Source organism: Tetrao urogallus, assembly GCF_951394365.1.
Source record: "Tetrao urogallus genome assembly, chromosome: 1".
Taxonomy (NCBI): domain Eukaryota; kingdom Metazoa; phylum Chordata; class Aves; order Galliformes; family Phasianidae; genus Tetrao; species Tetrao urogallus.
In genome coordinates this window covers 28,163,545-28,235,633 of record NC_136813.1, presented here as the reverse complement: position 1 = coordinate 28,235,633, position 72,089 = coordinate 28,163,545, and the positions used below count along the sequence as shown (strand labels likewise).

Here is a 72,089-nt window from a genome sequence, read left to right as displayed (position 1 = left end):
GTTTGGGTCAGAAGAGACTTTAAAGGCCATGCAGTTCCAACCCCTGCCATGGGCAGTGCCACCCAGCAGCTCAGGCTGCCCAGGGCCCCATCCAACCTGGCCTTGAGTGCCTTCAGGGATGGGGCACCCACAGCTTTTCTGGGCAGCCTGTTCCAGTGCCTCACAACGCCCTGAGTAAAATAAATTTCCCCTAGTATCTGATCTAAATCTCCCCTCTCTTAGTTTAAAACCATAATCTTTGTCCTATCACTATCAGATTGTGTATAAAGTTCAGTCCCTCTCCTGCTTATAAGCTCCCTTTAAGTACTGGAAGACTGCCATGAGGTCTCCCTGGAGCATTCTCTTCTCCAAGCTTAACAAACCCAACTTTTCAACCTTTCCTCATAGGAGAGGTGCTCCAGCCCTCTGATCATTTCAGTGCCCTCCTCTGGACCCACACCAACAGCTCTGTATCCATCTTGTACTGGGGGCCCCAGGCCTGGACACAGTATTGCAGATGGGGCTTCACAAGGGCACAGTAGAGGGGGACAATCACCTCCCAGTCTTTGCTGACACCCCTCTGTTGTTGCAGGCCAGGATATTGCCAACCTTCTGAGTCACAAGCGTACACTGCTGGCTTCTGTCAAGCATGGCATATATGAAGGGCCACCAGATCACAGACAGGGGGAAGGAAAAGAGGAAGCCCACACATAGCAGACATTTATACAGACAGTATTTCCGCTCCCTAACACTCAGGTCCCCAAGCAAGACCAAATTTGTAGCACACCAGAGGTGGCTGGGATGGGCATCTGTTCACAGGAAGCCCAGGGAGAGTTTGTGAAAAGCAAAATACAAAGAGAAAAGCAGCAAATATTTCCTACGCACACTACACCAACAATTCAGAAAACCATCCCTCATGTCGGCCTCATAATGCTATTACCGATTTGTCAGTTTCCATTTGTGTTCCTTATGGCTCCAACACTAAAGGTCAGCAGGCAGACTTCCATCGTGCTAGTCTAGAATTTTCTCTGACTGTATCCCTTTGTTTTGGTAACCCACACTGGTACTTGATTGGTACTTATCTCACCCAGCCACAAAACTGAAGTGTGGGTTCTGCAATAAGGAGGAAAATAATATAACTTCCGATGAAGGACCCTATGTTCAAGAGAAAAAACTGGTGGTTATCTGTGATGATCACTGTGGAAGCATCCAACCATCCATGTGGAACATCCAACCAACCAGCACCTACCTAAAAGGCTCCATCCAGCCAGAGCCTTGCTAGGCTGCACTGCCACATTGTCATCATCACCTGCACCACTGGCTCCCTCCCACAACACCTGGAGCAGTGGGGCTCAGTCAACAACAAACCCTGTTCAAGGCAGCACTCAGCTGAAGAGGAAGTATACATTTTAGCACAGGTTTGTTTAATTACACCTACTGCTGCTCACCGAATCCTACAAAGGGAAGACCACAGCCCAGTGCCATGTTGTCAACAGCACCAACACAAATAAAAGGTTTCAGTAGGAGGACTCCAGCCTCCTTCTGTTACGCTGTTAGGTTTCCTCAAGGGCATCACTTTCATGGATTCCCAGTCCCAGGTGCCTGCTCTGGTCCTACTTGACCCCAAGGTGCCATCAGTCACCCCTTCCCACCTCTTGCAAAGCACCAGGATGTACCTACAGGGGGTTCCCACCAGTCACCCATAGTCCCTGGTAGCCACACCTCCACGGGGACATCAATGTCAAAGCTGTGCAGAGATGGTGACACGGCGGGTCCTGCCCCAATCAGCTCATAGCCCAACATGGGAGAGCTGATGGTGCGGATGTCAGACGTATCTCTGAGCTGTGATGCCCTGTGTTTAATCTTGCAATGCTTAGCATGGGAACAAACGATCAAATGAATCACTGGGGCACAGTATTGATCCTTGAGTGATGATTACATAAAATGAATGTAAATGCCTCAGTGCCTCACATAAATAATTCCCCGCTGGCGTCTGCTATGCGGGATGCGGCCATACCTTTGATTTCATTTACATGGTTTCATTTGTAGAAGGAGATCCGAATTTTTCCCTCATCCTATGCCCCTCACTGACCTTTACCCACGCACAAGGGAGGAGCAGAAGCAGAGGGAGTGCAGGGGGGGACATCGATTGCTGCCACTCTGGGGAGAAAGCGTTATAACCTTGCAGGCAGGGGACAAACAGCAGAGTCATCTGCAACATGCAAACAGCTTCTCTCCACTTCCAGAGCGAGTCAAAGAAACGACCTTCAGATATTCTCCAAACAAGCACTGCTTATAAAGGAGTTGTCTTTTGGGGGACTCTGTGGATAAAAAGGAACAAACGCTGAGATTTCAAAGTATCGCTGAGGCAGTTTGGGACACAGAAGGATGGCACAAGAGTGTATCATCACTTCCCATACCCACTCCCGTCCAACCGAGCTGCCAGCAGCGTTTGCCCTCAGCCCGCACCTCCGTGTCCCTCACTGCTGACTCTTCCACCAGGTCCGGTCGCCCGTAGCGCACCGTCACCGCACTCCACTCTCACACCGGGGCTGAGCCCCCAGCCCTGCCGCCCGGTCTCGGTCCCCGCACGCCCTCGGCTAACCCCGCACCGAGCCGCACGGATCCGGCAGCGGCTCCTACCTGTATAAGCGGCCGCGGGTCGCTTTTTTATTGCTTCCCCCCCCCGTGGGAAATATCGCTTTTAATTATGATAATAAATCAAAAGAAACCAGCGGCGCGAGGATAATTACCAGCGAGGAGGCGCGTTGCAACAGGCGGTGCCGGTACCCGGCGCGGGGCGGGCGAGATGCCGCAACCCCGCCGCCTGCTGCCACCCGCTCCGCGCCCGGCCGCGACACGTGGGCCCCGCCCCGCTCCGCTTGGCCCCGCCCCTCTCCGCTTGACCACGCCCCCAAATTAGTGTGACTACGTCCTCACATTACCGTGGCCACGCCCCCTTCGCGTGACCACGCCCCCCAAGCCAATGTGGCCACGCCCCCCGGCTCTGCTGGCTGAGGAGGCGGTTGGTGGGAGGGGTGCGAGGGGAGACGGGGGTTTGCGGTCCGGGTGGGGGGAGGAAGGGAGGTGGGCTCTCCTGCTGCTCCGTGCCGTTCAGCAGGGTGAGGGATGCTGCTCCAAGCGAGGCAGATGTAGGGTGAGTTTCCTAGTAGGCTTGGTAAGAGGGCACCTCAGGTCCCACGTGCAGCAGACAGCTGTAGACCCTTAAAGTTCATCCAGTCCAACTCCCCTGCAATGAACAGGGACACCCACGGCTCCATCAGGTGCTCAGAGACCTTCCAGCCTGACCTTCAATGTCTCCAGGGATGGGGCATCCACCACCTCTCCGGGAACCCTGTGCCACTGCCTCACTGCCCTGATTGTAAAATATTTCTTCCTTATATCCAATATCTACATCTTCTCTCTTTTAGTTTGAAACCCCCAGTGGTTCTGGCTGGGGCGTGTGGCAGTGTCAGAGCTGTGAAGCTGAGGAGCGGTGCCTTAGGTGGCCATGTCAGGGTCTGGAGCCTTGACAGAATCAGGTGGACCACCCTAAAGTGTTCCTGCTATTTGGCCATGTTTGAACAGGACACAGCTGCGTTGAGGTTTCTTCTGTTCCACACCTGAAGTCTCTGTGATGTTTGCTGTCTCCTCCCTCTGTCCTGCCTTGGCTTTGCTCTCCCACCCTGTTGTCAAAATCTCTGTGGCAGGATTCCCCCCAGATACCTTCTTCCTTTGCTCCTCTGCCACACTGAATTTCCACAACTAATCTGCTTCTTACCTTCTCCAGCACTGGCAGCCTGCCGGTTCAGCTTATTGGTGTCTGGAGCTAAGCTAGACATACAGTTGTGACCACAACCCTGTCACGATGGCTTCAGTCTTTCAACTTCTTATTTCTGTTCCCGCTTTGATTTTTACCCAGAATCTCAATAACTCTCAATAATCAAATATCTCAATAATAGTTTAATCTTATGTGGTAATCTTGCTTGCTTTTATCCTTCCTGTCTCTATTAGCAGGAACAACACTGATATCCTATTGGAAACACTAGGGTTTCTTGTTTGTGCTGCACTTCTTCCACTACCCCTATCCAGACTCTTGCCTTCCTTCATATCCATCCTGCTTATCTTCAAACTTCAGGGTTTCCTGTGGAGTTTGCACACTGAGCCAACTGCTAGCACTCACTGTCGGAAGTTCTTTGTCTCCACTTTCATCCTAGGCCTTCATTTTTTTTCCAGTCTGTTCTATCCCTGCTAATTTGCAGGTGGTGTTCCTCAAGGTATTGGTGGAAAATAGTGGCTGTCAGGTGAAGTTCCTGGTGATTGGAAAGGCAGTGTCAAACCTGTTGTTTAAGAAGGATAGGAAAGAAGAGCCAGGGAACTACCAATCTGTCAGCCTCACTTTGGTGGTGGGAAAGACCATGGAGTATATTGTAGATCCTCCTGGAAGCTATGCTGAGATACGGGGAGGTGAGGGAGGTGATACGGGATATCCAGCATGGCTTCATTAGGGGTAGGTACTGCCTGACCAAACTTGTTGATTTTTGTGATGATGAAACAGTGTGAGTGGACAAGGAAAGAGACACTGGGCTTCAGTAAGGCTTTTGACATGGTCTCCTGTAACATCCTACTCTTCAAATTGGAAAGATACGTGTTTGACAGGTTGATTGTTCAATGGATAAGGAACTGGTTACAAGATAGACCAAGATATGTACCCAGAGAGTGGTGGTCAATGGTTCGATGTCTGGATGGAGATTGGTGATGAGGCATGTCCCTCAGGAGTCAGTACTGAGCCTGCTGCTCTTTAACAACTTAATCTGTGACACTGACAGTGGGATCATCCCCCTATACTCAGCTCTGGTGAGGCTGCACCTCGAGTGCTGTGTTCAGCTTTCGGCCCCACTGCAAGAAAGACATTGAGGCCCTGGAGCGGGTTCAAAGAAGGGCCGCAAACCTGGTGAGGGGTCTGGAGCGCAGGGCTTATGAGGAGCGGCTGAAGGAGCTGGGAATGTTCAGCCTGGAGGAGGCTCAGGGGAGACCTCATTGCTCTCTGTAACTGCCTGAAGGGAGGTTGTAGTGAGCTGGGGGTCGGCTTCTTCTCTTGTGTAACTGGTGATAGGACTAGAGGGAATGGCTTCAAGCTGTGCCAGGGGAGATTTAGGCTGGACATTAGGAAATACTACTTCTCTGGAAGAGTGGTCAGGCACTGAATGGGCTGCCCGAGGAGGTGGTGGAGTCACCGACCCTGGAGGTGTTCAAGGAACATTTGGATGTTGTGTTGAGGGACATGGCTTAGTGAGAACTGTTGGTGATGGGTGGATGGTTGGACTGGGTGATCCTGTGGGTCTTTTCCAACCTTGGTGTTTCTGTGATTATGTGAATTGAGTGCACCCTAAGCAAGTTTGTGGATGACACTAAGCTGTGTGATACAGTCAACATGCCTGAGGGACTGGATGCCATGCAGAGACCTAAACAGGCTAGAGCAGAGGACACAAATGAACCTCATGAGGTTCAACAAAGCCAAGTGCAAGGTCTTGCACCTGGGTAGTGGCAATCCCCATTGCGAGTACAAGCTGGGGGATGTAAGGATAGAGCACAGCCTTGCCAAAAGGACCTAGGGGTACTGGTAGGTGGTAAGGTGGACATGCGCCAGCAGTGTGCCCTCACAGCCCAGAAAGCCAACTGTATGATGGACTGCATCAAAAGCAGTGTGGCCAGCAAGGCAAGGGAGGTGATCCTGCCCCTCTCCTCTGCAATGATGAGAACTCACCTGGAGTATTGAGCATCCAGATGTGGAGTCCTCAGTACAGGAGAGACAGAGACATGTGGGAATGCATCCAGAGGAGGGCCACAAAAATGATCCAAGGGATGGAACACCTCTCCTATGAGGACAGGCTGAGAGAGCTGGGGCTGTTCAGCACAAAGAAGAGAAGGCTTTGGGGACACGTGAGCGCAGCCTTGCAGTATTAAAAAGGAGGCTGTATGAAATAAGGGAACAGACACTTTAGCAGGATCTGCTGTGATAAGACAAGAGAAAATGGTTTCAAACTAAAAGAGGGAAGATTTAGATGTTGGATATAAGGAAGAAATATTTTACAATCAGGGTAGTGAGGCAATGGCACAGGTTGCCCAGTGAGGTGGTGGATGGCCCATCCCTGGAGACATTGAAGGTCAGGCTGGAGGGGCTTTGAGCACCTGATGTAGCTGTAAGTGTTCCTGTTCATTGCAGGAGAGTTGGACTAGATGAACTTTAAGGGTCCCTTCCAACTCCATTGGTTCTTTAATTTCTTGATCAAACACCACTCACACTCCTTAATCCCAGTCAGTTTGAACCCAAGCAACCTACATGAGAGAAACCAGGAACATTTTTCCATGCTTATGTGTGTGTGCTTATCAGCTGTGAACTCTACATCCGGATTTTTATCAGTGTTGCAGGAGGCACAGAGGTTGCACAGAGGGCTTTGAGGTCTCCATCCTTGGTGGTTTTCAAGACCAGACTGGTTAAAACTCTTAGTATCCTGCAGTCAACCTTCCTGTCCCTTCCAGCCTGGATGTTTGTCCTGTGCCAGGCAGAATCTGGCAGTCAAGGACTGGAATGGTAAGATGTAGTGGATCACGTAGGAAGGCAAGACATGATCATGGAGTGTTTTGTTTTTTTTCCCAGTTCTTGAAACTGATCTTTGGCTTGGTAAGAATTCCTGCATTGTGGGTTGTTGCTGTTATTGGCTTATTATCATTATTATTATATTTGTTGTGATGTTTGACCATTCATTCAAACTTGCCGTGGTTAACATTGGACTCCAGGCTTCCTTTTCAAGTTTCTGCTTCTTCCTTTCTCCATCCCCTTATTTTATTGTCATTAAAGCTTGTAAGCTGAATGTCAGATCTGAAGTTGATCCTACTTACGTGCTTCAGGACTCTGTTCATTCTTTTCATCACAATTTTTGTTGATTACAGTTTTTATAATGCTACACTTCCATTTAAATTAATCTTGTCCACATAGAAATGTGTAGTCTCAAGCTTACCTATCTTCAAAGTGAATTATTGAAGTATTTTCCTAGAGATGCCCTTGTTTGTATGTTCATGTGAGAATTTTCTTTATCTTTATAAATGTTCCTGTGAGCCAGTAGTTTTCTGATTATGGCACTTCTCATTTCTCTTGAAAGTCACCATCTCTTGTTTGTCTTCTGTGCTTTCCTTCTGATTACAAGTTTTTAAGACTGAGTCTTTGTTTCATGTCTTATGTCATATTAGCTCTATACTAAGAAAAGAAACCTAAACTCTTTAATCTGGAACATAGCTAACCTTGAAAATCACTGTGAAGCAGAAGTGTGTTAAACTTGGCTGGTAATGAGAGGACTCCTGAAACCAAATCAGGAATTCTATGATTTAAATAAATATCATTGTCTGCAATCATAATCTAAAAGGAAGCCGGAAAGCAGCAAAAATATACTACTTGCATACTCAGCTTTTTTTCTTTTTTTTTTTTTAAACTGGGTCAACTGTTGCTCATACTAAATCTGTTTATCCAGCAGAAAACTATTTCTGAGACCTTTCAGAATGCTTAATGTGGGGTGCTTCACTAATTTCCTGCTCCTCCTTTTCCTCAGACAAGAAAAACTTTGCCTTGACTTCTGTGACAAAACTGCTGAAAATCATTCTTTAATGGAAGCACTCCAAGGTTAATGGAATAGCTCTTTCAGTTTCTTTTTATAATATCACTGATTTATTTCTTGAAACACTAACGATAATTAGAAAAACTGTTGAATCAATCACTGAGAGAACATATCTCCCTTTTTGGCCACTTGTGCTGTGTTATGATTCTTGTATTGCCCAGTTTATATGAGCAGACCATCCATAGTTCAGCACATTAAACTGGAGATGACTATTTCCTTCGTTTTGTCTTCTTGTCAGATTTTTCTGATCTTTGGAAACATCTTCAGTCATCTCTCAGGAACAAAGGCAAAGCAGAAAATGGCTGAGCAGCCAAAACTACTGCGTAGACCTCTGCCTCCCAGGCTGCCATCTAAACTGCCTACATCAAGGGAGAAGGTTGGTAAAGGTAAATTATATAAAAACAGTTCTTGTAGTGCATAGTTTCAAATTCCATATGTTCTCTGAAGTTAACGCACAAGAAGATGAATCTTGTTGGTTAATCTGTAAATTCACAACAGAGCGCAGGGAAATACCCATGCTGGCTTCAGTCAGGCAGTTCTAATGCTGAAGCTCCTTGACAGTGCAGTATGGAAGATCCTGAACAATGCTGTTGTTCAGTGCAAGCATACTAATGCATGTTGATGCTAGCCCACTCTCTTACTGAGTGCAAAATGTGCTGGAGGTGTCTGTTTGTAATTGCTGTGGCTCTTCAATAAGTGATTAGTCTACATAATCATAGAATCATAGGATGATTTGGGTTGGAAGAGACCTTTAAGATCATCTAGTTCCAACCCCCTCTATAGGCAAGGACGCTTCCCTCTAGACCAGTTTGCTCAAAGCCCCATCCAGCCTGGCCTTACCAGCATGTGTTGTAAGCTGCTGGGGCAGAGCAGTGTGAATAGGACTGTGTGATTATCTGAACCACTGCATCTCCCTGGGAGGCTGTTCATGTAAAATAATGGAAAGGTGGTTGAGACAGGTGTGGGAACCTGCCACTTTTCTGACTTGAATGCTACCCCACTAGCTTGTCGAAGAAAATAAGATGTAACATGAGAAACCCCTGGTTTCGGGAAAAGTTGTATTGAAACAGATGAGAGCCAAACCACAGGGGTAGTGATATACAACTTTGATTCAGAGAAAATAAGAAAAAATGTTTGGGGGGGTGGTCATATTCTTACAATGTCTATGTATGTGAAAAGACATATACTGGCTTATATTATTTTAAAGGCATCAGGAAATCCTATTTAAGAACAAAGACTTGCAGTGCAGTATGGTTCAGAAATAAGTAGACATTTTATGCGCCAGTATATGTGAATGAAAAGCTCTTTTCAGTTTATATAAAGTAGCTATTGATTAAATATTTAAGCACTAACCTTTAAAAATAAAAACAAAAAAGCAATAAAATGATCTATAATAAAATATTTTTAACACAAGTGATATAAGAAGCTGGAAACTATTCACTGATCCTGAAGCCAGATCTATAAAAGAGATTCTTGATGTTTGAACAGATTTGCTGACTTCAGCAAATAGATCTGCTATAGAAATATGGCATGCTGAATTGTTCAACTTTTTTTTCCCACTGATTAACACATGAAAATTAATATAATATGAAATAATAAAGGTCGTATCAAAGAACAGCGCTGTCCCTACAAACTGATCTAAAGTGATAGAACAAATCATTTACTGCTTTTTATTTCCCTCTGGATTCTGTAATTCCGTTAGAGCATCTAAATAGCTAAAACTATTCAGTCTTCACGTAATCATGAGAGACTAGAAGGAAAAAATATTTTGTGTTATGTTTGAAATAAATTATAAGCAACTTTATTTGTTACAGCTCATTTGTTTTTTGGTTGTTTTTTTGTTTGTTTTTAGAACACTGTTATGCTATATTTGTAATTATTAACAGGTAACACTAACTTTAAAGGAAAAATGAGGACATATTGTGTAATTTCTTTATAAAAGTGCTAAAAATATTAAGGAGAATTCAGTTAAACAAACAAACAAAAAAAAGTAATTATTAGGCCCTTCTGAAGCTAGCAAAATCTATTCAATACATTTCCAGCCTGGCGCTGTCGAAACAGATGTAAATATTTCTGGCTCAATACCAGAGCTATGCTCCCATGATTTAAAACATTTTAAAAGTGATAGATAAACCTTTTATCCTCAGAGTTTTATTGTGATGGCTCTTCTTGTAGTAGAGCATATGGTTAGTGATGGTTGCTATTTATGGATTATGTATTTATACGGTACACCTGACAAGAATCCAAGATTCGCACAATAAAGTTTGTTCAAGGATCATTTCTCCAAATGTAACCGTTGCACCTGACAGATATTTAAACAGCAGCATGACCATTGATCAAAAAGCAACTCTTCAGCAATGGTGTTTCAATCATTTTTGGGGACAGAATTGTTTTGTGCTTCATGAAGTGTGAGACTCAGACCTGGGGCCTGGAGCTCTGAGCTAGGAAAAAAAAAGATGAGCCTTTTAGTGGTACGTCATAAGTGTCTTCCTCAGCAGGGAACTGTAGAAAGTGAGGATGTAATACAATAAAGCAGTTGACTGAAAATGCAGAAGAAATTTCAAGGAGATGTGGTGGTGGACTGTACCTGGTAGAGAGCTTGCAGTTGTCAGCCACAGTACTGGAGGGCAAGAAATCAAGGGAGATAACCCAATGGTCCCAGCTTTCTTTGGGAGCTGAGCTGCAACAGAGAGCTAGAGAGAGAGGCTTCTCCTTCAGCAGGTCCCAGAAAATAAGTTTCCCTAGCAAAGGGAGCAAAGCAGCAAGCTTGTGGAACTACACAGGCTGAATGAAGAGTAATTTTGTAAGAATTTCTTTGTTGATAGAAGTGTTCAGAGCTAATTACTTTTGGATGCAGTACTGTTTGGAAGCTGGGGTCTAGCTAAGGAGCCAATAGACCTTCAGAATGAGCCCTGGTAGCAAAGTGGCTATTATGTGAGGAGTATGAAATGAATCTCCACCTCAGTGGTGTGGGACACTAGGGCTCAGCACCATCACACTGCACATGATGCTCATTAAACTGAGATGAATAAGCTAAGTCAATAGAATTTCTAAGCTTCATTCTCAATGTCTTTCTTTTCTCTTGTTTTCAGCAGGCAGGGGTTTTGGACAATACCGAGCTAGAGTGATGAAGAGTACGAATGATAAAAATGGAAAAGCTGTGTCTGCCAGTTATGCCAGTACTCAAGGGCAAGTCAAGCAGACAGATGTTTCCTTCAGCCATGGTCATGTTTCCCAGAATCTGGTGAAAGCCCAGCCCGAAGATACATTCCTGTCTGTACATCAGATTTGCCAAAATCAAGCACAAATCCAACTCAAAGATCTCCTTCAGTCTCAATACCTGTCCAGCAGTATCCAACCCCAGTCTGACCACATTTCTACTTGTTCAGTACATTTCCAACACCAACATGTACGTCAGCTTAATCAAGACAGTAAATATAGGCAAACACAGATCCATTCCAAAAGGACAGGTTTTCATGACCAAAGGAGAGGTTTAATTCTGTCTGAAACAAGTTTCCCCGCGGAAGATGTGAAGCAGAAGGGTGATCTAGTTTTTAAGAATAATAAGTCTGTACATTGGTCTTTACGAGGCAATACTGCAAGCCTGGTTGGTCAATATGAAGTTATTCCTATCTGCTCAAGCAGACCAATGCCAAACCAAAGCAAAGAAAAAAATGTGTTTTCTGCTCAAATTCCTAGGAGAGATTTTACTCTTACTAAAAGTCCCAGTGGGTCTGATTACTTCTCATTTTGCAAAAATCATAAATTCTCTCATGTGAAGCATCAAAAATTACAGGGCACTGGCCCTGCCCATTCCACTCCTCCTGTATTTACACTGGAAAGTTTAGCTGCAGGTTCTTCTCACCGTCTGCCTTTGAAGACAACCCTCAAAAAGCCATTTGTTTCCCGCTACAACTATGAAGTCCTCAGTAACCGGTTAATGACTGAAAACAGGAGCTTGCAGACTGAAGTTAACACAGTGATTTTGTCTGACATCGCTCTACCTGCAGATGAAACAAGAAAGCCTGAGCAGCAGAAGTTCCTAGGTAATTAATATTAAACATTGTAGTATCTTTTTGCAATGTCTTTGCAGGGAGAAAGAAAAAAAAAACACCAAAAACAAACAAACAAAAAAACCACTTTGTTTTTGTTTGTGTGGGTCTTTGCCCTCATTACTTGAGAAATAACTAGTGCGGAATTATAACTTGTGATAACTAAATGAAATGTTGTGTCTTCAGATAGCAGCACGTGGTGATTTAAATGTATGCAACTTTATTATAAAGATGGTGTATGGGAATTGTGAAAAGTCCTGTCATTTAAGTCTTTGAAAATGGTGGGTCCATTCATCACCATGGATTTAGGAAGGCATTTCTGACCCTTATATGGGTCTTTGGCCTTGTCTTCCTGTATCTTATTGAATGCAAAATGAGGAACAGACTTAGAATCATAGTATCACAGAATCATTAAGGTTGGAAAAGACCTCTAAGATCATGTAGTCCAGCTGTCAGCCCATCACCACCACACCCACTAACCATGTCCCTCAGTACCATGTGTCCATGTTTCTTGAACACCTCCAGGGACAGTGACTCCACCACCTCCCTGGGCAGCCTGTGCCAGTGCTTGATGTCTCCTTTGTAAAAGAAGCATTTCCTGATATCCATCCTGATATCTTGATATCCAAGTTGCACCTCTCCTGATGCAACTTAAGGCCATTCCCTCTAGTCCTATCACTATTATGTAGGAGAAGAGGCCAACCCCCACCTCACCACCTCCCCTGAGCCTCCTCTTCTCCAGACTCAACCATCTCAATTCCCTCGGCTTCTCCTCATAAGAGTTGTGCTCCAGACCCTTCACAGTTTCAATGCCCTTCTCTGGACATGCTCCAGCTTAAAACAAAGATATATTTGTTTTTGCAAGATTTTCTTCAGGACTGACCAGTGACCTACTGTGTCCTGTTTTAGTGATATTGCACAAATGGTTGAGCTGATATAAGCCAAAAGAAGGGAAGAAGTGGAAGGAAGAAGCAACGGGGAATTCCGTAATCTGATGTTGCTTCCAGTTACATGGTAGCTTGGAAACTCTGCACTAGAAACTGTTCATGAGCTGGAGGAAGAGCGGTGAATTCCCTAGAGGATCCTTTTGGCTTTTTCAGTGCTTCTGCAAATAAGTTTCCTTCCACAGCTATAGCAGAGAAAAGCCTTCCATGGGTTCCATCCTGGGATATGTTAATGTGAAGCTGGGTTTAACAACTGGGTTTAGAGGTGCTCCCAGAAGCTGATATTTTGTAATTACTTTCATGAATTCAGCCTTTTTTTCTCTCAGAAAGCCAAGTCTCAAATGTATTCCTTGGCGTCAGTTTTCCACTACTGACAAGTGAGTAACTGTGACTCACGGGAAGAAGTGTTTGCCTCGTCCTCCCACTGTGGCAGTCTAGAGGCAGGTATAGAGTTATTTCTGTACTATCGCTATAAATCATTAGCACAGTGGAAATGGTGTGTCAGTGTATGGTAAGAATATGAAAGATGGAAATGCACAGTCTCAAATAGTGGTCACACTTAGGTACTGTGTGTGCTTTGGCACAGGGGATGCGATTCTGGTTACTGATGTGTGGTTCTGTTGCACAGGCACAACTTCAAGAGGGAAGCCATTGCACTGGCAGGAACTCTGTTCCCTGTGTTCAGAGTGTGAGAAATGTGATGCATTTTGTAAGAGAAAGGTGGCACTCAGATTCTTCTGATGAAATGCAGGGGCAGACAACTGGCTATAAAGTTTGTGTTCCTAGTTGTATTCCGTGTACCCAGACGTGTGAAAGGCTAGAAGCAGCACCATATGGTTGCCATGGGCTTTTCTGCAGGCTCTAGTTGGACTGTGCTGCTTATCCAAACTCTGCATGGGTGGAATATAGGTGCTGTGCCACTTGGGACTGGAAAAGTAGTTTTGAGGAGGTGAACAACATGTGGACATTTCATCCTACTGGAAAGGTACTTTGTTAGAGCAGTACTCTGATGTGGTTCTTTTCAGCAGCACTGTAAAGAAGGAAAGTATAATAAATCCAGAGCATTTCCTGAGGCCTTGTCTCTGCCTTTCCAGTCCCTTTCAAGATCATCCAACCAGGGAATAACTGGTACTGTAGTGTCCCCTTCTCCCCCTCTTTCTCAGGCAGATGCATCCTTTCTTCCTAACTTTGTTATCTCAAAAGCATTTTTAAAGAGATCTGTGAAGCTGGCAAACCACTGCTACCTTAAGTGGTAAGTGATTGCATGCTGAAACTGAAACCTTGGGGAGGCAGTTCGTACCAGCCAATGTGAAATCCCTCAAGTTGATCATTTAATCATAATCATAATGCATGCTTCTTCCTTAGCCCATGGAGAGAGGGACAGAAACTTCCAGAAGGCAAGTACTAACCCAAGATAAACATCTAAGATGAATGGAATGAACGAAACACAAAATAGATTACCTCCTTTTTGACCACTTATAATAAAATACAGCTTTGCAGTGACATTTGCTGACTGACACTTCATGTTATACACCCATGGTCAGCTGCAGAACTGTGTGAAAAGGAGCAGACCCATGGCGACACTATTTTAAGCACAGAAACTGAAAGCTGTTCACTATAGCCAGCAATGAGGCTCTATTCTGGTTGCTGTACCACAGCTACAGATATGGTGACTGTGGCTTAGAGAAAGGCGTTACTTGAGATTAATTGAGAGAACCAGTAAATTGAGTGTGTGCAGCTGCTAAGCTATATATTTGTTCACCTCCTGGTACTGCTTGGGCAAATTACTACCTGATGTCAGATTTTAGTGCTGAGAATGCTTTTCTGTGAAACTATTTTGTAACAGTGTCAGCACAAACCTTTTTATGATCAACCTTTTTATGATCAATCTTAGGCTCAGATTTTCTAGGACATAATTACTTCTCAAGCAGTCTGGGTCCAGCTGGTTGGAAAATGTTTTGCACAAAAGGACCAGTAGACCTGGTGGTTGACAAGTTGAATGTGATCCAGCATCATGTCCTTGTGGCAAAGAAAGCCGCTCACGTGCTGGCAATATTTTAAAAAGCATAGCCAGCAGTTCAAGGGAAGTGATTATAACTTCATATTCAACACTTGTAAAACCACACCTGGGACTCCCCACTATAGGTCAGATATTGACACACTCCAGCAGAGGCTGACAAAAATGGTCAGGAAGCTGAAGCAGAGACTGAAAGCTGAGTTTGTACAGTGTGAAGAGGAGATGCTTAAAGGGAGATCCTACTTCTGTCTTCAGCTAGTCAAACTCTTCTCAGAAGTTCACAGTGACAGCAGAAGAGGCAAGTGACACTAGCTGGGAAATGGAAAATTCTCATTAGATATAAGGAACCCTATGCTGTGTTGGTCAAACACTGGAACAGGTTGATGGGAGAAGTTGTGGATTTACATCCTTGGAGATAATCAGCAGGAAAAGACTCTGAGCAAACAGATCTAGTCCTGCTTTGAACAGGGAGCTGGATCTGATGATCTTGGAGATCCTTTCCAATGAGAATGATTTTATGATTTCTTTTGTTTCTTGTATTGACTGAAGCTTTAAAATTTATCTCTTATATATCTAAGGTCTTTCTTACTGCATTTAAAAAATATAAAGGGCTTTTGTGCAATCAGATTCTGAGCCATATGTATTAAAGAATCTATTTCTTGTGTATGCAACATGTCTGCTATTACTTTGCACTTCCCTTTAGAAATGGCCTCGCAAGAGAAAAGAAGAAAATCTGATATACCAGAAAAAGTTTTGCAAGAACAAAAGAAAGAAAAAGCATATATTATACATTATGTAAAGTTAACTGAAACTGATAGAGAAGAAGGACCCTTTTCAGGTATGAACTAGGCTTTTGTGCAATAGTCATAAAATGGCACTGTGATAGATCATTCTCAGAAATATGTCAGAGCATCAGCCTGTGGGGGCTACAGCCACTACATATTGTTGAAGTAGCAAAACAGTGGAATTGCAGCGTAAGAAAACAATCTACCACATTTACCTGGCTTTGAAACGACAGTGAGGTTGAAGGCACGAGGCCTAAAGCACTCAGGAGAAAGGTGCTACTTTTGAACCCTTTTGGGTTCAAAAACAATCCAACACAATGACAACCCTGTAGTCTCTATCTCAGCGAATAGTAACTATGGAGGAAGGCAAAATTACTGCAGGCTATAATCCAATTCTACTTTTTGTTTATTTGCTTGGTTTTTGTACACGAAGACCTATTCTCCCCCTATCAAAGGAAAAAGAAAGGAAGAGATTGTAAACAACCTGCAATCTTTATATTTCTTTGCAGACATTCATGAGTCAATATTACAGTGTGAGAGTCTTGTCTGTGTTTGGCAACAGAGGATATAAATTATTAGATTCAGGAAGTCTGCAGAACACCTCTCATTCAGTCTTTATTATCTAGTGTTTACATTCCCCTAAGAAATTCTGTAGTGCTTGACACACTTTTTCATATCATAGATGCTAATAATGCCCCTGACAGCGGTAGTGTGGAGGGTGACTGGGAAACCAGATTCCATTTTATGGCAAGCAAGAAAGATGAAGAGGAAAAACTGATGTTCAGATCCCAAGTAAAAGCATGGCATTGCTTCTTGAACAGGAAGACTGCTCTCAGCCTTCAGGTACAGCCGTTAAAGATGCAGTACACATGTTGCTGTATTTAATCGTCAGTTTTCATTCCAAGCATCCAAGCACTGGAAGTTTTCATTCCAACATCCATGCACGTAACAGTCGGTTTTCATTCCAGGCTTTGCAACATGATCCACAGAAAAAAACAACCTTAAAATTGGTCCTGGACAACGGCATGAAAAAGAAGCAACTAGAATGATTAAAATGGTTTTGATAAAATTAAAGCAGCTGTAGGCATAGCTCTTTTACATGCTTTTCTTCTATAGTACCCTTGCCTAAATTCTTCACTGTTTATTTGTTCTTTCTTGTACTTTCACCCTGTCCTTTTACTGTCTTCTTTTCTTTCTGATGCATTCCACATAATTTTTATGGCACTTGCTCTGCATTATACCTTCTGCCTAAGTGTTTGCCATTCAACCCAAATTATGCCAGCACCACGAAAAGGACTCATCAGATGTGGAAAATGAGAGAAAATTTCTCCTGCTGTTGGTAAGAAATCAGCAGAGATTTCATATTTCAGGGTTTCTATGAGTATGCCTGCTGATATAAGCATTGTCCATTAATGGATGTGAACCAGCCGTTCTGGTCAGATAAAGCTTCAACCAAATTCATACTTGGGTTTCTCTGCCAGAATTCATGTTTCTGACCATAAATTAACACAATGAAATAATTTTCTAGGCCACTTTTATATAGTTTGCACACTTCAACCCACTGTCTGCAGCAGGCGTTCATTGGAGTAGGAGTTGGTATCTGAATAAGCAAAATCCTTCTTGGAGGTAGATAGTGTTTCACGTACGGACTATAATTCTCAGAGTAAATACATCTAGTCAAAAGGTAGATGGGGAAAAACTGATCAGGGATTTGGGGAACAATTCTAACTTAATACTTCCTGCTTTAAATGCACACCAGCCTTAAGCAAATACTGTGGGTAAATTAACTGTAAGTATTTCATTCCTTTTACTGTGATCTTGAAAGAACTGGTACTATTGTTTTACATTCTATCATCTAGAAAACCTATTGAAACATCAGTATTCCCAGTGAATTTGATCAGTATCTGAAACTGCGATGCTGTGATGAGGCTGTTTGGAGGAAATGATAAGTGCCCCGTGTTGTTTGCCAGTATGGTAAAAACGTTGTCTGATACCTATTCATTTTGAAGTTCTGCTGCCATACACATATGAAGTGTCATTATCAAATCGAGCAGATTGTGTTACTTTATTATCCATTTCTGCAAATTTCACCAATATTTAAACTGGCAGTAACAGAGATGGAAATACCAGAACTATCGTCATGAGCTAACGCTGCTGTGAGTTCTCTTTTTTAGTGCTATAAAAAACAGTTATTGATTTTTCACCTTCTTGCCAGCAATGCCCTTAAGTGGTTATAGAAAAAGATATTTATAGAACTTTTTTCTCTCTGCTGAGAAATGTACGATAATTGAACTCTTCTGATATATAAATCACCTCCAAAGCATCCAAATCAATGGAGCTACTCCACACTTTACCAGCTAAGAGATGACATCCTTGAGTGATCCCTACTTCTTTTATTCAACTTATGCACATTTTTCCTAGTTACTGAGAGAATTATTTGCTGACATTGCTTTCATTTCACAGATATTTTGAGGCGTCTCACTGGGCCTCACCACGCACTAAAAAGGCTCTTTGTACACGGTCATCACTGGTGAAATCTGCCTTGCTGTGCTGCATCTGTACTTTTTCAGGAGTAGCTGCATAAATTCTATTCTACATTACTTAAGAGTGCTCATATGCCACTGCAATGACCCTGTCTTAGGGAGGCCTATTCTCCCGATGCATGTTGCGGAGAAATCCAGACTTGCCTTGAGTGAGCTGACATTTTCACACCAAAAGATGTGGCTACAAGCAGGAGACAGGATGGATCTGCAGGTTAGCCAAGTAACACTGCATTGCTATGGCTGCGCTACTTCCTTTTCTGGAGCAAACTGGTCACTTATTCCTAGAGTCTCCCCACTGCTACCTGAGAATAGACACTGTATAACTTCATGCAGCTTTGCTGAGTCCTCCAGTAATGGGAATGTGAAGATTTGTCACACTGTTCTTTTTTATCTATGGGAGAACAGAGAGACATGATGTTTTACTGACGCTGGGGTTGTGTTCTTTAAAATTGTCCCTGTGTCTAGAAATTCCAGAAGTCTGGGTGAAGTCAGTAAAGATATCTGCATAAAGGAATTGCATGGTCACTACCTTGAGTCATGCTAAACTCAGTTCAGAGTAAGCTCTCTTGGCTGCCATTGAAAATCAATCCAAAACCCTCCAGTGCAATTAATATATAACAGTTGTCAACACTATCAGCTTTCTTTCAGATACCTTTATCTCTGTTTTACAAAGCAGAGCCTTATTTGTTTAAGGCACCTTTCCTTTGAAGTACTAAAACAGAAGTGTTGATTCATTAAAAGATTAGTTAGCAATTTTATTTTCCTAAGTCACCAAGAAGTTGCAATTTGCTGAATATAAAGCAATCCTAAATGTTATCAATACTGCTTTCTTTTGTGAACAGGAAATATTTTTCAGTGTCTGAGAAAGGTATTAGATATGAAAGTATGTTTTCATGCAGCTCTACAGCAAGTATTGCTTTTGTGATTGAAGATGTAATTAGAAGCTCTAGCAAAAGCCATCCTTTAACTTAGTGATATCTAACCACAGTTATTTTGTTGTTTGAGAAATGTGCTTGCCTTTTAGGCTTTTATGATCCCATCAGCAGACAGGGACCAAAGCATCCAGCCCACTGTCTTGTCCGTGGAGAAGTTAAAGAAAGAGATCTGTCTAAATGCAGAATGGGATTAAGGAGCCAAACTCCCTTAATGCACAGAGCCCAGTAGCTGACTCCAGGGCACTCTGGAAAAGACAGAGGAGTCCAGAGATACATCTCTTTTCCAGTCTTGCTGAATGCCAGCCCTCCTGCCTAGGTCCAGCTGGGAATCCCAATGCCATCATCTGCTTTAAGCTGAAACAGGACACATTTCCAGGGTTTGCTGCTGTTTCAGAAACCACTGATTTAGAAACAGAAATGCTATGAACTGAAAAAGGGAAGGGCTTGCATGTGAAGCAGAACCACTTCAATTCACACAGCTCAGTAAATGTCAAGATATTTCTTCTTGGGCATGTTGCTTAGAAGGCAAAGTGCCTGTTTTTCCTCTGCATGCTGAAAGATGGTTGTTTAAAATCAGAAAGAATTGTTGCAGCTATTTGTTGAAGAACTGAACTTTGTTTTGTACGAAGAACTGATACTTGAGAACTCTTATCTGTTCATAAATTACCCAATTTGAAATAATTCATCAGCATAACACATTTAAATCCATGAAAAATCCTTCAAAATCCTTCTAGTATTTTAGTCTATCTTGCTCATCCTACGTCTCTTGAAGATTTCACAAGCAGTGATGAGAACATTGCACTGGATGTTCATTTTTGCTGGAAATATTTTTCCTCTTTAGAATGAAAATTTGCAGATATTTTTTTAACACCTAGAAGAATTTCCAGTTTGGATTTCAAGTTTAAAGAAAAATAAAGAGTCTACCTGCAGTCCTGCAGTATTACCATAGGAAATCCTCAAATGAGGTACAGTTTTTCTTGCAAAACAGGTTCAAAGAATCCCAGAAAATTCTGAACTCAAATGCAGTATGTAAATCTCATTTCATTATGGCATTATTTGTGATTTACATTCATATATCTATCTATTCTAACTCTTAGATTGTAGTGCATTGTATTATAACCCTTAGATCCAGATTTGATGTGACCACCAGCAATTTAGTAGGTAGTGTATGTTATGTATACTGTGTATCTATCTGCCATGAAAATGATAAGTAATTCTGGCCTACAAGGAACAAGAGGCTAGATTCACATATCTCTTCAGGCACATTTGAAATTGTATGTGACATTAATTAAATATTATCTCAGCATTTATGAAGTTGAGATTGGATATATAACAATAACCACATACATTCCGGAGGGGTCATAATAATGCAGAAGCAGCATTCTCCTAGCAGAGCTTAGAATAAAACTTCCCATGTTAGAACTGAAAGTAAGAGTTCAATAAGGGAACAATGAAATGAAAAAGTGCTTCATTGCCTGAATCTGAAGCTGTTTGGATTGCATGTTTTGGGAGTTTTGGATCCACTTGAGAGGGTGAGTATATTCCAGAACTAGTCTGGATGGGTTGAGCTGATAAGTCAGGTATACTTTAGGAAGGTCACAAAGGGAAGTCTAACACAGTTTGAACAACATTAGAAAGTAGGTGAAAAAAAGAAAAAGTAAGCCAAAAATCACAGAGCTTCAGGCAGCTACAGAAATGGGCCACTTATTTCATGAACAATTAGGAAAGCAGCCAGAATGAGGGCACTGATAAGAGAGGACCTTGGTGCTCTTAGTGATTACAGGTGTAGATACTGTGTGTCAGTATCACAGCACTCTCTCTGTGCTTTATTGCACATTCCTTCTCTGATCTATCTACATTGAAAAAGCATTCACTGTTCTGCAGCTTTTCTTGGTGTGCACAAACAAGTCCCTCCACAACAAAACTTTATTGTAGATCTGAGAGCAGCACCTGCTTTATTTTTCTTTTCCATATTCGTTGAATGCTTTAGGGCTTTTCTTCTTTTCTTCCTGTATACTGTTGTACGCTCTATAAGGACATCAGTATGGCAGGTTTCAGGAAGTGCCCTCGTGCTATTTCAGACTGCAGTCTGAAAACGAAAACAAACCTTGCAGAATAATAATTATACACAAAAGCAGAAGGGAGTTCCATAGCCAAAAGCTATGCTGTGTAAATGCAGTCTGTTCTCAAGCAGGCCAGCTGGACAGTGCATGTACCACTCAGTACCACATGACCTGTGGCAAGGGATTGCTTTGGATATTTTGATAAACTGAATAGAAAGTTGCATTCTGGACCGTGTCCACGCTTGAAAAAAGAGAACAGGTTATTTGGACGTGATGGAAATGAGTGGGAATGAGAGTGGAGGACTTTGTGGCAAGAGGCAAGGTGGGCTGGGCTTTGGGTTTGCTGACGTTGTCTTCAGGCATATCAGTGATGCTGCTTAAGCTGACTCCAAAGGAGAATCAAATATTGGTGTTTCTAACATTCATGACACATCTGTGAGTCCCAGAGAACTGTTCTTAAGGATGTTACTTATTGCATTTAAGTGAAAACGCTGAGAGATTTCCTTACTCAGCTGTCCCATTTTTTTATATTTCTTTTAGGCCTATTTTTTGTTTCACCTTCCAGACCTGACCCCATTGATGGATACTTTGGTCTGCCTTGTCATTCAATAATTTACTCTTCTTTCCTATGGAGGTATGCACTGCTTATTTTCCATGGTTTACTAAAAGTGATCTAAATCTGAAATTCTACTGTTTGGATATAAAAATTAGCTTTCAGCAAGCTGTGGTTTAAATGCAAGTGTCATAGCAGAGCTGCTTAAAACAAATGAAAAAAAAGTAATAGTTAAATGTTAAAATATGCTTTGGTTACTTGGGGTTCAGTAAGAATTATGGGAACAATCACAGCAGTCTTTGCAACTGTTCTCCCAGGCTTCTGTCTGCTCCCACAGGTCATCCTGTCCCTTTTATATTTTCTTGCTCCAGCAGCCTGCAGCAATAGTTCCAAATGTCTCCAGTTTTCCCAACACACTTAAGATATTCAGACAGGGACTAAGGCAGCTTAAAATCTGCATTTACTGTGAAAAAACAAATTAGAGCATGGTTGGTGTGGACCAAATCACTAGGAGTAAGTAGCTACTAAAGTTTAGAAAAGTGAACACATACAGATTGTATTCTTTTTCCAGGCACTTGCAATTTGATCCATTTCTGACCATGCAGTCAGATGTTTGCATGTTGGAAGACTGTGGACATTTCACAGAATCACAGAATTGTAGGGGTTGGAAGGGACCTCTGGAGATCATTAAGTCCAACCCCCAGTTTCCCTGCTTCTTGTTTTTCCAAGCACTGCACAGGATAGCATGCACACTGTTACTGTAGCTGAGGCACTGGTAGCTACATAGTTACATGGTCACCTCCATTCAAGCTGTGTTTGCCTTGACAAAGGCTGTGCTTGGCCAACTTAACATTACAGATACAGACTAGGATGGTTCTGGAGGTTCTCCAGTCCAAATTCCCAGTCAGAGTAGTGCTAGTTTAGACTTTCTCACGTCATCCTCAACAGTGCAGGGCCCCTGAGCTATAGGAGGTAAAACAGTATTTTTCAAGCTTTTCCAAAATGTGATCCTCCCTGCCTTTTCTGACTTACCATCTGTATGCAGCCAAGCATACAAGAGCTTAAGCGAGATGAATAACTAAAATAATAATGATCCTAGTAGTTAACAGTTTCTTTCGAAAACTTTCACAGCTCTTTTTTGTGATTTTGATCCATGATTTGGAAAACACTGCAGTAGCCCTTTCAGAACTGGGAATCATAGAATCATAGAATCACCAAGGTTGGAAAAACCTCCAAGAACATCTAGTCCAACCTTCCCCCTACCACTACTATTGCCCACTCAACCACGTCTCTCAGCACAACATCTAGACGTTTCTTGAACCCTTTCATGGACAGTGACTGCATCAGCTGCCTGGGCAGCCCATTCCAGTGCCTGACCACTCTTTCAGAGAAAAAAATTCATCAAGTTGAAGAGTATTCATCAGGTTGTTTCTTTTTAAATGCTGACCAAACAAAATAGATTTTTTCCCCACTTCCCTTCATGTGTCTTTAGCAGAAGCATTTTTGAAGCAGGCATAATAGAAATTGCAAATTTCACCTCAAAAAATGCAAGATCAGAAACAAAAACAAGGCATATCATCAGAAATGCTGAACAGTCTTAAAAACCAGCAGCACTTGCGACTCTGCTTGCAATCCTCAATTACAGTGTTGTAATCAATACAGTAAGTGATTGGCAATTGTGCCTCATGTGGTATCTGCAGTAATACTATCCATCTATCTGTGTAGTAGTCGTGCTAGCAAATCTTATTATATTCATTTCCCCATTCTTCCAGCATAGTTTGCTGTTAATAGAAATGCAGAAAGCTTACAACAGAACAGTGACATGCTGTATGATGAACAGATGCTGTTTTTTATCATTCCCTGTCCTCTTCCCTTCTCAGGTGTTTCATATTAAATCCTTACAAGTCCTTGTGCTCCGGAGCGACCCCATCAGAAAAATTCCAGATGACATTCAGAGATTGAAGTCGCTGTAGAAATTTACGATTTCCTCCAATTTGTTATCAGAACTTCCATCTGGGTAAGTTATTTTTTTGTTTGTTTGTTTGTTTTCATTGAGATGTTTGTGGATTTCTGTCTTGAACTACGTTATAATCTGTCACTAATTTTCATTTTAGTCATATCACTAAGCCAAACAGAAAGACTTTATCGTGGTGAAGAAAATAGAAGTATTGGAATAGTTAATTGTAATTGCTTGCCTTATTGAATCTTCACTAAGAATGTACAGGTACACTAGTTTGCTGCAGCTCATTTTCAGTAAACTGACATTTTAGCTGAAAATATTTTGGGGAAGAATGACCTTGTGACTTCCATCCTTGGCTCTACTGTCTGTCTTTGTGTTGCAGTAAAAATAGGTGAAATTCAAAACTTAGTACATTAAAATATGACTGTTCAGTTGAGATGCTGTGGTATGGAAGTAAAATCCCACTTCTAGAGTATTTTGGAATGCTAAGACCCAGCTTCAACCACCTTGGCTTTAGGTATTTTAGGTATTTATTTAGGTATTTATTTATTTAGGCATTTAGGCATCCATCCACAGTGAGTGGAGAGAATACCTCTAGAGGTCATTTCAGCTCATGTAAGAGCTGAACCATAGTTTTGGATACCTAAAAGAGACTAAAACATCGTAGCAGATATGAAAAATAGAGGCCTACACAATGTGAAGCAGTAAGGAATGGTCTGAGCTTCAGGGCAGGACTGGATGAACTCCAAAGGTCCCATTCAGCATTTATTATTCTGATTTTTGCGTTTCTCTGTTTAGGTTTCTAATTCTTAGTTCTGTTTTCTTTCTTTATAGCTTGTTTTTATTAGAAGATCTCTGGTACTGGACATTGCCTATAATTATATTAGCTATATTCCTAATGACATCAAGAACCTCAGGTATATAAGCAGCATAAACTGAAATTAGATTTCTACAGCATAATATATGGACTATATTTGGATGTTAACTGTGTAAGTGAACACGTGAGGAAGATTCAGTGTGCCCTCTCTCTCCCTTCTCCTATCCTCTGTGAAAAGCTCATTTAAACTGAAACAGTAAATGACAGCTGTATAACTGTGTCACTTGATGGTAGCTGTAAGTCAAATATTCACATGCAAAACATGCTTGTTCTCTCATTTGGACTACATGCGTGCACATGCACTTGATTCTTATGATAAGGAAAGAGAAGATACACTTCCAGCCCAGGTGTGGTTGCTTTCAAGCAGTGCTGTTTCAAGTGTTGATTAAACAAGAATTAAAGCCAAGCTCACTCACCCAGTAGAAACAGTAGAAAAGCAAATTATTCATGTGTGTCCTTAATGTTGATGGTATCTGTGCATGTCTAATGCATTCAGATATACCAGACTTGTCTTTCAAGATAACTCAATATTTAAATTATATTTAGAAAAATATTATATGTACAATTCTATCCAGTACATAAAGCGTACTGCAAAAAAACATGTTAATGTTAATGTTCCTAGGATTTTACACAGACACTTGTCCTCCAGACAAAACTTGTGTTGCAACTTCATGTTCTGGCCCTACACTGAGCCAGTCTGTTGGGAAGGGAGACTGACCTGAAGCTTACAGCTGAGATGAAAATGATGTCAGCTCCATTTCTGGGAATTTCAGAATCATTTTCTTCCCTGCCTCTCCACTCCACCCCAACAGCACAGCACATCCTTCTATTTTTGATGTGCCTGTCTCCTCCTTCCCCATGGGAGCCATGCAGTCTGTGCATTAAGGCTAGAGTAATTACTTTTTTGGAATAGAGCGGGCCTCTGCTAAAGTGGAACTGAGGAAGTTTAAGCACCTTCTTCAGTGATGAACCACAGTCATTCTGAGGCCAGATGATTTCTTTAATTTGTGCTTTTGAGTGAGGAAGTTGAACAGCTGGGGGTGGGTATATAACCTTAGGAGGATGATGCAAAGTTTTTGATCCAATTTCTTACCATTTTAGATTTAGTGTCTGTGACTGCTGCAGCGAACCTCGATATGGCAAAGGACTTCAGATCATCCAAATGTACAGAAATGTATTTAAATTTGGAAGGCTTCCTTTTTACATCTATGCCTGCTCACCGTTGTGCCACAGAAACTTTGTGTCTCAGCCTGAAGCTTGACTCCAGTACTTTGTGAAAAGGTATCTGGATTGCAGAGCAACTGTGAATGGGATAAAATAGTTCAGAAATATGAGATCTTGTGTTGTGTCATTCAGGTGGACAGTCTGGGACTCTGCTGGTGTGACGGGATCACTTGCTGCAACTCCATCTTTCTTAAAGTGCTTTCAGTTCCGAACGGTCTGCTTCGTGTGAATATGTAGCTGTACTGAAATGAAATGTAGACTCAGCTCTATGTAAAGTCAATGAAGTTAGATGCTGACCCTGTGTTTCCTCCAGTGACACCTGATGAGGTATCAGATTCTTCCCCACAACTAGCAATAAGCCATTTTACATCACTGTTCCTGTCAGTGCTTTAAGAATGGATAACTTTATTCCTGAGGTACATATTACATTCCTCAGTTATTTGTCAAATCTGCAATATTTTTGTAAGTCATGGAAGGTCCTGTAAATGTTTTATTTATAAAGCACTTCTTCTACTATAGCAAAAACTCTTAATTTTTTTTAACAAATTTCAGTCCCCAAAGCTGAGATGTCTGCTTTTTCTAAACATAATGATACTAATATTAAAATAAACAAAACCCTCATCAGAATGACTTAATGAGGAAGACAGCCTACAACAGATCTGGGATCAGAGGCTCCTTTCTCTTCAGATTTCATGCTTTTAGTACAGCATAGTCAATGCTTTGTGTTGTTTCCCACCCTGTGTCAGTGAAAGTGTTAAAATATACAAAGATATTGAAACTCATCTGCCATTTTAGGAAAGAAAAAACCCTAATTATCTGATTTTATTATCAATCAGTACAGCTACTGAACTATCACATGTAACAGATCTTTTGCATCTTTAATTGAATGATCAAAATCCATTATAAAGGCAGCTATGATCCAGAGACAGTCCAAAGGGAAGAAGAAGGAAAAGTTAAGGGAGAGATGAAAAACTGATGACATTCTTTGTATGCATGCAGTCCCATGGATGGACCACCATCTCTGCTCCAGTGACTAGATGGCAGAATTTGTCCCAGAATAACTGTTGTATAAAATGTATCAGCAGCATCAAGAGCAGGGCCCATTCTCCTATGACAGTGTCATCAGCACTGGGCCACAAAGTCAACTTCTGCAGATTTCTCTGTCCCGTCAGTCCTGGATGTGTGATGACAGGTCAGTAGCATCAGTACACAGGAAGAAAAGCAGCCCCCTATCCTTCCCCATCACTTCCTCTGCTTTCCACCCCTCATCACATTACTCCTGCTGACTGACCAGTGCACTCTGCTGATATACGATCGCAGGGAGTCGAAGCTGCCTCAGCATAAGGAGTGCTTTTCACCTCCTGGTAGGTGCTCCAACCTCTGTATATCTGTGCACGAAAATAACTTTGCAACGTTTTCCTTACTTACTGTACTAGTTATAGTAAAAAACTCAAACTGCTTTATCTGTGCTGAGACTTTAATGGAGGCAGTGTGTTTAGCTGGATGTGCGTTCAGTGCGACTACCCAGCTGTGGGCTGCCAGGAATGGGGCTGGTGGCAGGAAAGAAGTTGGATCGACGTAAATGCAAAAGCAGAAATGGATGGTTCAGAAAGAGAACTGAAAGGGGGAATTCAGGGGTTTACCAGAACTCATGGCACTACAGTGAAGAGATCTGAAGGCTGCTATGCAAAAGACAACAACCATTATTCAAAGACAAAAACCAGGGAAATGTCACTTACCTGAAGACTGCCAGTTGCTAAATTCTAAGCCTTCACATGCGGGGTAGGAAATGATTTAGCATCTGCAATGCCTACCATTGAGCAGGTGAGCTGAGCTACCACCTCATAATATTGAGAGGAACTGAAAGAAACCCGCTACTTTGCAGTGGAGGAAGAAAGAATTTTATCTTCATATAAAGTTGTCTGGAACTGATGTAACCTGGAGAATTTGTGCATGCTGACAAATAGCTGAAATTCAAAATAATATCAGAATGTCACCAAAACCAGGAATTAGCAAGATGCCCAGTAAACTTCCCAGCAGCCTTTGGCTTTGTCTCACATATTCCTGGCTGCTCCTGGTGAGGAAGGTGAGCTGTAACACTGAGGAGTACCGTAGGTCCTTCTGCAGCTTTGGTTGTAGATAAACACAGGCACACATAGCTTCCTGTGCTCTGGGCTTGGAGCTGGTTTGCTGAGAACAGATAGAGCTGGGCTGTGCCAAGCTGGCTTGAGGAGGTGGTTCGTGTGAGCCCCAGTCCCAGTTGCTATGCTTTTAGGGCACAGTAGTCCTACTCCTTCCAAAGACATTTGCTAATGTTGAAACGTTCCAGGGATGTCTTCAATAGTTTCTTGAATTATTTTATGAACAGATGTAAAGCTTCCCAGGACTAATTAATAGAAGATATCTGGACTGAGAGAGTTTCAAATGCAGTCAGGATTTCTGAATCAGATTCACAGCCTCTCTGCCAGGCTCCAGGGTAGATGACCATACTTTCTCTGCATTTCTAGCTTGGCAGCAGTGGAGTTGGCACTTGGTGTGTCCTTCACAGAGAATTACTTGTAAAGGGAGTTACGGCAATGTAGGAAGAGAGGTGGGCATTTGATGGTGTGAGAGTAGCATGAAGAAAATGATGGGTGCTGTTGTGTTCTGGAGAAAAAAGAACCGCTGTTGCATGTGGACAGTGCTTCCCCAGGATGAGCATATGCTCACCTCCAGCTTGGGGTGGCTCTGCGAACACACATTTGGATTGGAGAGCAGCACAAGCACGTCAATATGACATTTGTGAGGTTAGCACTCAGTGCTTTCCTCTGGTTCTGGGCAGATCTGGCAGCTTGCATGGATACACCCGAGGTATATGTGCACAGGCTGAGGCTGTCCATTAGGTCTGCACTGGCCAAATAAATACCTGCAGTGGAACCGAAGTACTAAGACAGTTATCACCCTGCTTAATCCTGCAGTTTATAAACCTGAATGAAGTTACGTACAGCCAGCTCCCTCTAGTGGTATTTCTCTCTAAGTTCTTATGCCTTGTGAGACTGGGTTTTGCTTTGGGATTTTGTTTGGTTTTGCTTTGCTTTTTATACACACACACTAATGTGAAGAGGTTATGACATGAACCAAGGTTTAAGCTCTCCAAATCACTTCCAGGCTCTTCTGCCCTTAAGGACAAGGCACAGGGAGACAGTTGCCTCCTGAAATTCCTATCACAGTGTGAAATGAAAATGAAAACCAAGCAAACCTGAGCAAAATTGCAACTTGGTAGGTGGATACCTGGCTTTCCAATTCAACTCAGACTCTCTTTTCTCCTATGCAAAGGCCTTCAAGCCTTTCTGTTTGCCTAGGGTACACCAAACGAACATCCTAAGCTCAACATAAGCATTTTATTAGTAGTACTTACTGCAGTGTAACTTAAAGTAACTGAGCCAAATCCTGGAGCATAGGCATCATATTTGATATATGAAGTCATGAAGTATGAAGCAGGACAAGGGGAAATGGTTTTAAGTTGAGGGAAGGAAGACTTAGGTTGGATGTCAGGGGGAAATTCTTTACTATGAGAGTGGTGAAGTGCTGGAACAGGCTGCCCAGAGAGGTTGTGGATGCCCCGTCCCTGGAGGAGTTCAAGGCCAGGTTGAATGGGCCCTGGGCAGCCTGGTCTGGTATTAAATGGGGAGGTTGGTGGCCCTGCATGTGGTGGTGGGGTTGGAGATTCATGATCCTTGAGGTCCCTTCCAACCCTGGCCATTCTGTGATTCTGTAATGACCAACAGGCAGATCCTCTGCCGTTGCTATGGGAGGAAAAGCCAAAGGTTGAGGGCTGTGGGGGTCTACAACCATTCTGTAACTGCAAAATACAGGCTTCTAGGCCACAGCACTTGCTGGTTGATGAGTGGAGCACACGCTGAGGTCCCTTCTGGAACTCCTGCCACGAAGCCACTGCCCGCTACAGCAGAGTTGTGCATTAGGCAAGCACAGGAAAGGTGCGTGTATGCCATGGAGTGAAGTGTACCACAGTAACTGCCCCTCTCCTGACGCAGCTCCATGCCATTCCCTCAGACCCTGTCACTGTCACACAGAGCAGAGCTCAGCGCTTCCCCTCTGCTCCTTGTGGGAAGCTGCAGCTGCCAACGGGTCTCCCCTCAGCTCCTCTGCTCTGGGCTGAGCAAACCAGAGGCCTCATCACTCCTCGTACATCTTGCCCTCTCGACCCTTCACCATCTTCGTAGCCATCCTTTGGACACTCTCTAGTAGCTTTCTGTTTTCCTTATGTTGTGGCACCAAACCTGCACACACCACACAAGCCTAGGCCACGCCATCTGTAACAAACGCAATAGTGCTGCAGTGTGACAGTGAAAATGCAGGGATTAACCCCGTATTTTGGAATCTGTTTGACAGGAAGGAAGGGACTAAACACCCAACCTTTTCCAAAAATCAGGGCGTACCTGAATCGGTTTTTATTTCACCAGGATACGAAAATAAGCGATTCCATGCCCTCAACTTTTCTCTTGCTCCCCCTTTTCCCTGGCCCCAGAGGAACTCATGAGTGAAGTCCTGGCTACGTACAAGTCGTGTGTTTAATAGTGTTTCGTACAATATCTGTGGTCAGGCAGGAGTTAGTGGCAAACAGTGAACCCTCACGGTGGATATCGGTGAAGGGCTCTTCACTACAAGGGCATGGAACAGTCTTTTCCATGGCAGTTGGCACAGCCCCGAGCTGCTGGAGTTCAAGGAGTGTTTGAATAATGCCATCGGACATAGGGTATGATTTTTAGATGGTGCTGTGTGGGCCAGGCATTGGACTCAATGATTCTTGTGGGTCTCTTCCAGCTCAGGGTATTCTATGATTCTATAAACACCAGGTGCCCCTCTGGTCCCGCTTGAGCAGAGCTGGAAATGGTCTATGATACAGCAGGGGCAGGACCAGGAGGAAAGTCTGATGCCATCTACTGTCAGATTTGGACAATTGGTTTTGTTTGAGAAACTCATCCTTACGTACTAGCATGACTTCAGCATTTGTTTTCCTGGTAAGACCTGGTACTTAAGAGGCTGGAAGCATCCTTGTGCTGGCTTGTCAAATTGCCTCCAAATGACAGGCAGACACTGCAGCATATGGAGATGTAGCCCAGCTTTGAAGACAAAGAAATGTCATTTTTTCATGATGCATGGTATGCATCTGGCATTTACAGATCTAGAGCAAGTGCAGCTCCCTGGGTGATGGGAACAGGGGATTTACAATTTATTTGTTTTTTCTTCTTTTAAGAAGATGTGTCTTCGCATTCTGTCTTCAACCAGACTTGGAAAGTAGAAGTGTAAGGTATCTCAGTCTTACATGTTCAGAAGGGGATTTTTCCTGTAAGCTTGACTGGAATTTCTGAAATCACTGGGCTGGGGAAAGTTTTGTAGGTGAAAGAAAGCTGATGGGAAGCAGAGCCATGGTAAGCTTTTGAAGGTGTTTCAGGTTTCACTGGCAGTCAGATCAGGATTGCAGAAAGGATAAGTGGTAAAAGTGCAACTGGCAGAAAGCAGCGGGAATTTCAGTCATACAGAAAGAGAAGCTTGTTAGTGATAGTCAGAGACTAATTCTTGTGATGTGCTCTGGAAAAAAGAGAGTCCCTTGGGCCACTGTTCTGGAGGAGGGGCACATGGGCCTGGAATAATTTCCCAAGGAAATACAATGCTGGGGGCAATGAGCTGCAGGCATATTTGCATTGGTGGCAGATGAGGGGGAAAGAAAGAAGGCTGAAAGTTTTGGAAAATCACTGTTGGCAAATGCTAGAGGAAGAGGAAAAGAAATACTAGAGGGAGAAGGAGGGGCTGTAGGAAACCAGAAACCCCTGGTAGAATCGGGGTGAACAATAGGTCCATAAGAACTCATAGAGAAGAGGATGGAGTAGGATGGCCTGAGGAGTCTTCTTGTGGAAAGGAGACCCAAGAAGACAAAAATGTGCTGGGAAAATGGGAGGTATGATTAAGGTAATCGTACTTCTTTGTTGAGCATGAAACACAGTGTTGGGATGAGACATTCATGGAGATGGGCCCTGGGTCCAGCAACAGAAGCCTAGAGGCTGGATCGAGGGCCAGCAGATGGGCTGCCTGTGGACTTTCCCACCTCCTGTAAAGGAACATGAATGCTGCAGGAGGCATAGGAAGGATCCCAGCCATCACCAGCCAGCACCTGCTGAAGCAGCAGTTGCATGCATTTGCTTTGTAAAAGGGGAAGTGCATTTGTTAACTGGACAGAAAAGGGTTTTGAAATAGGAAGTATGTAGGATACACTGGTAGTTATTTCTGCTTTCCCATCAATCTGGCAAGGGCTCTGGCCTCTCCGGCTCGGGAACAAAACCAGTCTGACTACTGGAACCAACTAAAGAAGCAGTGCAGCAATAAACACAGTGCTACACAACACAGGGAGAGCTAGGCATCTTTACAGGCATTATAGTGTGGTCCTGGACACTCAGATCACTCATTCTAAGTGTACTGTGTGAGAGGTGGTTGATGAGTGAAGCTGCTAACATCTTGGCTAAAACTGATGAAACACAGCAGAACCAAATTTCTCTTTACTAAAGAGAATAGACAGGGCCTCTTCACCCTTCTTCATCCTTCTTGAGAAAATCTGCCTCCATCCCTCTTGTGTTTCCAAAAATCAGAGAGAATGATGTGCCTCAGCTCAGGATGCTGGCCTAGATATTGGATGTGCTTCCAGCTGAACCAGCATTTGCTGGGGCTGCTTTAGACTCAGCTCCACTTTGCTTCCATTTTGCTCTGCAAAAGAATGCTAACACTTTTCTCAAGCTACTCATCTCTTCAGATTTTCTTACTTCAGAGACTGCTCAATCTTTCGTGTGCTTTTAAGCAGCCATTGGGCTCTGCTTCAGTCGTACACCCCCACACTTTTGTCTAGGCTGATGCAGACCCATGTGGATTGCATTCCCAGTTCGGAAACAGTCTGGCCCTGTCAGCACTGTGCTGAGCAGCTTATCCTGCCATTGCTATTACAACCAGATGTTACTTGGGTCTGAGTTAGATTAGGAAATTCTCTGCTGCACAAGAAGCATAAACATATCCTCTGCTGACTTAGCACAAAAATACTGCTTGTATTCTTTTGTCTCATCCATGAAATGTGTAGGAAGCCTGAAAACATACTCTGTGCCAATGAAACCATTCCAGCTTTGATCTAGTTTCACCTTCTGAGAAAATGGAAAGAGGGAACTCGATTTACAGTAAGCATTGGACTGAGATGAGAGCACAGGAAAACATCTTCCAGTTACCGGTGAGGCAAATAAATTCTCCCTTCCCACACCACGCTCCTTAACACACAAGAGCAGCATTTCTCAGCTGCTTCATAGTTACTGGCTTGCTTTGGACTGACCACACCACCTTCCTTCTGCTTTGTGTCTTTTTTTTCTTCTTCTCCTCTTTACTTCTTACTTTCTTCTTCTTCTTTCTCCTTTCTTCCACTTCCTTCTTCTTTCTTCCTTTTTCTTCTTCTGGCTGACACCACCGCAATGAATTTGCCTCCTTTTTCTTAGGTTGTTCTCACATATAGAAACCAGTCCCTCCACAAAGTACATTCATATTGTATTATATTATCATAATCACTATACCTCAAGGAAATTCTGCTGGGCTGTAAAGAGACAAATAATGGTTTAGTAAGTGAGTAAGTGAGTAAAAGAAACCTAGGCAGGAAACTAGTGCCAAGCTGCTCCGATGAGGACCTAAGGATCTGAGGAGAAGACCTCTAGGCAATGGAAAGAACCTTACTGTAAAGAACCATGGGAATTTAGGCTTCTGTAAATAGCCATTTTTGACTCAATTCCACCTTAAACCTGATTTCATCATCTTTTTTTTTTACTGGATCCAGGCTGTTGATGCCTGACTCCTTGTGCATGTGCAAAGGGAAGCGGATGCCCACTCAAGGTCCACAGAATGAGCACCACCACCACACAAATCCTTGCCATGAACACTCAGGTTGCTTTGGTGTCCAACTGTCACTGCTCCCTTGTGTCAGGTTTCCCTATATGGTGTTCTGCTCATACAATCAGAGCATCTCTGCCCACACCTACATAGGTACCCCATGGTGTTTTCATAGATATATTCACTGTAAGACCCACAAACTCTACAGTAGAGAAGCTGGCTCTTGATTACCAGAAACAGCTGGATTATTTCTTCAACTACTTTCTGATTCTTCTGTATAAATGAGCTGGCTTTTCAGGCAGCTGGTGCTTTGCTGTTTCTTCCCATGTCTTCAGCATGCTCAGGGAATATATTCAGCCCTGCATTCCCCCAGCTGGTCAGTCCTAGTTGTTACTAGGCCAGCACTGGGTTTGGTTTGATGGCAAATAAGAATAAAAGCGATGCGTTAAGGGGAAATCTGCACTGTGGAAGAGAAAATGGTGAGATGCCAGTCCTTGTTGGATTCTGGCAGTCCTCATCCGTGGAGGTGTTCAAGGCCAGGTAGGATGGAGCCCTGGGCAACCTGATCTAACGCTGAATTCAGTGGTTGGCAACCCTGCCCATGGCAGGAGGTTGGAAATAGATGATCTTTGAGGCCCCTTCCAACTAAGGCCATTCTGTGGTTCTATGATTCTAGTAGTGTTTGTAACACACAAATTAAGCAGTGGTTCTGGGCACTGCGACATGGATATATCTGCACTGGACAATGTGGCATAATTATGGCCAAGCCAACAAAAGCAGATTTTATTTCTAATAAAACACATAGAAATTTTCTTCTCTTGAAGTGAATGGGTGTGACAGGCATCCCTGGAATTATACAGCTCTATAAAGCCCCTTAATTAGTCAACGTATTTGCTTACAGCAAGACCTATGTATGTGAGTCCATTCCACACTAAGCAATTAATATTATTCTATTATTGACAGTAACAGATGTATGATGTATCGTGAAAGATCCTGGCTGCAAAGCACTGTACAAAGTCTTAGCAAAGCACTTCCACCTCTGGACCACTTAGAATTGAAACTAAATGAAAAATTAATATTTATATTTTATATATATATATATATAAATATATTTATATTTATATATATATTATATATATAAAATTTATAACATGTAACAGCATAAACAAAACTGCTACGAAATCAGGTGAAAACTGTTAGCAGCAAGAGTGAGTTGTTTGTACCCTTCGAAAACCTGTTCCTATGGAAATTAGTAATTAAACTGTCTTGTCTTGAATTCTGTTAGCAGAATGAGACAGGCAGCTACTAGGAAATGGTTTGTCTGTCTCGTGTCTCCAAGAGCATACAGCCAGTAGAATCCTCAGCAGTGCTCCTGTTGTGTGAACGTAGCATCATGGAATACCATTGTAAAGAACAGGTAATGGTCCACATTGCCTGAGCAATAGCTGAAGAATTCTATCTCTTGCATTGGTGTTCTATGTGGAACACATTCATCTTTCCCGCTAGCAGTTTGCCTGGCCCCTTGAAAAGACAGTCTAACCCTTCTTTAAATTCATGGAGATTTCCACATGCAGGAAATTCGCTGTAGCCACATCAATATAGCTGTTGCTTCTTAAACAGTTCTTACCTTGGATCTGCATTATAGTCTAGTTTAACCTCATAAAAAATTAAACTCCAACACTTACTTACAGAGACATGATCAATAATATTAAGCTTCTTAGGACAATACCAAACTTCACAACTTGATTCAGAGAACACAGTTCATAGAATAATTGAGTTAGAAGGGATCTTGAAAGGTAATCTGATCCAACTCCCCTACAATGAACAGGGAAACCTACAGGTAGATCAGGTGCTCCTCAGAGCCCTGTCCAGCCTGACCTTGAATGCCTCCAGGATGGAGTATCCACCACTTCTCTGGACAACCTGTTCCAGTGTTTCACTACCCTTACCATAAAAGACTTCTTCTTTATTATCCAGTCTAAGTCTCACCAGTTCTAGTTTGAAACCATTTCCTCTCATTCCATCACAGCAGACCCTGCCAAAGATTCTGTCCCCTTCTTTCTTGTAATTGCCCCATTTAGCAACTGAAAGACTACTCTTAGGTCTCACTGCAGCCTTCTCTTCTCCAGGCTGAACAGCCCCATCTCTCCATTGTTCCCAGCCTGCCTGTATTGCTGTATTTGCAAGGGTACTCCTTCTGGAGTAGCAAGGGGCTTTCCCTTTCTGGTTGGTGTACCTGTAGAAGCCTTTCTTATTCCCTTTTGCATCCCTTACCAAGTCTAGTTTGAGTTGGGCCTTAGCCTTCCTAACCCCATCCCTACACAGTCTAGCTAGTTATGCCCTAAAGACACCTAGAGGGGACATAGCATAGAAATCACTCCTTCCTGCCAAAGCCACGTTGTTACCAAACACAAAAAAGATACTGAGAAACGTTTTCAGTTTTGATTTCATTGTTTTGTGCTATCCCAGGATGGCAGCTGACAAGAAGAAACTCACCTCAGTGGCACTAAGAACACATCATAGGTACAGGCTTTAGTCACACATGCTTTTCTTCTCACTACAGAAACAAACTACGGTCTCAGCATACTCCTGTCTTGACCCTCTTCAGTCCATTCCCCCAAAATAACAAATAGTCTGTTATTGCTTCCACCATGCGACCAGCAGGTCCTTCATGCTTTATTGTCACCAGCTGAACGTTTTTACTAGTTTTACTTGACCTACAGCAGTAGTGATTCTTTTGGGTCTTTCCTCTAACTACTCAAATTCATCAAGGATACTCTCTTGTAATTAACTATATTCAACTGATGAGGAAATGCTGAGTTCATATTGTGATACTTAGCTATGATTAGTCAGGATAAGCTGTACATGTTCTATGGAGACCTAGACTCAACTGAGTGGATGTAAAATGTGAAACTCACCCTCTGGCTCCCCCCTCCCCCTCCACTATGTACATCTGTCTATCTCAAGCTTTGTGAAAAGCACAGCCAGAAACAGAATCACAGAATCATCCGGGTTGGAAGGGACCTCAAGGATCATGTAGTTCCAACCCCCCTGCCTAGCAGGGCCACCAAACATACACATTTAGATCAGGTTGCCCAGGACCCCGTCCAACCTGGCCTTGAACACGTCCAAGGACGGGGCATCCACAACCTCCCTGGGCAGCCCGTTCTGGGCCTAACCACTCTCCTTGTAAAGAACTTCCCCCTAACATCCAACCTAAATCTTCCCTCCTTCAACTTGGATCCATTTCCCCTAGTCCTGCTATTGTCAGCCCTTTTGAAGAGTTTACTCCCCTCCTGGGTGTAGGTTCCCTTCAGGTATTGATAGGCTGCAATGAGGTCGCCCCGCAGCCTTCTCTTCTCCAGGCTGAACAAGCCCAACTCCCTCAGCCTGTCCTCATAGGGGAGGTGCTCCAGCCCCCTGATCATCTTAGTCGCCCTCCTCTGGACCCTTTCCAAAATCTCTATGTCTTTCTTGTACTGAGGGCTCCACACCTGGACACAGTACTCCAGATGGGGCCTCACAAGAGCCGAGTAGAGAGGGACAATCACCTCCCTGTCCCTGCTGACCACCCCTCTCCTGATGGAGCCCAGGATCCCATTTGCCTTCCGAGCTGCCAGAGCGCACTGCTGGCTCATGTTAAGTCTCTCGTCCATCAGGACCCCCAGGTCCTTCTCTGCCGAGCTGCTCTCAAGGACCACTCCTCCCAGCCTGTACGGGTGCCTGGGGTTCTTCCGGTCCAAATGCAAAACCTTGCACTTTGCTGTGTTGAACCTCATTAGGTTCACCTGAGCCCAGCTTTCCAGCCTGTCGAGGTCCCTCTGAATGGCATCCCTTCCTTCCACCGTATCAACCGCACCACTCAGCTTGGTGTCGTCAGCAAACTTGCTGAGGGTGCACTCAATTCCCTCATCGATGTCATTGATAAAGATGTTAAAGAGCACCGGTCCCAAGACAGACCCTTGGGGGACACCACTTGTTACCGGACTCCACCTGGACACAGAGCCATTGACCACCACCCTCTGTCTGCGGCCTTTCAACCAATTGCTAATCCATCGGGTCGTCCACCCATCAAATCCACTTCCCTCCAATTTGGAGATGAGGATGTGGTGGGGGACCATGTCAAAGGCCTTGCTCAGGTCCAGGTAAATGACATCGGTCGCCTTCCCTTCGTCCACCAATGCCGTCACTCCATCATAGAAGGCCACAAGATTAGTTAGGCATGACCTTCCTTTGGTGAAACCAGATTAGCTCTTCAAAATATGTGAATAATGAAAAAGATATATTAAGCTACCCCACAGGTTAACCCACGGAAGGATTATTCAAGTGAGCTCCTTTGTAAGAAAATCCCTACAGCAAGGCTTTTCATGTGATTCAGTTAGTTGTGCACCCAATTTCAATGTTATGCAAGAGTAAAATCTCATTTAATACAGTCAGCTATATAAGCAGGCTTCTTCTCTTCACATCTTACTCTACGTCACTATCCCTTTGGTGATCTTGAGTAAGAGATGATAATCTTGCTTGAGCAGTAAGTAGTTAATCTGGTTTTGGCCACAGAAAAAAATAGCTAAGTGGAACAGTTGGCAAGATCACTACTTCTGCATACTTTGAGTTCTAGCGTGGAGGTGGACTTAAAAAGAGCCTGGTTACAGACAGCTGTCCTTTTCCTTACAAAATACTGGAGCCAGAAGGCAGGGAGAGGAAGAATAAAATACAAAATGAAAATGACAAATTCAAAATACTAAGAGCATCCTGGTGGAGAGAGCACAGCTTTAAGTATGTGCTTGCAGGAGCTGAGGCTTCTCTGGGCAGGACTGTGGTGGAGACAGTGGGTATGGCCTATGATGAGCCAGGCAGACACAGGCTTATCCTGAAGAACTGCAGTCTGTGAGAAAGCCCCACTGTTGGAGCAGTTTGTGAAGAATTGTATCCCATGGCAGGGGAAAGTGTGAGGAGGAAGGAGCAGCAGTTTTCTGGTGTTATGGCATGACCAGCACCCCTATTCCCTTGCACTGCTTAGGATGAGAGGAAAAAAAGAGAAGCATTTGGAATGAAGAGTAATGTTAAGGGAAAAATGAGGGGAAGGGGAGAAGTTGGTATTGTCATCTTTGTTTCTCACCCTCCAACTCAATTTTTAATTGGCAATACATAAAATTGATTTTATCCAAGTTCAGTCTGTTTTGACTGTGATATTGTTAAAGGATCTGCCTGTCTTTAACTTGGCCCATGAGCTTTCCCATCTTACTTCCTCTTTCTGTTTTGTTGAGAAGAGGGAATGACAGAGCAGTTGGGTGGGTGTCTGGCAGCCAGCAGATGTAAACCCACCTCAAGCTGTTGTAAATCAGTTTAAAAGACAAACTTACAATCCACAGTTCACATCAAGCGTTTGCCAGAAGAGAACTTCAGATCAGCTTCTACGTAAAGATTGCAGACAAGCTTTTTGTACTGTAAGATCTTACAAGAAAATGACTTCATATTTTACCACATTTTCTATTTCCAAAATCTGACACAGGTAAGGATTTCCAAGACTTGTTTACTATCTATACATACATTATTTGCATAATTACAGAGAAGAATCATTTTCACATGGCAAAAATACAATATTAAAAATCTTACATATAAGAACAAAACAGCACGAAAATGCTGCTCCCAGAATTAACATCCAGTCTTTCTGTCACCAGTAAAGATGAAACTCCTTTAGGGAGAGTTTTTAAGAATGATGATATTAAAGGCCTTCTCTTTTTTTTTTTTTCCTTTCTTTTTTTCCCCTAAAGGAAACACGCATTAAAAATAGTAATGTCTAAAACAACATTATTCAATTCTTAGTCATGCACCTGAAGACTTGGCTTTGAGCAATCATCAGAGGAATCCAGTTTCACAGAGGCACCGATGATGGAGTTTCTGAAAGCGTCCTCCGAGCTGCGATCCGCAGACACTTGGGGCAGCCTCCAGCCTTGAAACAGGCCTTGTGAAAGCATGCTTTGCATTCTGTTTATAAACACAAGCAGTTTAACATTCAGGGGAAAAAAAAAAGAATCAGTAGCTGCATTCCTTTAAGAATGTCCTGCCTAGTTCACCCAAGTGTAAAAGTAAACAGAAGCAGCATAAAACCAGGGCAACAATAACCACTGTAACAACTACGATGAAATGTTTTGGTAAGATTCCCAGGATTTACAATGAAAGTTGGCGAAATGTGATATAGCAGCAGGACAGCACTGATCCAACTTCCCCCTGCAGCTGTAATGATGATCAGGCAAGTCCCAGTTTTCACTCTCTGAAATTCCTGGTCCAAGACAACTACTACAGGCTGGTTCCAAATATGCACACTATCCATGGTTTTCAAATACACATGCAAGTTCTCAGTCCTTTCCCACAATAACAGTTGGAACAGCTTTACACGAGGAAGGAGGAAAAGTGTTTGCTTTGGAACATACCTGTGCACCTCTTGCATTTGGAAATCTGATATGCAAAGAGCAGATCTGCGCTCTGACAGAATTCACAGATGAATCCCTTTGCTTGACAGAGCTACAAGAGTGGGAAGAAAGTTGGTTTACTTTTTAAGTTTAATCCAAGAAAAAAAATAAATACTTGGGAATGTCAACAGGGTTATTCCTCACACCAAGGACCCAAGAGGACCAACTCTTTTTTACCTCACAGCCATCAACATGAGAGGTGGAGCTCTTCAGAATTTCTTTAAGAAGGGACAGTAACTGCCCTCGTTTGATCTTCACCAGATCATCCAATGAGAAGAGATGCAGCTCCTCTGTCAGATGGCTGGGGACCCGTTCAAATTCTTTCAGTACACTGCAAAGAAAACCAAAAAATCCACATCAAGTGATAAAAGATGACTTTCAAGTATATTTTCAGAATAAGCCTCTTTCACTTCTCCAGACACTCAGGGATCACACAAAGCAGATCCCTGCTAAATATTACCTCCTCCCCTCCCAGTCCTAGATCGCATTAACAAAAACTGAGGGTTTGGGACTTAGAATAAAATGTCTATTTTAAGTGTGCATTCGTTAGGCACACAGCAATATGCAGTTATCCCAGAAATCTTCAAATAATGTATAAAGGAATCTGTCCTCCTTCAGCACGTAAAATCCCACACCATATCCAGTGCAATAAACCTGGCTTATTTACTTTTTGTTTGCTAATGAGGGTTTTTATACAGCGCAGATCGCTATTAGGTGATCTGCACTTGTGCTAGGAACATGAACACTGAAAATACAACTATTACTTTTAAAATGTCCCACATATGGCCAATACAGAAGGTGCAGTGAAGATCTTAATGCTTATTTCCATAATCACAAAGTTGTGCAAAAAAAAGACATTAAAATATCTATTTCATTTTGATGAACAACACACAACTGATGATTCTCTTAAAAAAAAATCTATCTTGAAGCGATAACAAAACTTACTTTTAAAGCTTATTTTGCTCATGGCTGTTTTTAAAGATGTCAGCAATTCTGTGGTGATTTCATCATTCACGTGTCTAACCACTGTTCATGCCCTTAGTTTGGGAAGGCGTACACCAAATATCTTTAAGTTGCAGCAATAAGCAAGATGAGCTTTACGCCTTCTCATATTCCAGCATTTCTTACATTGGATTACTACTTTCATTTTAACGTTTGGATACAACAAACTGAACTGAGCATATGACAGATTTCTAGAAGGAATCTTTAAACATGTACTGATCTCGCTTTTTTGCTTGTTGGTTTTTCAATATGACAAACAATCTCAGAGAGGAAGATAATATCTGGCCTTTTAGGAGCCAGTGACAAGCAAAGACATACAAAGCAGGAACAAAAATACATACCTAGCAAAAATCACTCAACTTGCACAACTAAATGTCTCAGGATTTCTGAGAAACAGAAAGCTACCACTTAAAAGTTGCTCTTCACTCAACATTTGCAGTGCAACAGAGGAAAGGAAGTTCTGTTATCAGATTTTTCTCTGATTATCAGATTAGCTCATTAAAAATTGCACTCAAATGTCTCTAGAGAAGACGACTCTACGACTATCATATGTATGTATGTTTTATAAGCTATTTTTCATGCATGATCATGGCCTGTACCTTTCACCAAACCTGCAGGTTTTCAAAAGCTTCTTTAAATGAAAAAGCTGTTCTTGTGCCTCCTACGAGACGAAAAGAAGAAACAAAACAATTTGTAAATGAAAGAGTATAACTTATAAGTAAGAAAAAACAGTCAGGAACTCATCAGTATATCATTCGTAATTAGAAAGAAGGAATTTCACACTCAGCACAAAATTTAACAAGTGGATTTTCTAATGCATGAAGGCACAAGGAATGCTGAGCCTACTTTTATTCACTGACAAGAGAAACAATTCTTGGTAGTGCCAATTGCTCTGCATCAGCTCACCAAGGTGCCAGATCCAAACCCATGTAAAAACAAGCATCAGTCTCTTCAGACAAGAAGGCAGCTTGGAATTTCTGCAAAGCAGCCCTCCTTGTACGAAGTACAACCTTCAGATGAGTCAAGGGTGTTTTTCAAATGGCTCATAAAATTATGGAGTCATTCAAAACTTCCGGAGCTCTCCAACAGCCAACTGCCAAGCAGAAGCAATTATTTACTGCAGAAGCCCAGCTATTCAGTGAACTGAAATCGATTAAGGAAATGCCTCCCAAAGATGGGGAGAAATGAAACTTCTGGCACAGACTGGAAACTTCTCCCTGCTCCCTCAGTATCTGTGGGTAGAGAGGACGAGTCCCAAAAGTGGAGATGAGACAAGCGTCAGTGCAGAAAACACAACTCAGCCTCCTTCCCCCACACACAGCAAAGGACAACCAGCTCTGCAGAGCTCTTCCCAAAAAGTCTCAGATCCACAACTTTAAAAACAAAAGAAAATCCGCACCACTTACCCTCACTCTGTCCATTTCCTTAGATTTTGTATAGAGGGCTTTGTTGATAGACGACACATTGAAAATTGGTTGCTGCCAGATGCTGTCCAGGAGGTGTTTGGAGAAATTGCATACATAATATTTCTTGAAGTCCCACTTCATGAGTATTCGAGCAGGAATTGCAGACTGAGCGTAACTGTGGCAACAGTCACAAAAGTATTTCCCCAGGTAGTCGCAATAGCGGAGTCTCCTGATGTATTCTGCAGGAAAATAGATAGCAATGACACTGTGAATATTTGGGGGACGTACCTTTTGTCTGTATGCTCATTCTGTCTCAATAGCTCATATCTAATGGAGTGAAGGGCAAGGAATTTCCTTGTATTTATTTATTCTCAAAGTGGAGGAGTTGTTATTGTGGAAAACACATTCACGTGGTTCGTGTTTTGCATTACAAGAAAGGTTTTCCTCATTTCAACATCTATCAAACAGAACTTACTGTATTCATCGCCATGAAGTCTTAGAGACTCCACTGTTATTTCACCCAACAAAACACAAACACCACCAAAAAACACAAATTCAAAAGAAAAAAAAAAGAGCAGCAAAATATTTCCACTGAGCAGAAAAACATACTGATCTTGGTGTTACATTTCTGTAATAAGTGTTTATTTTTTTTTTTCCTAGCTCTCTCAGCATCTCATGCTTGCTCAAGTTCATGTGCCATCACAGATTCTTCATACTTTACAGACCACCACAAATGCTGCTTTGTCAACTGACCCAGACCCTTCCAAGTGGTCCTGAAAGCAATTTCAAAGATTTCTTACATAAGAACTGGTTACCAGACCTGAAAATCACCATGCTGTCAAGCAGTTCTCACAAAGTACCACAAATACTCCTCAGACAAGTAGGATTTTGTGATCAAGATTAAAAGAAAAAAAAAAAAACAACCCAAAAACAAACAATCAAAAATGCCCAAAAGAACAAAGCTACACGTTTCAACAGCTTGCTTTTAGAGACTTCTGGAAATGTGTAAGTTGAAAAGAGAGAAAGAATTATTGAAAGAAACTCTTGTAAATTGCAGAAATAGTATTTTCCAGCCTGAAGGCTTAATTGTTTGTAGCTTTTCCTGTTTTGTTGTTGACTGTCACTAATTTTAACTATGCCTCACAAGGACTTCAAGTATCAAGTATTGTATTCTGTCCACAATAACAAATTCTGAGCAGTGGGCTATACTGCCCCTTTTATTGTAGGCACAGCCAGCAGTGAGATTTTCCTTCTATCTCTGACAGATTTTACAACTGTGCTATATCTATTTTTATAAATATTATAGCTTGATTATCACTTACAAATATTATTTTTTTCTTTTATCTTGTGATAATACTTACTGCTTTCTATTGGGGTTCCACAACCAACACACGTAAAGTTTTGGGCAGCAACCACTGCATCTCTCCTGCATACAGAGATAAATGGTTACACCTTCTACTATGAAATGCAGTTTTATTATCATTTTCCTCAACCTGCAAGACAGTTTTCCTGGACAGTGAATCTTTCTCTGAACACCTCCAGGGACAGTGACTTTACCACCTCCCTGGGCAGCCTGTGCCAAAGCCTCACCACTCTTTCTGAGAAGAAATTCTTCCTAATACCCAACCTGAATGCCCCCCAGTACAACTTGAGGCCATCACCTCTCATCCTACCACTGTTACCTGGGAACAGAGGCTGAACCCTACCTCACCATAATCACCTTTCCAGGGAGTTGTAGGCAACAATGAGGTCCCCTCTAAGCCTTCTCTTCTCCAGACTGAATCACCTCAACCCCTTAGCCCCTCCCCACAGGACTGTGTACTGCATACCCTTCATGTAAAAGTGCCCACATTGTGTTAATCAAGGTGTGCCAACAGAGGGGAAACATATGCCATCTGCTTTCCAAAGCTGTTGACAGACACTGCAGAAAGCTATGCCATCCATGCAATAGCTCTAATCTTAGCTTCTTTTAAATCACCCATCCTTCCGTTAATTTCAGCATGTTTTAGACAAGCTTCCATTGCTATACTGACAGTACTCACTTAATTAGACTTACTTGACTGAAGGGTGAATGCTAAATATAATCTGAGATCTTGGTGGGGACCAGCCAGAAGATTCTCTTAATTTGGACAGCAGCTTTATTTCTTCAGCCAGATTCAAACTGGACTCAAGCTCTCTTGGAATCTCTTCTTTCACAGACTATTGGGTAAAACAAACTCATGAAGATGAACAGCCATATGTTCATACCCAGACATACGTTAAATGACAGAAGTCTTCTCCCTTTATACTTCAGGATTTTAAACTTTGGTTTTGACCTGCATGCAATCCTCACACTTACATTCCTTCACATCAATCCCAAGAGAAGGGCTTCCCACTACCCATAACAGGGAGAGAACTGCAGTGAGAGAACTGCAGTGAGATAATTACTTGGGGAACCGAATAAAGAGCCCGCTGTTCTCAGCTCAGACTCACTTTCTGTTTAGATGAGCTCAGGCACCCAGACAGTTGCACTGCAGATTCTGTTTGCAACCAGTGTTTTCTGAAAGCTCTGCACAATTCCTGAGCTGTTGCTTCAGCAGAATTGCTGCCTGGTTCAAAGGACGATCTGAAAGTTAAGCAATAAAGACAGTGAAAAAATGGCAGCATGACACTGCTGCATGACTCCACTGCCTCTTCTGCATCCCTGAAGAGCTGTCTCCCATCCCTTCATTCCTATTCCCTTGCTTTGATACACCCAGGCCCTCGAAGAGCCACAGACACCACCCTCCAGCAAGACTCCAGGACCTGATGAATGCTCTATGAAGCCAAGTACCACAGAAACATTGCTGTCAAGCAGCATTCCTTCCTCTTTCTTGGTGAGTACCTAACTTTCCACTCCCACACCTTTCCCTAACCCATCCTGAAGAGTCACCAGGCCCAGCAGAAAAGGTAGTGCCACTGCACCGGGCTAAAATGGCAAGGGCTATTACATTGAAACACAAAGCATTACCTTTCATTTGAGGTCACAGACAGATTTTCAAGGTGTTCAAGTTCTGTGGTAAAGGAGAAAACATTATCAAATTATCCATGAAACAAAGCTTCTGTTACTCAGCTTTTTATATCTATCTTCTGTTTTATATCTATGTTTTATATCTATCTTCTGTTTTAATACAGGTGTCAAATACATTCATCTTTACAGCACCCTTATTAGATGTGGGAAATAACCTAAGGTTGTAAAAAAGGCACAAGGAGCCTGATCTTCTGCAGAGCTATGACATAAATAAAAATAATAATAATCTGTTAACAGGAGATGGAAGATGGAAGTTCAACATTGCCCAGGCTGCTTGTAAGGGTTCATATTTCTGTATATGTAAAAACCAGAAGGCAAGCAGAGAAATATTGGGTTCCCTGAAGAAGAGCAGAACACTGTCAATTAAAGGCACAGTGATAGTCTGCTCTAGTGCAAGATCAGAGGTAGAGCTGCCTAAAACCTAATCATTTTCTAGTTAAACTGATAACATACTGTCCTAAATTCTCCCAAATGATACTGCTACATCACATTTCACATTTGCTCACCCAAATTAATTTGCTTTAAGCACAGCTGTAATCAAAGACATTTCATTTATAGAAAGGAAATCCTGCACCACTCAGGGGTTTCTGCATGTTTTCTACCAAGACTCACACCTACACAGCTCCTTCCATTTTGCCATTCAATCTCTGCACTTACTAAGTCAATAAATTTTCCAAGTGATGCAACATACTCAGTTGAACAATAAAGCTGTTTTTGCAATTAAAGTCTTACCAATAATGACATATTCATCCTCTGAGTCACTGTGGCAAGGAAGTCCAGTAGCCTCATGATGCAGAGGTAGATGTACTGAGGAGCTGCCCATCAGCAGGGCACAGCCTGCCCAGAACAAAGAAGGCACCAATAAAGCTATCCAACATCTACAGAGTAGTTGCAATTACACACACAGCTTTTCTTTGCTTCCCTAAACTTTAGCACACAGCATCTATTTGCAGAACAACTTATAGATGCATGGAGTGGATTCTTGGGAGCTTGTCACATAGCATGTTTCCTGGTTTCTTAGGGAGAAGCTTCTTGAAACTAAAATAAAAGTTTTAACAGCAGCCTCTTCAAGTGCACACCATTCATTTTCCCTAGAAGCTGTCATTTAGACTTAAGTTACACCCCTAAGTCTTGTATTACTCAAGAGATTTACATCTACTTAAAAATGCATGTGCTGACACGAGCATTACAGTGCCAGGAACACTTATTAATTTGCCTCAAACTAAACATACATGAATACTCAGGGCAATTTCACTCAAATCAATTGCATGGCCTGATCTGCAAACTGCAGAATTCAGCATAGAAGGAAAGAGCTATCCTTCAAATCCTGCAAATGAGGATTTAAGTACTGAGTGACTCAAAAAAGCTGGCAAGGGCATGTGGTTGCAAGCAATGCCCATGTTCATTTGGTATTTTCTTGCACAAGAATAAACAGCAATGGCTGTCAGAAAAGGTTGCATTATAGACGAAGTAACTTGCCTTCATAACCGCTGTCTGTGGAGGCAACAGAAGAATCAGACTTCTTTTCTCCAGGATAAGAAGATAACTCTGAATCAGTGTGATAGCTGCCATCTGACCCACTCGCTTCATCCATACCCCACAACTCTGCTTGCTGGTTTAGGATATTACATTTCATCTTTTCCAGAGATGCTATAATCATATCCGCAACAAAGAAGTGGGCGTTCTCCTGGACACAAGATAGGAACACTCATAGTGTGCTGTATATTCAGTATTCACTTAAGGGAACATTAAACGTGTCATTTTCCACATGCTTTTCCTATTCAAGAAATGAAAACACACAGCCCTTTCACCTTTCATTCACACACTCAAAAAAACCACCCCAAGGGCAATTTGGAGACAATACTCAAAAGGCAACTGCCCAGATAATTGTCTCAGCCTTGATTAAAATACACAATTTACTTTTATCTTGCCCATCTTTAGATAAAAAGAAACTTGATTACATGCCTAACTGATTAATACGTATGCATTTTTGGGCTTCTAGTTACACTGCATTTTTTAATATGCAAACATTAATCCATGCAGTGTATTTAACAGGATTTAATTTCAAGTCATGGCACTACTGCCAATTGAGTACATGCAGTTTTGCACGCATGCTAACGTGCATGAGGCCAGAAGGGATAGGCTATAAAACAGACTGCAGGTTCCCAGATCTGATGGGTGGTGTGGAAGCTCAGCATACCCTCCCTCTCTCCCCTCTACTGTGTGTACTTGCACTGTTCAAAATTAAACCTCTCAGCTCTCATGGCAGTACCTAAAGGGAGAGATTCTGAGTGCAGAATAATTCAAGTTTTCTTGGAGTGACTTAAGATCAGGGAATTGTACCACTTGAGTCAGCATTCATGTCAACTCCTACAAGCATGAAGAAAGGCACTGGCACTTAAAAATCTTATAGAGCACAGCAGACCTCTCCATTGCATTCTTATTGTCCAGAGCCAAATTCTTTCTTCTTGTCCACATTAATCTCAGAAGTCTCTGTAGGTGTAAAGAAACTTCCATCTTTCACCTAGTGCTGATTAATATCGCTTGCTTAGTTCTCCAGAGTCAACTTCCAGTGAATCTCAGGACATGCCATTAACAAAGGAAATGGCAATGAATGCACTTCTTCCTTTTAGGAAGAAAAGAGGCTGTTGTGAAGAACCAAAAGCTGCTGCACACATTGGTTAACCCCAGGCTAGTGGAAGAGCACAGCATACCAGCACGTCCTGCTGACAGAAGCAGTTAGGAGTTTATCTGAGAGCAATTGTGAAGCAATACAGACTCTGGTGCTCCTATACACAGCAGGACTATCAGCTTTCAGCTCTGCCTGCTGCTAGGGTCTGTCACCTTGGGAAGGAGCTCAGCTTCTCATTTCTCTTCCCTCCCACTCACATCACAGTGGGATGTTTTCCTACATCATCTAGCCCAAGTCTGGCACAGGACTACAACACTCAGACTTCTGACAATCTGTGTGCCTTAGTGGGTTTTTAAATCTACTCCCTTGCCTCCTGGTGACAGAGCAAATTATTTTGGCGTTGGTACCCACACTGCAGGTAGAGAAATATACCACCTCCCTTCTGAAGTACCTTTTTGCAAAAAGCAACATGTAAAGCTAGGTCACAAGCCTATTTTTCATTTGTTTGTTTTTTTTTCTTTTACCTTCTCTCCTTTAAATGCACCTTAGGGACTCTGAGAGCTTCAAATCAAATGCAGAACTTACCATTCCAGTAAAACCCATGCTGAACACAAAGATTATTTCTTGGGCCCAGGACATGGGATTAAATACATTTCTATTGTCCAGGAAAATCAACTTTTCTAGGCTACAACTAGAATTACTGTAATTACACTACAGTTAATTGTACACACTATCCTCTCTTCTCCAGTGTTTCCCATTTCCAATTTTTGGAAAAGATCAGGAATTTATTTACCACACAGAGTTAAGTGCTACAGCACTATCTTGTCATCTTTATCCTTGTTTATAGGTTCAATTGGGCTGCCAAGCTTAAACTGCTGCAGATGTTGCAGTTACAGTGCACATTACTCATTTTATTATTCTTTTATAGGAATCACTCATGCTCTTCATAAGGAAAGAAGAGAAAATGGGCTCTTCCCACCTCCTGACAGTAAAACCATGTGTAAATCCCACCCATATGCATGTGGCTCCAAAAAATTCACTGTGACATGCTCTAGTATAGTTACTCTAAAGTTACAGAAGGGTAAATCAACCTCGACCCTGTGGAATTTCATTAGGAAAACATATTGGTGCTAGGTGGATGGTTGGACTGGCTGATCTTAGAGGCCTTTTCCAACCTGGATGACTATGATTCTATATTTCTTGGCCCTTCCTAAGCAGGTAGGTCAGTGCAGATGACCTCCAGAGGCCACTTCCAACCTCAATCCTTCAGTGATTCCGTGAAAACGACGGAACAAAAAGTTCTAAAATACATCTATTATCTTAAAATAATGGAGAAAATTTAATTATGATAAACCAAATGAAGATACGGGCATTTTAGGTCTGTAGGTTGACTCACAATGGGGAGGAAGAAAACACAGAATGTGTAAAGATTAGGAAAAAAAGAACTTTCTGATAACTAAACTCAACCAGACAGTATAGTCTCCACAGAGGCGAAAGCAACTGACAGCAGTTAGTGAGAAATGCCTTATGTCATGTGGTTTCATCCCTATAAAAATGGAAAATATCATTATTAGAATATATTTTTGCTGTTCTCACCTTCTCCACATCTTCTGGAAGCACAAAGATGTCCTGCAACGTACGATTCAAGGGTACTGCACTTATGTTCAAAAGGGAAGCAGAACCTGCGGGTATAACAAGAACTCTATTAGTAATAATAAGTCACCAATATCTGATGAATCTTTGTCCAGACTTACAGCACTCATTCAATCATTGCTGGTCTTGTGCAACTACAGCAGTTTGGGGGAAATTCTGTCTTTATGTTACCATATCCTTCCTTGAAGGATATGCTCTTGAGTACTTGAAGGGAGCATATAAAACAGGAGAGGGAATGGCTGATTACAAGGGTGGACAGTGATAGGACAAGGGGGAATGGTTTTAAAGTGAGACAGGGGAGGTTTAGGTTAGATATTAGGAGGAAGTTTTTCATACACACTGGAACAGGTTGCCCAAGGAGGCTGTGGATGCCCCATCCCTGCAGGCATTCAAGGCCAGGCTGGATGTGGCTCTGGGCAGCCTGGTCTGCTGGTTGGCAACCTGCACATAGCAGGGGGTTGAAACTGGATGAGCATTGTGGTTCTTTTCAACCCAGGCCATTCTGTGATTCTATGAAAAAAACCTGATCTCTTACCATTTAGAACTTCCCACCATTCCCTAAAAGTAAGCATATCTCCATCTGCAGACTTACAATGTAACAAGGACTGCTTTATGTATAAATGAATGTAGTCACAATCTTCTTTCCCAAAACATTGAGGGTGTCAAGTCATACCTTAATGTTTTATATTCAAATCACTCACAGACGGCATATCAAACTTGCTAAAATGGTGATGAACATTATATTTATTTCCTGAAGCTGTATGCACTAAGGAGGGACAAAAGGAAATAATGGAGGGGCTGATGATCTGATTCTTCAGAACAGTTTTAATCACTGAAGCAAACTCAACACCTAATCAGGTTATTGCCATACCTATTCTGTGTTCATATTTCTGGAAAAGAAGTACCTGAGGGCTAAAGACCCTACAGTTTGATAAAACCCTTGTTAAAATGTTCTTATCAGCTATAATAAGAAACATTCTCCTACTTAAAAACAAGCAGAAACAAGGAAACAGAAAAATTTTATCTTTACTTATGATTTACGTATAATTGTGAAATCTAATGGAGCTTTCTCTCTTGCTTATGTTATTCACCCCTCTTCCACCTTTCAAGAGTGTAAAGCAGAAAAACAATTCTGGTTTCACAATCTAAAATACAATTTACTTCTGTTTTGTATGAAAATGCAGTTCTGTACTGCATGACGACTGGTGCCACACAGACACAGGGGGAAAAAAGGGAACACACGGGTCTCTCCGAAACCATGGAAGAGCTCCAGCATGTCACATGTTACTAAAGCTGCCCAGGAATGTAAGCAAGGGTAAAATTAAGAGTTACAGGGTTTTGGTTTTTTCCTGCTTCAGAGAAATGAAGAAGCTGTGAGAATGAATTTTCAACAAGATCTAAAAAAGCAGACAAAAAAGGTTCCAGGGACAGACAAAAATCTAAAAGAATAGGGAATCTCAACAGGAGTCATAATGACATTTATGTTTTCCTCAGAAGATTTACCAGTAGAAATTACTCTGCTTCCCTCATTTCTCTATAGAGGAGGATGCCATGTCCATGCTGAGGCAAATGTAGTTGGGATGAGAACTGTAAGAGCAGGCAGAAAACTGGATAAAGACCCATACTAAGGAATGCATATTTTGTAAAAGCACTTAAAACACAAAATACATCACTACAGACAGGTTTTCATAGAATCAAAGAATGGCCTGGGTTGAAAAGGACCACAATGATCATCTAGTATCTAGTTTCAACCCCCCTGCTACGTGCAGGGTCACCAACCACCAGACCAGGCTGCCCAGAACCACATTCAACACTGAATCAAGTTGTACTATGACACTTAACTGAACAATTACTACTGTGAAATGTTTTATTCTCTGTCCAAGAAGCTGTGTGCCAAATGGAGGATGTCATAGAGAATTGCAGCAGACCTCTGGACTCATGAAACAACTAAGTGAGCAGCACAGAAATCGTGCAAGGCAAAGCTCCTTCTCAGACAAAGGCATGGGGAGAGAGCTCTGTGCCAGCTCTGTATTCCAGCAGCACGGAGAGTCTACAGGGAAGGATTCCAGTGCATCCAACATCAGGATTCACTCTGGGTCTGATTCAAAGTAACGTGGTTGCCTTCTGTCCCTGAGCACCATCTAATGCCTGGAGGCTGCTAAGGTTGTAGGAGTGCTTACAGCCACAGAAGGAAATGACCTTGGCATACCCAATGATTAAATGCAGGAACAAGTCTCCTGAAATGCCTGTGACACAGCAGCCTCAACAAATCTGTCACACACTCCCCATTAGCACCAGGAAGCCTTTCCAGAAGGTCTCATGGGGCCACTGCATAACAGCCCTTAAAAGTGTGAAAATGGGACAAGTCTTAGCAGGAGTCCTACAGGATCAGCAGAAGGAGCTGCCTTGTTAAATCCCACTGAAAAAAAAATATTTATGCTGATTTAAATCATTTTCTTGAGTATCCCTCACCTGTTCTCCAATAAGAAACAAAAGTGAGAATCCACCACCTTCAAAAAAACAATCAAAAAGGCCAACAGCAGGTGCCTTTTGTGACATTCCTGCCCTCAAATTAAGCACTTCTTTTTCAGTTTGCCATTCTTTTTCCTGTCCTCATAGTCCTGACTATCATAAAAGGAAAAAAAAAAAATTAAACCACATCACACTTCACAATCTCTATACCCCCATTCTGGAAAACCCAGAAGTGATTTAAACAGCCAGAAGCAATAGTGAAAGATGAAATCTGTACTGAACAGAAGCCTAGGACTGATGCAGAGCCTGCCTTATTGCACAGCATTGTGGATTATATGTTAGTAAACTAATGTCACGCTTCTTCAGCCACCTGTCTGCTGTGTTCCTATATTCCCTCTGCACAGAAGCAGGAGCATGACTGACCCAACAGAAACCTGTGACACATCCCACCTGTGCCAAAAACCTGAGTCACACGCAACTTACTCTCATACACGTGCCCTGTGGTCCCTGATGACATTTGGAGCCTTGGCTGTTTCCCAGACTGAGCTCCAGAAAACAGCATGACTGGCTGAACCCAGCTCCCAGCACGGGGTGTGGTTTCCTTCCCCCTGCTTCTACCTGGCATGCTTCAAACACTTTGTGCCTGGGTCAGCAAACAAAATACCCAACGGAAGCAAACAACCAGCATCTCCGCTGTCCTGACTGTTGACAACAGCCTGTGTCAGATGGCAAAGCTCCGACTATTAAAGGCTCCCATTCCTGCAGAGGGGAATTTGAGGCATCACTGCCAGCTCGAGTCCTGAGAGGTGCCTTCAGCAAACAGCTAGGAAGCATCAGACCTTGGTAACAGAGCTTAACAGAAAGTCACCACCAGGCCTTTGCTTTTTAATAGAATTAATATATTATTATAATATTATTTTATATTATTTTATTTTTTATTTTTATTTTATAATATTATTAATTATTATTATATTATTATTATTTATAATATTTTTATATTATTATATTATTTATATTATTTTATATATTATATAATATATATATTATATATATTATATATAATATATATTATATTATTGATATAATATATAATATAATTATATAATTAATATAAATAGAATTAATTATATATATATATTTATAGATATTTATCTATAATAAATAGAATTTAATAGAACACAAAGGTTTTTCCTCTTTCCAGCAGAAAAAAAATAATAACCAGGTTTCAGTTGCACCATCCTTCTGGGATTCAGCATCTAGTGAAGTTGAGTTCCGTGACACTGCAGGAACAGAAAGAGTTCCTGAGAACACAATTCATTAGCAGCCATCAGTCTGCAGAACAGACATCCATATGGACTGGTAAGGAGTAGAGAGAATCTGATCTGGGTCTGGAGAGGTTTTGAGACAGCTGGTGCAATTGAGAAAGGGAAGAGGAGTGAAAATAGTCCAGTTTCTGCACAAGTCCCATAGTCAAACCAAGAATGGATGTTCATAGCATCATAGAATGGCCTGGGTTAAAAAGGATCACAACTATCATTGAGTTTCAACCCTCCTGCCGTATGCAGGGTCACCAACCACCAGACATTAATTCCTTCCCTTCAAAAAAATAAAATAAGCAAAATCAGAATGGAAGAACTGCCTGTCTTCTAGTTCATGTCAAACACAGGAAGATGCACCACAGAGGCTGTCCACACTAAGATCTGCAGATTTGCTATCTGCTTTCAGAAGAAAAGCAGTAAAAAAGAAATGATGAAGCAATTGGAAGTCTCATCCATGGGATGTTCTATACTCATCACAGATCAATGATACTGGAGACTGCATACCAAAGTAGCATTTCTGTGTCAACAGGCAGTACTGCAAACCAGAATGCCTCTTGTTTTAATGCCTCCTTCATTTTGAAGCTTCCTCTTTCTTTCCTCCCCCCTATTTTGAATGACAACATTAGCATTCACCGTAAGCAGGGCCGATTTCAGTTTCATTTACAGAATCACAGAATACCCAGGGTTGGAAGGGACCTCAAGGATCATGAATCTCCAACCCCCCTGCCACACACAGGGCACCAACCTCCACATTTAATACCAGACCAGGCTGCCCAGGGCCCCATCCAACCTGGCTTTGAACACCTCCAGGGACGGGGCATCCACAACCTCTCTGGGCAGCCTGTTCCAGCACCTCGCCACTCTCATAGCAAAGAACTTCCCCCTGACATCCAACCTAAATCTTCCCTCCCTCAACTTAAAACCATTTCCCCTTGTCCCGCTGTTATCTACCCTTTCAAAGAGTTGATTCCTGTTCTGTTTGTAGGCTCCCTTTAGGTACTGAAAGGCTGCAATGAGGTCATGCTGCAACCTTCTTTTCTCCAGGCTGAACAAGCCCAGCTCCCTCAGCCTGTCTTCATAGGGGAGGTGCTCCAGCCCCATGATCATCTTTGTGGCTCTCCCCTGGACCCTCTCCAACAGCTCCCTGTTTTTCTTGTACTGGGGTCTCCAGACCTGGACACAGTACTCCACATGGGTCCTCACAAGAGCAGAGTAGGGAGGGACAATGACCTTCCTGTTCCTGTTGCCCACTCCTCTTCCAATGGAGCCCAGGATACCATTTGCTTTCTGAGCTGCATACATTCACATCATCTTTCCATTCCTAGCACAGAGATCTCAAAACTGTAAGAGACCTATGAAATGTAAAGTTACCTGTTTGACTGAATGGCTCCAACTGGGAAGACGTACTGGGAGAACTGCTGTCAGCATTGCTGACTTTTGCAGGCTCTGAAGCAGCAGGGTATTTAAATAGATTTGTTGGCTTACTAACAGTTGAATCCGGAGGAAGCCTTGTTAAAGCCAAGTCTTGTTCAGAGAAAATATTCGGGCATTCTTTTTCAGGATGCACAACAGCTGAAGTGACAGTGCCACCCGTTAACGTCACTTGCGTAAAGCAGTCTCGCTTCAAAGGGGATGTGTCTGAAAGAGTGAAACCATTCAGGGAGGAAGTAGCAGGATCCTTGTCAGAATAACATGGATGAAAGAAAGTATCCAGGGCAGGTCCAGAGGAATCACAGTTTGTATTGTCCCAGCAGGCTCGGTGCCGTGTAAACCTAACATCTGTTTGTGTGCAGGCAGTGCTGTGATGTGCAGAATCACTGTCAGTGTCGTCATCGTTCTCCCCATCGCTGCTTTCCTCCCATCGCTCCAGGTCGCTGTCAGGGTGCTCAGCTCCCTGCATGCTGGTGTGCTCTGACAGCAGGGAGGGCTTCAGACCAGATGCGCTTAGAACAGACACCAAAATGTCTTTGATAGCTTCAGCGCTATCTGGGTATGATGCCAAATTTCCAGCATGTCCAATTACAGCTGGCCTGGAGTATTCATCTGTTTAAACAAAGAAGAGAAAGATAGTTAGGGGATGATAATAAAAAGAAGTTAATTTACAACATGAATAAAATGCACGTTATTTTCAGGAGTAAGAAGAAAGGGAAGAACTGAATACACAAACCACTGCGTCCTGCTTCAAGAAGGATTTCGCTTTATGCAACCAGGAAGCAATTCTATCATTGATAAGGCCAAGTCATAAACCAACAGCAAAGAATGCTTCTTCTAGCCAAACATCAGTTAAGTCTTTAATGGTGGCCAATTGTCAGCATGCTCAGAAACATCTAGCTCTGCAAGCCTCGATGAGGTACAGATAGGTAACTTACAGCCCTGCTACAGACTGTTTTCATGGTTTGGTTCTATTGCCAGTAAACAGAAAGTCACATTACAGCAAGACACATGCAGAATCAGTACAATGACAAGACACACACAGCTAGTAATAAAAGGTCACGTGCTTGCATGTTTCAGTTTAGTCAGACACTCCTCCATCAAAAAGGCTAAAGTAACCTTCAGTCCATTACGCAGAAGTGGCAACATTTACAGGAAATCAGTTCTGTCACAGTGAGCTCATAGGAATGCCTTTGCGTGCAATGGCCCTACGTGACTACTGCAAAACTGGAGATTAACAAAAAAACTGGAAAGCTGTGTTGAGTGGCAACAGAAGTGTGATATAGGAGGGTGCGCTGCTATCAGTAGATATTCAAGAATAAACCAAACCTGAATCCTACACCTTCCACAAAAAGCTCCATAGGAACTGCCATCATCTCGGAACGGAGAGATTAGACACAAAGCCTGTGCTCTTCAGAAGAAACTATCAACCACACCACGACAAAGCTAACAACTGTCTCCTTTGGGGAAGATAAGGCTGTTGTAAAATTCTAAGAATAGGTACAATCAAAGGGATTCATTTCCAGGGCAAAGAGTTGTTAGTTAGGACCACAAGGAATGTCAAACTCCACTAGTGAAAAAAGCAGTAAAGCTTGCAGACTGCAGACTTTGCCCAGACGTTGTTCTCCTTGGGCATATCTCAATGGAAAACAACAAACCTCCCCATGAATAACTCCCCTGGAAACCAGCGTGCGCTCAAACTGCTCCTTAGATAAGAAAGTTTAGTGATGAAGGGATCCAAAACAAAACATGCAGTCTGGAAAAGCAAGTCCACAAACAGCAACCCCTCCTCAAGAAAGAAACTGAAAAAATTAACTATTAGGAACATCATGTTCAAGCTGTGCTATGGGAGCTCCTTGTCCTTGTGAAGCCATGCTTTAACACTGGTTGAGATCAGCCACTAGGAACAAAGCTCTTGTAAAAATAGCAGCAAAACAGCATTTTTTGTTGACTGCATTTACAAAGTAGACCATGCTAGAAGCACTTTGACAACACAGCCAGCCATGGTATAGTTGAAGAGCAGGAATGGGAAAATGAAACCTAGCTGATTTTTAAACAAGTATATTTTGATCTTTTAAGGAAAAAAATATAATTTTGATAACTATCAGAGGTTTCAATTGTACAGGAATACTGTAACCTGAGCTGAAAACTTATTTTCTGTGCAAGACACAACACTTAGTCTATCTACACTGTCTCCAATTCTGCTCTGCTCTCCTACTACAAAGGCCATCCTGACAGCCTTCCTATTCACTCCCCAGCATCACAGAAAAGAAATCGTACTACTGTGCTGACTTTATCTGTTAAATACATGTTCTTAGGTGATTCAAGGAAAAGCAGATTTTTAAAATGTAATACAGGTTTCTGCGCTGTCAAGCCTGGAGGAAAAAAAACAGACCAGAAAACACCAGCAACACATCTTAAGTTACTTCCAGAAATAGCTTGGTTCCAATTAAAAATATCTCAATTTTGTAACTCATAGTCATGTGCGTAATTATGGTAATACAAAAACCTAAGAAATGACTCCTTCCAAGCTGTACAATGCACTTTGATGTTGTTCCATGTTAAAAGCCAATTAGCAGTGTTCTTTCTCCAACAAGACTGTAGTTGTTTAGCTCACACCAAGATCAACAGCTTTTACCAGCACTACAAATACCAGTCAAGTTCCCTAGGAGGCATCTTGGAATGAATTAGCATACCTGAGAGAACTGAAATTTGAGGTGTTGGAGCAAGACAGCTAATCCTCACTGAGAGATTTGAAGAAAACGCCGACTCTGTAAAATCCGCCTTTAGGCTTTCATCACTTAACTAGGACAAGAACACACAGAAAATTTGGTTATAGGACAGCAGTAATCCAGTAGTGACACCTCAGCCCCACCATCAGGGGACAAGGAGCTGTGCTAAGGCCACTGCTTGTCTGGCAGTCTTACCAAGTGCATGCTCTGCATAAAGACCACTGGCATCTTAACTCTGTATTTTGCACATTACTTCGCAAGGCAGGTGATTTTCAGTGCCCAAGCCTGAAGGCCAGGTTGGATGGGGCCCTCGGCATCCTGATCTAGTATTAAATGTGGAGGTTGGTGGCTTTGCTCTTGGGGGGGAGGGAGGAAAGGGGAGGGGATAGCTGAACATTTGTGATCCTTGAGGTCTCTTCCAACCTGGACCATTCTGTGAAGCCTAGAGTTCTAAATAATTACAAAATAACAAGATAGAAAAATAAGACCAAGTCTCTAAAGAGAAAAACTTCTTTCTTCTCTCACCTGTTTTATTTCTATTTTTTTCTTGGAAGAAATTACCACTACCTGGAGTTCAAGGAGCTGCAGTGAATAGCTGGAAGGAAAGGCCTGTATATGAAGCCCTGACCTCCAGGCTGTCTGATCACCCAGCAGTATCAATTGACATCAAACGTGCTCACACACCCATGGTGGCCTAATTTGTTATACCGTTATCATACGGAGTTGACGTCAGCAAGGTGGTTGCACAAAGCAAATGACACATCAGGATAATACTTGACCCAGCATACTGCAGGCCAGTTTAAGCTGGCAAAAAATTTTGAACACATTCAAACTGATTGAGCAGATTTATAGCAGATAAGCGCCTCGCTTTGTGTGGTCATGGCATTTTCAATTTTCCATTTCAATCTTCAGATTTAATCATACTGACAAACCAGCATGAGCTGAATCAGGGCAAGCAGTTTAGCACAGGTACTGAGGGAAGTAAGATACACTAAAATACTTCCATAAGGAAGCAAGGTAACCTGCACCATCAAAGCAACAGGTCTCCTGCTTAAAACTGCAAATTCCTAGTAAGGGTCATGCATTAACCTCTCCTTCCTTCATAGAATGGCTAAGGTTGGAAGGGACCTTAAAGCCCATCCAGTTCCAATCCCCTGCTGTGGGCAGGGCAGCCAGCGACTAGATCAAGCTGTCCAGGGTCCCATTCTGATCCAATCCGACCCTGAGAATGCCTGGTTCTGAAGAACATACTGTATCACAGTTAGATGTCTCCATGCAGAAGCGTCTAAAGGACCACATATAGGATCACTGTGATCCCATACAAAGGGAAAGGAACAAGAAGGGTAGCTGCCCTCTACCTGCCCACGTTTCCTTTTTCATGGTCCTGTGGGACAGTGAGGTGATCTAGATGTCAGATTTAGCCCAGATACCCTCAGACTCATGGAAAGCAGAAGTTTCCAAACTACAAACCGCAAAGCATTTCCCTTTCAACAGAAGAATAACACTTCAGAGCAAGCATGCTGAATTGCAAATATTCAGTGTCAGCACTTAGAAAAATATTCTGTTTGGTATCTGATTGGGCCTTTATTTCTCCCTTTCTAAAAGAGACAAAACATTGTGCAAGCAAACTTTACACATATATTACTGATAACACTTGATAAAATACTTCTTCCAATATTGCCTTCCAGTATTTAAAGGGAGTTGATAAACACGAGAGAAATCAACTTTTTACATGGGTAGACAGCGATAGGACAAGGGGGAATGGTTTTAAGCTAAAAGAGGGGAAATTTAGATCGGGGTAAGTTTTTTACTGAGAGAATGGTGAGGTGCTGGAACAGGCTGCCCAGAGATGCTGTGGATGCCCCGTTCCTGGGTTAAGGCCAGGCTGGATGGGGCCCTGGGTAGCCTGGTTTAGTACTTGGTCTAGCAGCTGGCAGCCCTGCCTGTGACAGGGAGGTTAGAACTCGATGCTCCCTGAGGTCCTTTCCAACCCAAACCATTGTATGGTTCTTATAGGAACTCGTTTGAAAATAATAATAGTAATGAAAAAAAAAAATACAGAATTTTTTAAAAATAAACCACACTTTTTCACCCGGTCAGATTGTAAAGCCAGCAGCTAAGTGGTTCTGTGACACCAGACTGAACACACAGATATTATGGGCAGGCATGAACTGCCGAGTTTCAAGATTTTATCTCCGAAAAACAAAACGAAGCCCTCCCATCTCTTAGCTCACATCACAAGCAACCGGCGTTCTGAGAATACTGATCAAAGATTGCCATTTTCTTCCAGGATGCTGCGACTCCAGCTATGCCACAGAAAAAGCTCTTTCTACTGAACTACCAAACAGCAACAAGTAATTGAGGAACACTCCGAAAAAAACAAGCCAACAGAGCTGCACGTAGTAAACCACATTCTCCATAACATAAAGCAGTCGGGCTTTTCCCCCCACCTCCTCAATATCGGAAACGCGTTAGAATTCAGCCCTGCTTTTAAAACCTCGGTATTCAGCCCAGCCGAAAGCCACGCTGGGGATGAAGCCCCACCGCAGCCTCTCCTCCTCACCTTTCCGGAGCCGCGCTGCCTGAATGCTCCCAGCCACTGCATGGACAGACACGACGGGGACACGTTCATCGTTGTCGCCGTACCCCGAAGCAACGGGGCGCTGAGGTCGGGCGGCCCCCCGACCCCCCTCCAGGCCCCGCTCCCCACCTACCGCCGCAGCTCCGGGCAGCTCAGCCCGCCGGGGCAGCCCGCACTGCCGCTGCCGCCTCCCGGCCTTCGGAAGGCGGGAGGGACGCGGGAGAGGGGGCGGCGCTGAAGGCGGAATGCCCGCCTCCGTGCCCGGCGGGGTGCTGAGGACGAAGGGAAGCAAACCTGTGGAAAAATAGGGGGAAATAAATCTTGTTGCCTTCGGGTTGTTTGTTTTTGTTTGTTTCCGAGTCGTTGCCGAGGTTGACCGAAATAAAAGAGAAAATGAAGCGAAATAAAACAAATCCCTGTCAGTGAGATCGCGGTGAATGAAAGGAAGCGGTCTGCCGGCCGCAGCTCTTCCTCCCGCAGACAGAGCAGCCGGCAGCACCAATTCAGCTCCCTGCTGTCTGAATGCCGGTCCTGCTGCACGATTTGGGGGAAAAATAAAAACAAACAACCCAAAACATTGCCCTGAATGTGAAGAGATGTCAATGGGGTGTGAATGAGTGCTGGCTGAGGAGGGATGAGGGATGCAGGCAGCGGGACACCCCTCACACCTCTGGGGGGGGGAGAGTTTATCGCACCTGATAGGTTGCTGAGAAAGATAGTTATCCTTTTGTGTTGCAAAAGGGTCGAGGCATCTGCCAGGCGCTGAGTCTTAGGAGGCTCAAAGCTAGCAAACTGCAGCGCCTAGTCGCCAGTTTAGGCTGGAAACAAAGCTGAGCTCTCTTTGGGGATCTCAGAAATTGCTGATTGCCCATAAAAAAAATAAATTAAAAAAAAAAAAAAAAAGTGAAAACCATGCACAGGAGCTTAGGAAATGGCAAAGCATGAGGAAGTAGAAAGGACACAGAGTCCAGATTGTGCCATACAGGAATAACTAGAAGCACCAAGCAAAATGCAAAACAGAGCTGCAGCTGAAAATGTGAGCTTCCAGAAGCGCTGGAGTCACTGCCGGCCTTTTTATGTTGTAGTGGCATGATTCAGGCACAGATTTTGACTTGGCCAGCAAACAGTGCAGTGGATTCAGATTGTGTAAACATAGGTTTCACTGCTGGCCAGGCTGCACAGCTGTTGTCTGAACTTGGTCTTTGTGTTACGCAGTGCTGCGTATTTCAAATTCCCAGCTATAAAATGGTAATTTCATACCATTATGTATAAAAATAAATGCTGCTTTTCAGTCCACTTCCAGGCAGGGAAGAGCAGTTAGTAAGGAAAAAGCTACAGACGTACTCCTAGTTCTACTAGATTTCTTATTGAAACCTGGCAAAAATCAGCTGGAAAAGGGCAAACGTCACCTTGAGTAACATGGTTAGTGGGCATGGTGGTGATGGGCTGATGGTTGGACTAGATGATCTTAGTGGTTTATCCAACCTTGATTCTCTGATTCTATAGTACATACTGCATTCCACTAAAGTTTTCCAAAATCCCTACATGAAAAGCAGTAGACCACTGCAGAATGGTAAATATGTCTGAAAGTTTTATTTCAGAATATTATATATATACAATTTCAGAAATTGCCTTATACCCTTTTTGTGGGTGTCATCAACAGAAACATTAAAAAACTTGGCAGATGCAGAATCACATGGAAAAAGAGGAAGGAAGTGCCAGCCTCTTTTTAAAGCTGATAGGGAGGAGAGGGGGCAACTCAGCAAGGGCCAGGGCACAGCACATGAACATCTTGCCCTAATGCCAGAACAACTCAACATTGGATTAGAAACAGGCAAAAACAAGCTAAACAGTGCATATAGCAAAATAAGGAGTCTGCGTGAAACCCTCAAAAAACACTCACTGACAATGGAAGAATGAATTAGGGAGGAGACAGTGGATTAAGAGCTCATATGAATGTTATTTTACAGAGGAATCTTCGTACTTCCCACAACATTTAACAGAGGCACGGAAGTTGATGGCTTGTAAACTTCAGAATGTATAGCTCAGTGAGACCTCTGAGCTACAGAAAGATGCAGTGTGGGGAACTGAAAGCCAACATCCATGATCTTTCCAGTAGTGTTTAGCTAAGTGCATTCAAGGCGTTGCTCCTGACAGGAGTTTAAGACAGTGCTGGTTCCATAATGTTTGTACTGAACTGTATGAAGTGAGCAGAATTGCTTTTTAAAACAGGGAAAGGAGTATTTTTAATCATGCAGCTAAGGTAGTTCAATCTTGGCAAGTACCTTCTGGAAGGCTTTTGAAGAGAAGCCCTAAAGGCTTTTAAAATTAATTTTTATTGTTTAGGGCTAATGTTGTAGAATAACTGAATTCTACTGTTTGAGAAGTATATGATTTGCAAGTAAAAAGCTGCCAGGAATGGGCTGAAAGCTAAAAATACCATCAGTATGTTGACAAAATGAAGAATAAAATTAATTACATGTAAAAACAAAATAATTACAAGGGTAGGATAACTATCACAAGCCAAAAACATCCAGGAAATTGGTGGTCAGCTGACCTCCTAAAGAATTCCAAACATGCTAATTTGCAGGCATCTGAGTTACAGTACAAAGCATGGCTGAGGATGCTGGTACCCTGGCGAAGGAAGATGGCTGTGATGCTGTTCTCAGCTCTCCACCTGCTGCTGGGTCTGTGGCCACACTGAGTTAGCAACCACAGCTTCAGTTTGCTGGCAGACATTACAGTACTGGAGCACATATCCAAAAACAACGCACATTCTGCTCTGTTTAAGCATATATTTATTTACAAATACATAGTAAATGTTATTACCAAAGACCATAGTGCCTGTGCCTACATCATTTAATCATTGTAGTCTGAAAGCCTGAAAAAGTGGAAGGGCAACGCAAGCTGAGAGCTCCATAGCCATTGCTGTTCAAGATCTCTGTTCAATCTTCTGTTCAAGACTGTGTTTTACCAATCTTATGCAACATCCATTGAACAGTAATTGACACATGTTGATGCTTTAGATTTGATTAAACCTTCTTAAAGGTCTCAGAGTGGGTGAAACGATTGTTCTTACAAGGCAGAATCAAGTTTCTGTCTGTACTTATTTTTAACCAGTGGAATTTATAGAGAAGAAGGAAGGATGGAGCAGAGCCAGTCTTAGGAGGAACAGAACTGGCCTCAGGAGGTCAAAGAAAGAATAAAGAACACCTTCCAGTTTTCCATTAGAACAGACTGTAATAGCTTTCCAAGGGAAGAAGGAAGGCAGATGGGAAAATCTGGCATCCCGGGAAAAGGCTGATCCTCGCAGCTATGAAATGAACATCAGAAACAGTTGGAAAAACATCTCCTTGGGATGTTTTTAATAAATAATTTGTACCAATACAACTGTTGAGGCTGGGGTTGTACTGCATCTTAAACATTAGGAACATGCCATCTGTGCACGCACATACACATAACTTCTGTTTTTATCCTGTTGTGTAACCTGGGACATAGCAATGACTGACAAGTACAGCTAAAAATTTAGAAACATGATTTGCATAGCAATTTGTGAATTAAAGCTGCTCCGGAAGGGTGGACTTAATAGAAAAAGTGTGAAGGGTGAATCACAGGAAGACACAGGAAACGGAGACATTTGACTAGTTGCCCTTTGCTGTAGTAAAGCCCCTCTCTGTAGGATAGAGCTCTCATGCTGCTTCACTGGGAGAACAGATACTTAATGGTACTGTATTTCTCATGTCTCACTGGACTAAATACACCATGTATTTTCTCTGATGGTAAAACTGGCTGAAGAATTTCCTGTCTTTGCTGATGCTTGTCATGATTTATAGCTACTTCTATAGTGATGTCTACTTGCTGGGTTGCCAGTCCCTCTGTAATTTGGGCTGCATATTAAAAGCAAATGTAAAAAGCTAATACAGATTGTTCTTGAATTTCGTTATTCAATGAGAAAGCTCCACAGGTAATCAGGCTGCTACAGCTGAGAGGATGTGTGTGGGAAGAAAAGCAGATCAGACAGAGAATGGGGCTGGTTCCCTGTTAAACCAGCTTTGCCTCAAGAGAAAATGCATCAAGGAACTACAGCTGCATCACTAATCAATTGTAGAGAAATGGTTTTGTTTTGTTAAACCAGTAGGCGCTGCTCACTGCTCCTTTTCCTCCAGTCTTTGCTGGGACATTCAGGACAATAATGTGAATCTAATGAACATGTGAAGTTAGTACAAATTTACATTAAGCTCTCTCCTTCATTTAAAGGGAACAAAGGGAAAAGCATTGGTTCTTTTTGATTCAAATGTTTAGCTCCTGACAGATGAGTGACAAATGCTTTATTCCCAGAATGACAAGTTTGACTTCTGACGTCTGAGCCTCGTAATTGCTGAGCTGGGGAGCTGTGTGATGAGGAAGTGATTCTTCATCTGTTCGGGTGAGAAGCAGTTCTCAGGAGAAATAATGGAAGAACTGGGTATTTTCACAGTGTGCCTTACCCTGTGAATAGTCAGAGTGGCTGCTGGGAAAGATCCACTTCTCAGAGGCAGCCCCTACAAAGCTGCCATGTCATAATACCAGAGAGCATACTGTAACGTCTTCCAATGCCATTTTCTCTGGCTGCTGGGCCTCTGCTTAAAAGGTCAGTTTCTAAAATAAGTCCTGGAAACATCTGCTGTTTGTTATGAAAGAACAGTTTAAAAAAATATATAAAAGAATTATGAAAAAAGATCACAACTGAATGCTGAACTGAATAAACCAAAGGAAAAAAAAAAATAAAGTGGCATCACATTTGTGAAGATGATCAAAAGGCTGGAGCAACTCCCCTGTGAAGAAAAATTGAGGGAGCTGGACTTGTTCAACCTGGAGAAGGCTTTAGGGAGACCCTATTCTGGCTTCTAGTAATTAAAGCAGGAGGGAGAGTGACTTTTTACTGACAGTGATAGGACAAGGGGGAATGGCTTTAAACTAAAACAAGGGATATTTAGGCCAAATGTTAGGAACAAGTTCTTTACTCAAAGGTCTGTGAGGCACTGGCTGCCCAGAGAAGCTGTGGATACCCCATTGCTGTAGGTAGAATCATAGAATCATAAAATGAGTGCGGTTGGAAAAGACCTCCAAGATCATCTAGTCCAACTGTCTACCTACCTCCAATATTTCCTCAGTAAACCACGTCCCTTAGTACCACATCTAAATGCTTCTTGAACACCTCCAGGGATGGTGACTCAACCACCTCCCTGAGCAGCTCCTTCCAGTGCCTGACCACTCTTTCAGTGAATAAGTTTTTCCTAATACCCGATCTGAACCCCTGCTGGCACAACTAAAGGCAATTCCCTCCCGTCCTATAGCTGTTACCTGGGAAAAGAGGGTGACCCCCACCTCATCACAACCTCCTTTCAGGTCATTGAAGAGAGCGATAAGGTCTTCCTTGAACCTCCTCTTCTCCAGACTGGACAATCCCAGTTCTCTCAGCTGCTCCCCATGTGACTTGTGTTCCAGACCCTTCATGGCTTCATTGCCCTTCTCTGGACACACTTCAGGGCCTCAACATCTGTTCTTGTAATGAGGGGCCCAAAACTGAACACAGTACTCAAGGTGCAGCCTCATCAGAAATGATTAAAGAGGGACAGTTGCTTTCCTGCTCCTGCTGCCTGCAGTGTTTCTGATACAAGCCAAGATACCACTGGCCTTCTTGGCCATCTGGGCACAATGCTAGCACGTGTTCAGCTAAGCACTGACCAACACCCCCAAGTCAATTTCCTAAGCACTCTTGGGTGGATCCCATCTGGCCTCATGGTCTTGTGACAGCCTAGATCAAGTAGTAGGTCTCTGTTTCCATCAGAATTATGAGGGACTTATTCTGCTCCCCATCCCAGACTTCCAGGTCAGTGGGTAGAGCACCCAGAGGATAACTTGTCTGACTACTAGAGACAAATATAAAGAGGGCAGTGAGAACCTCATCCTTCTTCTTACCTCAGTGGTCATGCTTCCTGCCTTATCCTGTAAAGGAGATTCTCCTTAGCCTCCCTCTTATTGTTTATATATTTATTAAAATATTTTTTATTGTCTTTTACTACGCTGGCCAGGTTGAGCTCAATCCGGGCTTTTGCCTTTCTAATTTTCTCCCTGCACATCCTAACAAGTTCTTTGTACTCTCCCTGAGTTTCCCATCCCTTCTTTCACAGGAGATAGATTCTCTTTTTCTCTGAGAGCCTCAGAAAATGTTCCATGGTCATCCAGGCCGGTCTTCTTCACTGACAGCTCATGATATGGCATGGAGTGGTAGTCTGCTCCTATACTTCTAAGACTTACTTCTTGAGGAGCAACCAGCCTTCCTGAACCCTTTTACCCTTCACGTCTGGCTCCTAAGGGAACCTGCCTACCAGTGTCCTGCACAGTTCAAAGTCTGCCATCCAGAAGTCTAAGGCAGCAGTTTTGCTGGCTCCCCTGATGACCTCACCACGAATAGAGAACTCTACCACATATTCAGGTTGGATGGGACCCTGGGCAGCCAGATTTGGTGGGTGGCAGCCCTGCCCACGGCAGGTGGGTTGGAACTGGTGGGCTTTAAGTCCCTTCCAACCTGAGGCATTCTATGATTCTATGTTTACAAAATTGCTTGTAAGGCAATATCTACATGGCAAAGTACACAAAACTTGTGCAAATTTAACAAGAAAGTATTTTGTCCTTCCAAGCTTTTTGTCCTCCAACTAGATAGTGAAGTGGTTACCACTGGTACTCTTCATTGCAGTTAACAATATTGATGGCAGTGCAGATGTTCACATTTGTGCACCTTTGAAACAGATGGCTAATCACTCACTTCCATGTTCTGTTTTTAAACAGGAGTTCTGCTATTTAAATACCTGCTGTCCCTTCAGCTGTAACATGAACCAATCAGTACGCTGAGCTTATTTTATTAACTTCTGCTTTTCACTACTTGCAAAATAAGTTGTTTAACTAAACAAATCTAGCAAAAACGGTTGAAGGTGATCTCCAGGACAGTTGTGCTTTTGTTTAAAATATATTGACTTACAAACTGGGATGGTGTTTGTGTTATAGACAGAGCATGAAATCTTGTTTTTGGAATAATATTCACTCAGAGTCCTTGGGCAAGTCTACGGACTCTACTGCAAACTGATCAGAGAAATTTTCTTGTTGTAGTAGAGCAGGTTAATTCATATAGTGCATATATTCTATTCTGGTAATAGAGAATGAAGAATGATACTTTTTTAGAGATGAAAAGGTAGTTCTGTCAAGCAAGAAGCAATGCTTATGGGGAGAGGTAATATCTTGTAATATCCATTAGCCCGAGTGGTGAAGAGCAGGCTGACTTTCAGGAGCACAAGAAGCCCTTCATCTCACTGACAGCAGTGGCTTAGTCCACGTAGCCTGAATTCCATCCAAGACCATGGTTCCATGGGTGAATAAAGCGAGTCTTGGAGCGCAAAGCTCCGGGTCAAAAAACTGCAGCTATTCAACAGAAAGTGATGAAAACTCATAATACTAGCTAAAACGGAGTAAATATTCTGCAGAGATACTTGTCAGTGAAAATCATTGGTTAAAAAACAAACAAACAAACAAACAAACAAAAAAAGAACCGATTTTGCCAATATGCCAAATCTTGTAGTTCCAACTGGAAATGGAAAAACAGCTTGTGACCATCACTGAATTTACTAATGTTGGATGAAACCTTTTCTTTTTTCCCTCTGGCATAAAGTGAAAGTAGTGAAGTTCGACATCTGATATTGATACATTTCCTGCAAGAATTATTAACTAATTCAGAATTCCAAATATCTTCTTAGGGAGGAGCTGTATGAATGAAGTTGCACATAAGGTTTTTCAGCTTTACTTCCACTTCAGTCTGCATTATTGCCAGTGGCATCAATAATAAATGGGTGATTTATTGATGACAATTACCTGACAATCACCGTGTTCCACATTCAGGATCCCTATCAGCAACACAACAGATAAACCATAATGGTAACAAACACATATAAACACCTCAGAACTCCTGTGAATAATCCCCCCCAAATTCACACCCCCTCCCACGTACACTGGCACACATAACCGACCCATCCTGTGCTAATGGAGTGGTCTCTCACACCATCAGGTCAGGCAAGACTGCTGCTCTCCTTTCTCCTCTCTACCCTCATCAAGAATCTGGATGCCTTGTTTATCCTTCTTTTGATGCTGACTTGTCTTTTCTTTCTTTTCTTCCTTTTTTTTTTTTTCTTTCCCGCTTACAAGTCTAAGTAATTGCCAGGTTACTATTTAATCCAGCTGATGGCCATCTCTTAAGCAAACTCCATTATTGTTTGTTTCCTCCTCAGCATGACCCACTGTGGGGCAAATATCCTCCCAGGTGGCTTCAGGGATTCTGTTAACTCACACCTTTCCCACATCTTCATGTCATGCCAGCTGCTGTCACCCACCCTGGTGCATTGCCCCTATCTTGCAGGTGAGGACCCACACATTACACCTAGCACTTGCTCCACTTCTAAGCCACAATCCTAAGGCAGACTGGTGCTTACGCGTGTCAGGCTGTGGTTCAGACCTCCAAGGAGAAGGCTTCCAAAAAGAGATCTGAAATGAATGCTGCAGACATCTAAATTAGGGTCCGAGCTCCAGGCTTCGGAGAATGAATATGTTGTTTAAAACACATTGCTGGATGGGAAAGCAGAAACAGGCCTGGTTCATTGAGGCATGGATAGAACTAATCACAAAGTGTGCCAGCTGCAGGCTTTATGCTGTCTCTCCCTCACCAAAATACATCATGAAAACATCTATTCTTGAATTCACTCATATGGTGACAGTGAGTGACCTCACTTCACCAAATTTAGTTAAAATTCTAATTTCCTCCCACTTTTCTTTGTGTGGCCCAAAATACTTCTGTAGCAGCTCTGTGAGAGGCTTGGGCTCTGGCTGTAAGTCATCCTGCACATGGTTGAGCCCGTGCCAGTGGGTCGCAAGCCAGCGCTTGTTTGCACGCTACATTGGCTCCCTTCGTTTCCTTGCAACACATGCAGTGTCAGACCTCAGCTTCAATTTGGTGCTAGTGCTGCTGAAGCAGCTCTCCCAGCTCAGCTCTTTCTTCATGAGCGCTTACTCCCTTTATCACCAACCCAGCCCTGTTCCAACACAGCAGTCGGCACTGAGGTTGTTTACCAACCAGCTCAATACCTTGGCCTGTTTTGCCACGCAGCTGTGCGCACGCACGATTTGCCTCAGCCAAGGTATGGGGTGGAGAGGAGAATTTGATGGGGGGAGTTGGAACTCCAAAGCTAATTAAAAAAAAAAAAGTTGGCGTCCTCAGAGTCCATCAGTTAATGTAAATGAGTTGGTTACCAGGTAGCGTGGTGCAAAACCATTCTTGGCTGCTTTGTGTGCTGTGGTGAAGCCAATGGACTTTGAAGCAGACTTGAGTAGGCAGCTCTGTGCCTGAGCCTTTATTATTCCCATGGCTTCTACCAGGCCAGAGTTTCTAACTGTTATCTCAGTATCAGCCTTGGTTAAACGCATTAAATCCATTAGAGGGCTGACCTGTACCTCAGTATCATCACATGGCCTGTAAAAGGTAGATAGCTTATTTTTATGCATCATGGATCCTTTCTCTTAAATTCAGAGCTAAAGAGCAGTATTTATCAGCAACACAGCCCTCTGCTTCCTCCCTGAGATGCCCGTCACCATCCCTCAAACATCTGTATCATTTTGTTGCTACTTTGAGCAATTCAGAATAATTTTCCGTCTGTATTTTTTTTTCTTTCAGAAATGCCCTCTGTAATTTTGCTAACAAATGAGTTGTCTTTTTTTGTTGATGGATGAAAAAAAGAATGATAAGTGTCAGAATTTCGATTTCATTCTTCTGAGATAGAAAATTAAGTACTAACAGATTTAAGAACACTTCAAGTTATTTTATTATTTCTGTGGCTATGTAAATGAGAATATCACATGTTTCTAATACCATCCAACAGGACTGCATTACTTTTCCAAGATATTAAAACCAGCTGCTTTCAGGTCAGTTCCATAGATCCTGAAAAAATTTGCTGAAATATTATAGGGGTACAGTTAAACTGGAAAAAAATATAATCCTACAAATTATAACAGTAAAACCAAACCGAATCCTAGCACACACCTCCTATTTTGGGTGCCAGAAGTTATTGAACTGTTTACATGCTGACCTGCAGCAAACTAAATTTCAGAATCTCCTACAAATCCAAAAAGCTGTATTTCAATCACCCATCATTAAAGAAAAAGCTCTTTGGTGAGTCACTGTGTCCTGCTGTAGCGTTTAAATTAATGATGTTTTTCTGATAGTGTGAGCTTTTGTGAAGGTTTTGGTTAAGATTCATGTGAAGTGACATATCAGTTGCAAGAGCATATCTGACCAAACGAGGTGACTAAATGTGCGTGTTCTCACTTTTCAGCCTGATATCATCTAACAGCTCACTGCTGTGAAAGAGAAACCATCTCCCCCAATAATAAATAGCTCTCAGGTTAGGGAAATGAACCCGCAGAGGTACACATCTGAGACCTGGCACAGTGAAAATGGGACAGAGCGTTGCCTGGGGGAAAGGTGTAGGGGAGGAAATGTGAAAAGCATCTTTCATTTCAGTGTCCCTATGTAATTTTTCTCTGTTGAACATGGTGAGTCTTAGGGTACCTCCTACCACACTCCACGGCTTATTCAACTGCATTTCTGGCAGCTGCTCAAAGCCGCCAGCAGAAACCTGTGCTAGCAGGGCTAGCTGGCAGAGCCCTTCAGTTCAGATAATATCTAAATTATCTGCAAGGCACAGGATAACCGGTTTATGAGAAAAGCTGTTTCTTTTACAATACAGTGGAGACAATACAGTTTTCCAATTATTTGTCAATTAGGCACCAATTTGTAAATCCACAGTGGACAGCAGAAGCTGGTATAGTGAAGTGCAGGGTGTGCCCATATTGCCTGATGAGCTTGGGTTTGGAGTTGCTCTCAAGTATGGACTTGTTACTGAACTTCTCTGTGTGTGCACAAGCACAGAGTTAATAGAAGCTCTGCAGTCTCCTGGAAACAGGGTTTCATTGGATCCCAACTCTCATTAATAAGATCTACGCAAATGGCCAAAAGCCAAACTGAATCAGCTCTTCATTTCACAGCATCAACCAGCAGCTAGATTCATCTTACGGAGTTTCGTCTTATGGGGTCTGGGGAACACATGTGAATAAATATGTATAAGGAGCATCTGACAGCTCTGCAGGGACCAACTTCATTCAGAATGCCCCTACATACTTGCACTAGTTTAGTACTTGGATGGTTTTAACTGAGGAAACCAGACTTATAGGTGTTGTAGTACTGCAAAGCAGAACCACTAAATAAGGAAGGGAGCTCTGTGAAGGAGAGCTTGAGGTTATGATATTTTTAGAGCATCTAACACGCAGGGCATGTGAATTATGTTGAACTTTGGGCTACTGGTAGTCTTTCTATGGCTGCCATCAAGTTATGTGAAGTTTTTGCATAGTTCTTAATAATCAGTTCATAATGAAGGAAAATTATTGCACTAACATTAAACTGCTTACCAATGTGGAAAGAAACACCACCCTCTCTGTGCAGTCCCAATAGTAAGGGTGCAGCTATATTTGAAACTTAGTAAGTATTCCCTAAATTAAGCTGTTAACAGCTGCTTACAAGCTCCAAATTTTGGAATAAACAAGGTTCTAGGAAGGGATAACTTTCTTTGACCCTTAGGTCAAGTGGCATTAACAGGTGAAAAAACAATCTTCTGGATTTGCAGTCTTTTATCAGCTCTCAGAAGTATTTTGAACCGTGCAATGGCTACAGTAACCACAACTGGTTTT

At 42.6% G+C, this 72,089-nt stretch overlaps 1 protein-coding gene across 1 annotated transcript; it reads right to left on the bottom strand.

The window, feature by feature from the left end:
• Positions 1-39,391: 39,391 nt before the first annotated feature.
• RUBCNL (rubicon like autophagy enhancer) lies at positions 39,392-60,317 on the bottom strand (the record flags this gene model as incomplete). The annotated part of the gene is made up of 15 exons (XM_079547646.1): positions 39,392-39,504; positions 39,951-40,041; positions 40,167-40,320; positions 41,591-41,652; positions 42,398-42,636; positions 43,759-43,823; positions 44,454-44,596; positions 44,870-45,002; positions 45,387-45,429; positions 46,179-46,283; positions 46,926-47,133; positions 49,675-49,760; positions 54,894-55,565; positions 57,650-57,758; positions 60,249-60,317. The coding sequence occupies 15 exons, from the start codon at positions 60,315-60,317 to the stop codon at positions 39,392-39,394; spliced, it is 2,292 nt and encodes a 763-aa protein (XP_079403772.1).
• Positions 60,318-72,089: the final 11,772 nt, after the last annotated feature.